This window comes from Felis catus, chromosome A3 (assembly GCF_018350175.1).
Source record: "Felis catus isolate Fca126 chromosome A3, F.catus_Fca126_mat1.0, whole genome shotgun sequence".
Classification (NCBI taxonomy): Eukaryota; Metazoa; Chordata; class Mammalia; order Carnivora; family Felidae; genus Felis; species Felis catus.
The window spans coordinates 115,994,220-116,055,167 of record NC_058370.1 but is presented as its reverse complement, the minus strand read 5'-3'; the positions used below and the strand labels follow the sequence as shown (position 1 = coordinate 116,055,167).

At 43.8% G+C, this 60,948-nt stretch overlaps 2 protein-coding genes across 4 annotated transcripts; one reads left to right on the top strand and one right to left on the bottom strand.

The window, feature by feature from the left end:
* Positions 1-16,946: 16,946 nt before the first annotated feature.
* LOC109498313 (translation initiation factor IF-2-like) lies at positions 16,947-26,366 on the bottom strand. Its single transcript, XM_023252201.2, has 4 exons — positions 26,349-26,366; positions 23,961-24,117; positions 22,965-23,868; positions 16,947-17,322 (listed from the first exon to the last, which is right to left on the bottom strand). The coding sequence occupies exons 1-3, from the start codon at positions 26,364-26,366 to the stop codon at positions 22,991-22,993; spliced, it is 1,053 nt and encodes a 350-aa protein (XP_023107969.2). The 3' UTR covers positions 16,947-17,322; positions 22,965-22,990.
* On the top strand, positions 22,864-39,565 carry YPEL5 (yippee like 5). 3 transcript variants are annotated; one of them, XM_019827721.3, is made up of 4 exons: positions 22,864-23,048; positions 25,774-25,999; positions 35,969-36,133; positions 37,653-39,565. In XM_019827721.3, exons 3-4 carry the CDS (start codon positions 35,993-35,995, stop codon positions 37,875-37,877), a joined length of 366 nt encoding a protein of 121 aa, XP_019683280.1. In that variant the 5' UTR covers positions 22,864-23,048; positions 25,774-25,999; positions 35,969-35,992; the 3' UTR covers positions 37,878-39,565. The 3 variants fall into 3 exon arrangements, with proteins under 3 accessions (XP_019683280.1, XP_003984404.1, XP_011279595.1); XM_003984355.6 differs by lacking the exon at positions 25,774-25,999 and having other exon boundaries at positions 22,877-23,048; XM_011281293.3 differs by lacking the exons at positions 22,864-23,048; positions 25,774-25,999 and adding an exon at positions 23,967-24,121.
* The last annotated feature ends 21,383 nt before the right edge of the window (positions 39,566-60,948 follow it).

Below are 60,948 nucleotides of genomic sequence, written 5' to 3'. Positions count from 1 at the left end.
GAGGACACAAGCATAAAAACATTCCTCTGATCCCTAAAAGCAAAAGGGGATACAACTTCTTCAGCCATCCAATTCCCTCTGACGGACTGAGAGCAGCTCCCACGCCTGAGCGGAAGCACCTTCCATGATGCCTCTCCTCAGCTTTTTCCTCAAAAACGTCTCATTGCCTACTGGCGACTCCACTCCGGACTCCCAGCCTCGGATCCCTCTTCTGACCTGCTCCTCGGGATCCAGGACAGGGAAAGTGTGTCTTCTGACTGGGCTCTGCCAGGACCAGCCGTGTCCACGTGGGTTTAATCATCCAGCACGATCAGCTCCAGACAAAGCCATTGTTCCACTTGGCCACTCTGGGCCCAAAAAACTTGATCTGTGAGCTTCTTTTATTTGTAATAAGGGATTTTTTTTCCCAGGCCAAATTTTTCCAGAGCCCATAATAAAAGAGATGAAAGTGGTTACTGTTTCTTCAGACATTTTTACATTATTCTATGTGCAGAGTCAAAGGCATCTCTGTTTAAGGAACCCCTGCAGTAACCCTGGGTGGCTAGGACTCTCCAACGGTTTGAAAAGCCCCGGGACCACTGAGGCCACTGAGGCCCGTCCAGCTCCACCATTGTCTGGGTTAACAAGTATGGCTTATGAAGGGCAGTGTATGCATCTTGAATTCAAATAAGGCCTTGAGAGATGGGGAGGAGAAGTCAGTGGCACAATTTGCGTGCCTCATACACTCAGTGTTTGTTAGCACTTGCTGAAATTTAAGGGGGAAGATGCTTACAGAGAAAACTAGATTTGCTCATACACTACTTGTTCTGTGAAAAATCCCTCGGGCTCACTCCCAGAAGCCCTTATGATGTGAATCCATTTAAAGCCAACAAAGACCCACCCCAAGAGGGTGCAGCTCTCCCTTCCCACCTCCTCCCTGTTCCCTCCTGCCAGCTCCAGCACCACAATGTTCTTTTCTCAGAATATAAATTTAGCTCCTCGAGGATGATGAGCGGGCTCATGGCAACGGTGCTCTCTGCAGGAGGTCTGAGTCACGCCTCCAGAGGGGCCTCTCCCCAGGCTTGCCAGCCTGTCTTCGGCCAGTCAGCTGGGTCCGGTTAAACACACCTCAAGGGACGTCTCCTGTATTATGCTGTTCATTCTCCCAGAGAACCAGAGCTGTGATTAAATTGACCCAGAAGATGGTCTATCCCCTGCATTTGGCTTCTCTCGCTCCAGTTGGCTTTTCTTTCCTCTTTTATACAATTTGCTCACAGGGACATGTTGTTTGGATCAGATGGTGAAAGCAGACCTACCCCGCAGTGAAACAGCATGCCTTTCTTCCCCCCCTCAATTCTAAACGCTTGAAAGATTTTGTGCTGAATCTGATTATTTTTGCTTTTCACTACTTGCCATCTCACACTAATCTGCTCATTCCAGTCTGTCCCATAAGCATATATATTTCACTTCGCTCTCTCTCTCTCTTAATCCTCTGGCCCCGTGGTTTTCCCAGATGGCTAGCATTTCCAAGAGGCCTGGTAAGTGGTATTTGCAGTCTTTTCTTTAAACAAAGGGGGTGAGGCTGCCATCTAGTGTCTGAAAGGGGACATGCAGCCGTGAAAGAAATCTGCTATGTCTGCACAAGTGTTTTGACTCTAACCTGCCAATCTCTGGGACCAGGGATGAAAGTTTGTCACACAATCAGACAAGATGTATATACTAGGGACTAAGGAAATGGTGTGTGGATGACAAAACACATTCCTCTTCCCTATCTTGATGTAAAGTTACCATCCCAGTTTACTTAGGACTGAAAGGGGACATAAGGCAGAAGACTGTAAGTGCTAAATAAAACCAGTGAAGTCCCCAGCAAACAGAGATGAGTTAGTCAGCCTACATGGAGAGATAAAATGACTCTGGAAGCAGAAGCTATAAGACAGAAGGGACCTCAGGCATCTGGCTCAGGACAGAAGACTCGGCTTGAGAAAGAGAAATTTTGCTTTTATAGAAGAGATTGGGCTTTGTGGGTATCAGATGGAGGAGGCTCAGCCAGGGAACAGAGAAAGTACTTGGAGCACCAGCCAAAAATATCTTGGATCAAGATACCAGACTGAGCTTAGGGGATTCTCTGGGGGCCTCCAGACTGAGGGATCTCAGTTAAAATCATCTGTCTTCTACTGAGGCAAAAGTGAGTTCTGCATCTGCCCTTCCAAACTTAGACTTGCTGACCTGGGCAGTACATTGTTTGTATAAATCCCTAATACAGCTTCAGTGCTCCAAGGAAACACATTCAGCTACACTCAAGAAGTGAACCAGAACATGGCGCTTCATTGAGCATCTGGGACTCTCCCAGTGAGCAAGTGGACCTCAGGGTTGTTATGCACTGAATGTTTGTGTCCCCGCCCCCAGATTCAAATGTGGAAGACCCAAACCTCAGTGTGATTTTATTTGGAGGCGAGGCCCTTGGGAGGTGATTAAGTTTGGATAAGGTCACAAGAATGGAGCCCCTTAATGGGATTATTGCCCTTATAAGAAGAGGAAGAGACCAGTGTTTACTCCTGCACTCTCCTCTCTCTCTCTCTCTCTCTCTCTCTCTCTCTCTCTTTCTGCCATGTGAGGACACGGCAAAGAGGCAGGTGCCCGCAAGCTAGGAAAGGGGCTCTCAACAGACCCTCACCACTCTGGCATCCTGATCTCAATCTTCTCAATCTCCAGAACTGTGAAAAATAAATGTCCGTTATTTAAGCCACCCAACCTACAGTATTTTGTTATAGCCATCCTAGCTGACGATGACAGAGCTCTGCCACCAACCAGCTGTGTGACACTAAGCAGGTGACCTTAGTGCCTGAACTTTCTGAAGTTCCTTTTCCTCAGTGGGCTGCTGGGCACACTGGATGAAGCGTGCATAGAAAGCACTTGTAGCCTGGTGCCTAGCAACTGGCAAGAACCCGTAAACCCTGTCTATTGTTGGGTGGGCAACCCAGAGCCAGTTCCCAGCCCTGAAGCCAGAGTCCTAGGGCTTCTTCCCTTTCTTAAAGCAGTTCCTAGATTGATCCTACCTTTCTTTCTGTTTAAAGTTGCCTACCTAGTACATACTGTCCACCTCCCCACCCTCCCCACCAGGACTAACTGCAGAGTAGAGATAATAATATTTATTGTGGGGTTTAGATGAGCCAATTCATGTAAAGAGCCTAGAGCAGAGCCTGACATAAGAGCACAAAAATGCTTTTGTCATTATTACTGTTCTCCCACCTTCCCCTTCCTAACCTCTGCTCATCTCAACAACTGCCAGAGTCAAAAAAAACAAAAGTTCAAGCAATCTCCCAAATTTCACCTTAAAATCTAATGCTGACAAGTTTCAAAGGCCTCCCTGGTTCATTTGTTCATCTTTCCAACAAAGATTTTTGGCCTCTATGCCACACATTGGGTGTGGCAGGAAGGCCACCTTGTGAATAAGACAACACAGCCCTTGCCCTCAAGAAGTCAGGGCATTAAAGGTAAATTACAATGAGGTCTGACAGATAGAGCCCTAGAGGGCTGTGGGACTTCGACTAGAAGAGCCTGTGTCCCAGCAGTCATATTCCACCAGACATGCAAAGGATGAGCATAGGAATGAGTTCACCTGCCAATGAGAAAGGCAAGGGGAAAGGCAGAGAGAGTTCCCAGCCATGGGAGGAGGTCAGGATGGCCAATCCCAGGGACTAAGAGAAGGTGAGAAGACAGAGAGAAGCGGAATGGTGTGGGGTAAGGTTGGGAGGGGAGGTAAGATCTAGAACTTGCGGGACCTTGAAAGTCTTTGTAAGGATATTGGATTTCCTTCTAAGGGTGATGGGGAGCCCTGGGAGAGCTGGGAGTAAATGATCACTTTTGGATTTGGAAGACTCACCCTTTTATTCCTAAGGTTGAAGCTGAGCAAACATCTTTTATCCCTTTCTTTACTAATGTCTTCAAAGAAGTTACGGTTGGGGTGGAGACATTGGTATGAAACATGTGCAGTTCAGGTAGGTAAATCTCATTCCCAGAAGACTTCCAGACTAGCAGGCTTGACTTCCAAAGAGCCTATCAGGCAATATGGCACATTTCTTCCCAGCAAGGCACCCCTGAGTGAGGGAGAGGATTGGGGTGTGGAGCTCTACCCTCAGGTCCCAGATGGTGAGGGCTGCTGGGAGCTAGCAGGAAACCAGCTGCAAGTGCCTACACATGCCTCCTTTTTCTTTTTATAGCTAATTCGATTGTTAGTTTTTACAATTGGTCAACAAATCCAGCTTATTCTAACCCCTGGATATTTCTTAAATCTCTACCTTCTGTAACAGTTGATCTGTCATAATTTAACAAAAATGGCCTCAGTGCTTCTGGGTGTGGGTGGACGGATGGGTTGTGGTGTGAAGAAGCTAGATATAAAACAGAGACCTCATTCCAGTCTTCACAGAGCTTATAATCTTGTGAGGAAGGGGGCAGGTGGAATGAATTCAGTAGGAAACAAGGACAGTGACAACCTCTGTACTTCATGGGTAGAGAAACTGAGGTTGGGAATGCAAGAAGCCATTTGCCCAAGAATGGAATGAGTCAGTGCCAGGGTCAGGCCTGGAACCCACGAGACCACACTGGCCATTGCTCACACAATAGCCTCAAGAAAGAGCTGGGCTCTGTCCCATGATCATAAGTCACATGCCAAATTCTTAGCTATAGTCCACCAGCCATAAAGGGCCCCCACTCCAGTCTTTTTTTTTTTTTAAGTTTTATTTTTATTTATTTTGACAGAGAGAGAGAGAGCAAGCAAGGGAGAGGTAGAGAGAGAGGGAGACAGAATCACAAGCAGGCTCCATGCTAAGAGTATGGAACCTGATGTGGAGGCTCAAACCCACGAACTGTGAGATCATGACCTGAGCCAAAGTCAAGAGTCAGACGCTTAACCAACTGAGCCACCTAGGTGCCCCAAGCCCCCACTTCAGTCTTGCAGACCTTCCTCTGGTCCTGCAAACAAACCAAATCTATTCCTACCACCTCAGGATATTTACTTTTATGATTCCCTCTCACCAGAATGCTCTAATCCCCTGAGTTATCTAGTTTCCTCCTACTCAGGAAGGGCCCTCAGATGACCCTTCCTGAAGTGACCCCACACCCACACACACCTTGAGTCTCTCTGCTCTAGTGTCGTGCCTGTCATCCTCATCATACTCAGCTACCACCTGACATGGTCCTGGTAAGTTCTTTCTCCCACACCCCTAAGCCCTGCCCCCAGACTCTAAATTCTATGAAACTAGGATAGTGTCTGTTTCGTACATACCTGTGTCCCCAGTCAAGGGAGGAGGCCTGGCACATGGCAAGCACTCAGTAGCTTCAGAATGAGTTAATGAAAGAAATGCCTTATAAACAAATTCACATCAAGTAGACATGGAAATCAGTGTTTGTAAGTAACTGAATTCAAGGCTGGTATAGTGGAAAGAAGGCCAGATTGAGTGGTCATAAGACATGAATTTAAGTCCTAGATGGATTTTTTTCTAGCTGTGATTGCCAATGTACTGAAAATTCTGAGTCTCAGACACGTTTGGGCCCGCAAAAGGAAAATGGCAGTGCCCAGAGGCACCTGGGTGGCTCAGCCAGTTAAGCGTTTGACTCTTGGTTTTGGCTCAGGTCATGATCTCGTGGTTTCAAAAGTTTGAGCCCCATGTCGGGCTCTGTGCTGGCAGCATGAAGACTGCTTGGGATTCTCTCTCTTTCTCCCTCTCTCTCTGCTTCTCCCCCACTTGTGGTGTCTTTGCCTCTCTCAAAATAAATATATAAGCTATTAAAAATTATTAAAAAAAAAAAAAAAAGCAGTGCTCCATACATCAGTGTTGGGAGGGTGAAACCAGACAATGTACATTAAAATGTTTTGTAAACAGTAAAGTGCAATTAAATGTATTATTGTAACTATACAAAGGGAGTTACTACAATATTTACTTATATAAGTACTTTCCCTATCCTTTCTAAAGTAGGCTTCAACTTAGAAAAAACCGATTTAGAATCAACATTTCAGAAACTCATCTAATACATAAATGGAATCATTTCTACAAATGAGGGCAGAGTATATAGATGTGTCTATTCTCGGACTGTGTTGTGTTTTTTTCACACTTTGCCCACTGACAGCTGGCTTCACTTTTGAACCGTCTTTTCTATCGGACTGTTTATTTTCTTTTTTCAAAGGCTTTTTTCTACTTTATGATGTAATATGTATTCTTATAAAAATGTTAGAAGACACTGAAAAGTATAGAAGAAAACAAAATCACCTGTAACTCTAATAATCTGGAGATAGCCAAAGTAAATATTTGAAATATTTTCTTCTAAATTATTTTTATTTAAAAAAAACCTTTTTTTAAATGTTTATTTAGTTTTGAGAGAGATACACACAGAGTGCCAGCAGAAGAGGGACAGAGAGAAAGGGAGATATAGAATCTGAAGCAGGCTCCAGTCTTGGAGTTGTTAGCACAGAGCCTGATGCGGGGCTTGAACTCACAAACTGTGAGATTGTGACCTGAGCCAAAGTCAGGCACTTAACCGACTGAGCCAACCAGGCACCCAGTTTCAAATTATTTTTAAAATTGAAGCTGCTGGGGCGCCTGGGTGGCTCAGTCGGTTGGGCGACCGACTTCGGCTCAGGTCATGATCTCACAGTCCGTGAGTTCGAGCCCCGCATCGGGCTCTGTGCTGACAGCTCGGAGCCTGGAGCCTGTTTCAGACTCTGTGTCTCCCTCTCTCTCTGACCCTCCCCTGTTCATGCTCTGTCTCTCTATGTCTCAAAAATAAATAAACGAAACGTCAAATAAAAAAAATTAAAAAAAAAATTGAAGCTGCATATGACAGTTTCATATTGTACAGAGCATGAGGTACACAGGCTATGAAATAATGGCTCTGTTAAGCTGCCTGAGGCCCTCATGCAGAAGAGACAGACAGAGCAGTATAGTGGGAAAAGCAGAGGAAAATAAGGAATAAGAATTCCTACCACCCAGAGTGGTTGGGAGCACTCAAAATAAAACATGTGAGTTGAAGAAACACAGTGATGCACAATAAAGTATGGCCATATGAGAAGTGCTGTTCACAGTAACATGTTTAGAGGTGGCTGCTCAGTCTTAAAGAGAGTTTAACAAGCAAGGTTGGCTAGAGCCAGATGAGATGGGGTAGTACAGGGTAAAAAGTCTGTTCTCTGCTCTCATTGCTAGGATCTAGCTTTGTGTAGCCAGAGAAATTTCCCATATCCGAGGCTTACCCTTTCCTTGAAAATGGTCATCAAAACTACAGAAAACCAATGGAAATCAACAACCTCCAAGCCAAGCCACAACTTAAGGATAGTGATTGGAGCTCTCTGTCACCAGCTGATTGCAGAAAGTCACGTGTGACAAAAGCTGTGATGTATCACCCAGAGCGCCCTTCAGAAGGACAGACTTAGTTCCCCAGCTGCCAGGAGCATTGCTGGCAGCCCCCTCCAGAGATGACCTCAATAAAGAAAACTGCCTTGCAAAAAGTCACATCCTTTCTCTGGTGACCCACATCCCGTGACTGATGACGTGGGAGCCTAAAGGTCTGACCCTGTCTGTCCGACTTGGGACATCTTCAGAATGCCCTGCAAGGTCAGCTGAAGCTTCCATGGAGGTGAAGACTTGACATCTTTCCTCTACAAAATCCTGCTTCCTTCCCTTCCCTCCCTTTCCATGGGTGTCGATCTCACAGTTCTCCCTACTGAACATTCCACATGCTAGCTCCATCTCAGAGTCTGCTTCCGAGAGAAGCCAGCCTGTGACAGGAGCCTCGCCTGCTCCCCTCTCCCTACCCCCCATGCAGCCATTGCTGCGGAGCCTGGAGGTCTTCTGAGGAAACGAAGGACTGAGCTGACTCCAGATTTTATTTTTCCATTCTGTAGTTTAAAAATGTCACAAAGGACTTCTGCCTCCAGAAGGATGGAATAGGTGTACTTTTCCCTATCTGTCCTGCTAAATTCAACTATATGATGGATATGCTATATACCACAAACAAAAGAAGACTCTGAAGGTGGAGAGAGGAAGGAAGATGGGCTAGGGACCTTGAGACACAAGGAATAACACAGTGCTGAGCAACCTGGGTTTTTCTTTCTCCATTATAGATCCCAGACTTGGAGCTGAAGAATCGGGAACTCAGAAATGGCAACAAGCACGCATGAAAAACCAGCCACAAAAGCCTGCTTCCTCCAGCCACAGAACCAAGGAAAGTCCAGTCTAGCATAAGAGGAGCTTTTACACAATAACCACTCAACTCCAGCCAGATAACAGAGAAGAAACACTGTGCCCCATGCACCCACTCAGCAGAGGCAGCCAGGCGGGGAGCCTAGACCTCCACCCTCATCTGCAAATGGGAGAGGTGGACAGAAGCTCCAGGTCTCTTCAGCTCCATAGTGTCACAGACTATCACAGGAATTCGTTAAGATTTCAAATTCGTGGAGGTGGCCTCTATCATCAAAGAGAAAGATGGATTGTCTTTATTAACTGATAAAATTACACCTAGGATGAGTCTTTCTCATGAATGGTGCAGTTATAAATCCCAGGCAGACGAGCAGGAACAAAATGGATATGGTGTCTCCAATTCCTTCTGGAACAAGAGGTGATGCAGAGATCACAACCTGCCTTTACTATCATGGACTTCTTTTTGAAACTGAAAAAAGTCTATAGGTTCTTTATTTAATTAAAAAGATCTAATCAATATGTAAGTGTAGGGGCATGTGGGTGGCTCAGTCGGTTGTCAGACTTTGGCTCAGGTCATGATCTCGCAGTTCCTGGGTTTGGGCCCCACGTTGGGCTCTGTGCTGACAGCTTGGAGCCTGGAGCCTGCTTCGGATTCTGTGTCTTCCTCTCTGCCCCTCCCCTACTTGCACTCTGTCTCCCTCTCAAAAATAAATAAATATTTAAAATTTTTTTAATACATAACTGTAAAAGGTAAACTGCGTGGGGCTCCTGGGTGGCTCAGTTAGTTGAGTATCTGATTCTTGATTTCAGTTCAGGTCATGATCTCAATGTTGTGAGTTAGAGCCCCATGTCAGGCTCTGCACTGACAGCATGGATTCTGCTTGGGATTCTCTCTCTCCCTCTCTCTCTGCTCCTTCCCCCCTCAAAATAAAGAAATAAACTTTAAAACAAAAAAAAACTTTTTAAAAGGTAAACTGCTTAAGCGTCATCATTGCTGACCATGATGTGTTTCTTTCCAGACCTTTCTCTCTTTTACACAAACTCTTATCTTTGCACTTATATACATTTTCTCTTTTGCATTTTAAAAATTATCAAAAAACCCAGAAGCTTAATGCAAAAAAAAATTTTATTAGAAGATTCAGAGCTTACAAAGTAAGGTCTGCTTTACCAATGTAGGTCAACTCCCAGGAGATAATACCTGCACGTGAATGTACAACTGCCTACTTGATATCTTGATTTGTATTCCAAATAAGCAGCTCAAATACAATAAGTCCAAGATGGGCCACTTAACTACTGGCCCAACTTCATGCTCCAGAGTTTCCCTGTCACTACAGGGCCACAAATTTCATCTCATCTAGGCTAAAATCGGGGAGTCAGCCTTGGTTTCTCTCTTTCCCTTGCACCCCATATCCAATGTATCAGGAAGTCCTACTGACTCTGCTTTCAAAATACAACCCTAATTCTGCCATATCTCATGGTGTCTCTTGCCATGGCCCTAGTGCAAGCCACCCTCTACTCTCACCTAAATGACTGTATTTGCTTTCTGACTGATCTCCATGTTTCCAACAGCAGCCAGGTGGACACTTGAAAAGAGCTTCCGGGGCGCCTGGGTGGCTCAGTCAGTTGAGCATCTTACTCTTGATATTAGCTCATGTCATGATCCCAGGGTTTGTGGAATCAAGCCCTGCATCAGGCTCCACACTGAGAGTGGAGCCTGCTTGGGGTTCTCTCTCTCTCTCCAAAATAAATTTTTTAAAAAGAGCTTTATTATTTATTAATATTTATTCATTCATTCATTTATTTTGAGAGAGAGAGAGAGAGAGAGAGAGAGAGAGAGAGAGAGAGAGAGAGAGAAAGGGGAAGGGAGGAGCAGAGAGAGAGAATCCCAAGCTGGCTCTGAGCTATCAACACAGAGCCTTACTTGGGGCTCCAACTCAGGAACCGTGAGATCATGACCCAAGCCAAAACCAAGAGTCAGAGGCTTAAGCAACTGAGCCACCCAGGTGCCCCCCCCAAAAAAGAGCTTTAAACGACTGTTCTGACTTTCTATTACAACTGATGAAATCCAACCCCTTTGGCCCTGCATGACCTGCCCCCCTTTCTCTCCCTATGCCCCTGGCTCACTAGGCTATGCAGAGCTCCTTCCCCACAGGGACCTTCAATTTTATGTCCCCTCAGTTTGGGACATTCTTCTATGGCATCTTCACATGGTGCTTCCTTCTCAAATATCCCTTCTTACACAGCCTCAAAAAGTCTTCCCACCCCTCCCTTAGATGGTGCTTAGTTTTCTTCAAGGCAGTAAAAATAATCTGCAAGTATTTAGTTATATACTTGTTCCACGACTCTTTGACTACAGATCAACCCTCATGAGGGGCACAGATTTGGTCTGACCCAGCACTGCATCCCTAGTTTCTAAAGCAGCTCATAGTACATGGTAAGACCTTAGTAAATAGTTACTGAATAAAGAATAAAAACATATATATGTATCTATGAGTTTAAAAATAATGGTTTCATGCTATATCTACTCTTTTCACCTTGTTCTTTTCACTTAAAGTATATTATGCAAATCTCATTCTATGTCCATGTGTAGAAACCCCCCTTCTCTCTATATAAGATATTATACTATATTTGAACCATGATTTATAAAACCATTTCTCTCAAACACTCAGATCATTTCCAGGTTTTTGTTTAGATGTATAAGCTTCTTCTAGGATGCAAAGTTCTGCACAAAATGGGAAAATGACTCCTCAGGTAGCGTGGCATAGCCATCAGGAGCATGGGCTCTGGAGCCATACTGCCTGAGTGCTAATGCAGACTGCTGAGTGTCATTGCGTCCTCACACAGCAGAGAGAGAGCTCGCTCTCTGACCTCTTTCTGTAAGGACACGGGTCCCATTCACCAGGGCTAATGTAAGCACCACTACCACGGTTTCCTGCCTTCTGTGGGCAGGTTGTTTAACCTTCCGTGCCTGGTATCGCCGTTTTCTTATAAGATGGGGATAATAATAGTATCCATCCCATAGAGTTGTTGCAAGGATTACATAAATCAAAATATACGTAAAATACTTAGAATACTGAGTGGCACGTAGTAAACGCTGTGTAAGTACTGTCATACTGTCATTGCTGTGATTTATTTGTGAGCACAGAAAGCATTACTTTGTGAAGAACAGAGCTACCTAAATACGTCTTGATACTTTTTTTTTGTTTACAGAAAAGGCATCACATCCTCATAAATTATAAAAGTTTCTCTCACTATTTTATCCCTTTTACCTGCACCTTCTCACCCTTTATTAAATTTGCCATCCTCTTCAACTGGTGCACATGTCTACATGTAGTCTATTCTATATTCTATGTATGGCACTCAAAAACTGGATAAAAAAAGAAAAGCCTAATATCTCTCAATGATTTTTAGAAAATAAACACATAGTGTTGCTCTGGGGGGAGGCAGGGAGGAAGGCTGCCAGTGTACTGAACTGCCATGTTCCATCATCAAAAGGCACTGGTTAATATTCATGGTGTGTTCATCTGGAAATTGAGACTGCACATCCATGAAAGACAATGCTCGGCCCCACTTGATGCCTTCTGCAGAATTCTCACTGGGCTAAGATGCATGAGTGACACAGAGCTGTTACAGTGGGTACAGTTAACCTCTTTGCCTGGTGAGTGCTAAATGACATGAGGCTTCCCAGGACACAATGGAACACAATGACCATGGCACTGGGGAAGAGATGGCTATTTACAATCTGATAAACAAGCATTGAGCTATCTATTATATAGTCATTATCTTTGTATTTTTGAAATTCTGTATCTCTCTCTCTCTCTATTTCTTCCAAGAGGTGATTAATTTGCCCATGCTCCAAAGTCCATTTTGGAGCCAGAGAACATATCTGCAGAGGTAAAAATGTGCTAGCCTTGAACCACCTCCCCGATTACTGATATAATTACAACCTTTGTCAAAACAAAGGGCTTTCTACGAACTCCATAAGATGGCATCTCTTCAAATCAAAGCTTATTCAGCTGGCTTCAACGAAAATTCAGAATTATGGTAAGGACATAAAGGTATTGTGATAGTTACTATTAATGTGTCAACTTGACTGGATCATGGGATTCCCAGATTTCTGGTTAACCTTATTTCTGGGTGTGTCTGTGGGAGTGTTTCTGGAAAAGATTAGCATTTGAGCATCAGAAGACTGAAAAATCAGATTGCCCTTACCCAGGGTGAGTGGGAATCATCCAATTCATTGGAACCTGAATGGAATAAAAAGGCAGGGGAAGGTTGGATTCCATCTCTCTCTGCCAGACTGAGCGGAGACATGGATCTCTTCCGCCCTTAGTGTTCCTTGGTCTCAGGCTTTCAGACTCACACTGGAATCTGCATGATCTGCTCTCTGGCTCTCAGCCCCTTGAATTACACCACCAGCTTTCCTGGGTCTCCAGCTTTTGCAGATAGCAAGTGTGCAGTTTCTCAGCCTCCATAATCACATGAGCCAATACCTTGTGATAAATCTCTTCCTCTATAACTATCTATCTAGTAATCTATCCATGTCCTATTGGTTGGCGAGCCCTAACACAGGTATCTTTATAGAACTCCTAAATCCATCAGTCCTATCACCTATGTGTTTAACAGACTCATTTAATTGACACTCAATAAAACTTTGCATAGAGTATTCCTTTGTCAATAGTGAGGCTTCTGTCCCTGAAAATGTAGGTTTTGAATAACTTGAAGTTGGGGATCTTAAGACCTTTAAATCTTTGAGATTAAAAATAAACTTACCTGTAAAAAAAAAAAAAACCAAACCCTTTAAAATAAATGTATTGGTCTGGCCAAATTTCTCAGACTGGTGCTGATGGTTTATCTACCTTTTATTCTCAACCTGGGTTTCCAATATTGTCTCTGGACACTGCCCTCTACAGATACTATTCTGTTAAACAGAGTCTCTCAGTCTTCCTTTCTTCCCGCAGTACACTGACACTTCTGGTCTCTGAGCCTTTGTTTAAGGGCACATTAGTCACCGATAAACTTTTACAACAGATGCTGGAATGCATGTTGGCAGTGTCTCCAGCAACAGAAACATATAGCTGTCTGCCCAGAACAGAACCACTCTTCTTTTGGGGAATGCCATTGTTTTGGGCTGAAGGCTTGTCTAAAATTTGTATGTTAAAGCCCAAATCCACAATGTAAGGGTAGTTGGATGTGGGGCCTTTGGTAGATTATTAGGTCTTGAGGATGGAACCCTTATAACAGGATTAGTGTCTTTATGAGAAGAGGCCAGAAAGCTAGCTTGCTCTCTCTCTGCCATGTGAGGATACAATGACGTGTCAGCAGCCTGCAACCCAGGACTGAGCCCTCACCAGAACCTATGTTGGTACCTTGATCTTGGACTTCCAATGTCCAGAACTACAAGAAACAAATTTCTGTTGTTTGTAAGTCACCTATATATAGGACTTTGCTATAGTGGCCTGTTCTGACTAAGAGAGCCATCGCCCCAGCTCCAAATCCATGGAACTAGGGAAGGATGGGATCACAAGACCCCCCACATCTGACCATGGTGACAGGTCCCTGATCCACCCAGCCTGTCAGAATCCTTCTCTGGGACTTTTCTAACTGGAGCTTTCTTTCCTTTCTGGTCAGGAAGCCTTAATGATGCAAACACGGAGCTGGTTGATGCCATGGTAGGGAAGTACAAATAGTCAATTTGCAAAGAGAAACAGAAGTAGAGACAGAATCAGCCAGTCTTGGCTGCATCCAAGCTCCCTAAGGCTGGATCAAACCACCCTTTCCTGTTCTTTGGTGATGTGGGCCAGTACGCTTCCTTCTTATGCTTCAACTACCTCAAATTGGATTCCTGCTACTCACAACCTACCAGAGTTGACTGATACTGCTAGTTTAGCAGAAGATGCAAATTCTTCACGTGATCATCTTTTGTGTCACCCTCAATAAAAGCTGAGTACAAACTAAACTTAAAAATGCTTTTGGCAATAACATTTTATCAGTTTTCTGATTGTTCAAGTTAAACACAGGCATTGTAAGATAGGTTTATGAAAATGAGGGCAGTGTATAAAGTATCTCAGATTTTTATCTCTACATATATAAATACATAGAGTTTTCTTATTATTTTACAAAAATTGGATAAGACTATGCATGTAATCCCACAGCTTGCCATTTTCCACATAATAATGTATTTTGGACACCGTAATATATCAGTTCATTGGTGTTTGGTGGCATTGTCAATGTTTATTTTGTGTTCAAAGTGACTCCTAAATGACTATCATTAGTAATGGCGGTCACTAAGAGTGCATGTTATCTCATTGATGAAATTCTAGCTTATAGCCCAGAGAGACCCCTGCTATTGACTTTTTGTGGGCAGGTAGGTTTTGAAAGAAGTTGAATGGCTCATTTGTCATCTCCATGATATAAAGCATGTCAGACTGTTGGCAGTATTTCAAGTACTCTCTCGATTCAGGGTTGAACCACATGAGAGAGCTAGCAGGCATTTGCCTGGCAGTCTGCCAGGTGACCTTACCATTCTGCAATGCGGACAGTGTAGGGGAAACAGAGCAAAGCCTGGTCACTCTGGACTTCTAGCCTCAGCTTCATAATCAAGAGTCATGAAAATAATAACAAGAACTCCCACAACAGCAACTTTCATTGAGCACTTGATAGGTGTCGGGGACACTGGCTAAGCACTTGACATTAGTTATGTTCTTTAATATTCACAATAACCCTAAGATTACCTCTATTTTTAGTAATTAAATTGAAGTTCTCACCCATGGTCAGGTGGCTAGCAAATGGCAGTGCTGGGGTTTGACCTCAGGCTACATAACCCAAACACCCATGCTCCTCACCACCATTTATTTTCCCCTCCAATTTGCCCCCACCTGACTTCGGACACATACCTATCCTTACCCCAGGACTCAGGGTTTGAGGTGTACAAGGTCTTAGTGTTGAGAAAGCTCGTGGAAATTTTATGAACACCGTTGTTGGTGGTTTACAAGAAATTTAGGGGAGGATATTACAAGATCCTCTTGGTCGATACAATCTGTTGCAAAAAAGACTTAGGGGTTTGTGGGCTGAGGTTCTGTTCCCTAACACCTCCAACATTTGCTGAGTCAGACTTCTGAAAATAACATACGTTAGAAAGAATATAGTTATGTGCGGTAACAAAATTAATCCTGATTATAAACAGCACCAGGTCATTAGCAAGAAAACTCAATATAAAATATGGCTTTAGGAAAATCGGGGGATGTTATTAACTTTCCTTGGCTGCTGCAACAAATCATCATGGACCTAGTGGCTTAAAACAATACAAATTTATTAACTTACGGTTCTGGAGGTCACAAATTCAAAATGAGTCTCCCGAGGCTGAAATCCAGGTGTCGTCAGAGCTGTGTTCCTTGTGGAGGCTCTAGGGAGGATCCATTTCCTTGCCTTTTCCTGGTTCGAGGTCCTGCTTGCTCCGACCTCTACTTCTAGCATCCCTCATCTTCTCTGACTGACTCTTCTACCTCCTTTTTGCAGTTTGTTATTACTGTTATTTTTGTTAGAAAACCTAGTTTACTTGTTAATTGTGGTAAAATGCACAAAACATAAAGTTGATCATCTTAACCATTTTTGAGGGTACAGCCTGGTATTAGTGAGCATATTTACACCTTATACCCATTAAACAACAATTCCTCCCCCTAACCCCTGGGGAGCAGAATTCTACTTTGTGTTTCCATGAATTGGGACCACTCTAGACTTTGTGTATAACGGGAATTATACAATCCTTGTCCTTTCATATCTGGTTTATTTTATTTAGCATAATGTCTTGAAAGATCATGTCATAGCATGTGTCAGAATTTCTTTTCAAGGCTCAATAATATTCTATTTTGTATATGTACCATGTTTCATTTATCCATTCAACCACTGAAGTCCACTCAGGTTGCTTCTAGCTCTTGGCTATATTTTAGGCTCCCAGACCTAACTCCCCCCCACCCCCCTCACACAACACCAAGCAATTCTTGGACACCAGCAGGCCGAATGACCACATACATATTTCTTATAAATCATTGTATTGCACTATTGTGGATAACGCTGCTATGAACGTGGGTGAACAAGTATGTCTTTGAGACCCTGCTTTCCATTCTTTTGGGGTATATACCAGGAGGTGGAATTGTTGTATCATACGGTAATTCTATTTTTAACATTTTAGGACCTGCCATACTGTTTACCATAGCAGCTGTAACATTTTACATTTCTGCCAGCAATGTACAGGGCTCCAATTTGTCCAAGTACTTGCCAACATCTTTGTTTTGTTTTGTTTGATGGTAACGATCCTGAAGGGTATGAAGTGATTTCTCACTATGGCTTTGCTTTGCATTTCTCTAATGGTTAGTGACATCGAACATCTTCATATGCTTATTGGCCATCCTACCTCTCTTTTATGAAGACCCTGTGATGACATTGCTTCACCTGGATGGTCCAGAATAATCTCCCCATTTAAGGATCCTTAAACTAACCCACCAGCAAAATTCCTTTTGTCACGTAAGGTAAGACATTCACCGGTTCTGGAGGTTAGGACATAGCCATTGTGGAGGATGGTAGGGTGGGGAGGGGGGCAGCCGTCATTCCGTCTACCACAAGTAACTACTCTACTGCCAAAGCCAGGAGAATAAAAAGTTGGAAGACTGAATGTTTGGTTGATTTCAAATACCACATAGAATCTGTGCAGTCCAAAAAGATGTAGCTGAATTTTATGAACAATGACTTTTGAGACAGCTTTCAGTAAAGTGGCAGGGCTGCAACTCAAGAGAAAGTTATTAATATTTTAATTAACATTGATATTTTAACTACCAAGTTGTGACTGGACTTACATATATGTTTCTGCCTAAAGGAGCTGGTCTGTTTAAATTACCCAAAGTTCTCATAAATTCAGGTTAAAGTAAAAAACATGCAGTGTCCCTCCCCTCCCCTCACCAAAACAAAACAAAACAAAACAAAACCCAAATCATGCAGTCCCAGGCTCGTATGGCAGTTCTACTCTATGCAGTGTTTGGGGTCCACGTTCCTTCCAGCCGTCTGCTCCTCCATCCTTCGGGCAAAGTCCTGGTCCTGTGGTCCAGGCGGCATCCACATTCCAGGCAACAGGATGGGGGTGGGAGGAATGAAGGTGATGCTAATATAAAACAAGGGAAATGATGTAGACAAGTTATTTTAAGAGGTTACTTGGGGCTAAACCTAGGTGTTGGATGTGAGGGCAGATTACTTGTATGTAGGGTCCCAACAAGAGAGAGATGGTAAGTACTTGCAGCAGTTGAAGGAGCCAGGGAGATTGTGGTCTATTAACAGGCACAAGAGGGGAGTGACAACCCTATGCCTAAGGAAATATGTGTTGTGGGCACCTGGGTGGCCCAGTCAGTTAAGCATCCGATTCTTGATTTCAGCTCAGGTCATGATCTCACAGTCGTGGGTTTGAGCCCCTGCACTGACAACACAGAGCCTACTTGGGATTCTCTCTTTCCCTCTCTCTGCCCCTCCCTCACTCATGCTCTATCTCTCTCAAACAAAAATAAATAAAAATAAATAAACTTAAAAAAAAGAATAAAGGAAATATGTGTTGTTTGTACTATTAAGACAAGATGTGGATTCTCTTAAAGATTGCCTGAGTTTCAAGATCGAGAATTGTTCTCCAGGTATAGGTGTCCATCAGCCTTTGGAAAGGAAAAAAGATGGTCTTTCTCCTCCTCTTCGTCCTCCTCCTCTTCCTCCTTTTTTTTTTTTTTTTTTTTTTTTGAGATTGTCTTTCTTCTAACTGGAGAAAGTGCCAAGAAAATAGAAAACAGAGGAGGAAATATTGAGATTGAGAAACTCTGAGGTAGCTCATCTCCAGCAGTCTTAATCTGACTCTAAATTGTCTGCATGATTTTCTGCAGAGAGTAACAGAGGTGGGTGGAGGTCCAAGTGTTTCAGGGTTCATCCAGCAAAGAGATTTACAAGGCCTTGGGAAGTGTGAGGAGGCAGAGAGACTTAGAGCTGGGCATGAAGCCTGCACTTGAAAGGTGGTCTTATCTCCAAGGGCCCAGCTTCAGTGTAAGAGTCCTTCAAACCAAGAGAAGGAAAATCAGAGCAAAGGAGAGGTCCACGGAAGCACCAACAGAAGGGCATTCTGAAAGTCAGACCCCAGGTTTGTAGTTGTGATACTGAACTACCTATTTGGAGCATATCAGAGAGTTTCCACCAGAAAGCATAGTCAGCAACCAGAATAATGCACAGAGTATGTTGGTGTTTGTTGGTATGCTCATGTTTCTGATTTTATGTATTGGAACAATGTCAGAGTTAGCACATATCAAGTGATAAAAAAGTTTTTATCCCAAAATACAAAGCTGGTTTAACGTTAGAGATGGGTTACTGTAATATATCATATAATGAAATAGGCTAAGAGAAAAACATGATTATCTTAATAGACACTGAGAAGGTATTTGATAAATTTTCACACCCATTTTTTATTTTTAAAAAAGGAACCTTACAAACGAGCAACAAAAGATTTTTTTTTAAAGTTTATTTATTTACTGTGTGTGTGTGTGAAAGAGAGAGAGAGAAAGAGGGGGAGAAAGGGCGAGGGCTCTGTCAGCACAGAGCCCAGCATGGGCCTGAACTCCCCAACCACAAGATCATGACCTGAGCCGAAACCAAGAGTCAGATGCCTAACCAACTGAGCCACCCAGGTACCCCAAAGGAAGTTTTGACCAAAATATTCACACATGTGCTCAAAGAAACTTAAACAAATAAAAGGCAAATGATTGGAAAGAAGTAGGCAAAATTATGATCATTTGAAGACAGACTAATCTATCTAGAATATTTGGGAAAATAAACTACAAAATCATTATTTTTCCTACAAAATAAATAACCAAGAAGAGTTATAATATATAATAGAAGTTCCATTCACAGCAACCCCTCTGTTAAGTTTCCTACAGCTGATGCAACAAAATACCACAGACTGGGTAGCCTGAACAACAGAAATTTATCTCTCACCGTTCTGGAGCCTGGAAGTCCAAAGTCAAGGTGTCAGCAGGTTTGGTTTCTGCTGAGGCCTTATTCTGTGGCTTGCAGGTAGCCTTCTCTCTGTGTCCTCACATGGTCTTTTCTATATGTACACACATCCCTGGTATCCCTTTTTATGTAGTAATCTCTGTCTTTTTTAAGAAAGGCAAACGTCCACAAGCTGTAACTCATTTGGAGGTGTCTGGAGTTGTGGAAGCTTGACTGCCCCACATTCTCCTACGAATGGACCTGGAGAACTTGTTTGGAGGTTCTAGCAGAGGAGTGAAGCTACTTGTCTCCCCTTGACTGAAGAATGGTCCTTCTCTAACAGGGAAGGTCGTCTTCTTCCATCAAGTATGCAGCTTCAGAGAGGGACACAGGCACATGCAGTGGTGAGGGAGGAAGGGGACACCTCCCTAGCCAGCCAGATCAGCCAAATCAACCATGGTGATCAAAGGGGTGACAAATGTCACAGCCAGATTGTGCTCACATCCCTAATCTCCTTTTATAAAAACACCGGTCAGATTGTTTTAGGGCCTACTCTAACAACCTCATTTTAACTCAATCACCTCTTTAAAGACTGGATTTCAAAATACAGTCACATTCTGAGATACCTGGGGGTTAGGACTTCAACATATGAATGGGGAGGCATAATTCAGCCCATAATATCCTCAGAAAATATACAATACCTAAATAGAGCCTTAAGAAGATATATGAACAACCAAACGGATGGTAGCTGTACCATGAAATTATACAGACATAAAAGAATGGATAAACACACCATGTTCTTAGTGGGAAAATCTCAGTATTATAAAGTACTAATTTGTCCCAAATTTAATTAAACTAAAAGGGGGACGCCTGGGTGGCTCAGTCGGTTAAGCGGCCGACTTCGGCTCAGGTCATGATCTCACGGTCCATGAGTTCGAGCCCCGCGTCAGGCTCTGTGCTGACAGCTCAGAGCCTGGAGCCTGTTTCAGATTCTGTGTCTCCCTCTCTCTGACCCTCCCCTGTTCATGCTCTGTCTCTCTCTGTCTTAAAAAATAAACGTTAAAAAAAACAAATTTAATTAAACTAAAAGGTATAACACAACTGTAACCAAAAGCCCAACAAGACCATCTTTAAAAATCTCTTACCTTTTTTCATTTCTCTTCCATACTTGTTACATTATCTTCAACTGTATATTCTTTATTTCTAATGGGTGTGCCACCATCAGGGGGAATCCATCGTCTTCCACCCCAAACTGACCTTCACAACAGCCCTATACCCAGCAACAGGAGGCCATCAGTCACCTAGAAAATCTCTGGCTTATCTGGGAAAATTCTTAGTCCACCTATAAACAATCAATCAGTCCAGTGCAGCCATTTCTGTTAAAGTCAAACCTGCAACTTCTGTTCCTTTCCTACCTGCCCTCCTTACCTCACATTTGGGCTTTAACTCTGCATATCACTATCATTTAATCTTTCTAAAATATGATTTTCATCATTCCCTTCCAAGCTTATAAATGCTGTGCTTAATATTTGTAATTTATATCCACCAGGCGACCTTGGACACATTTGTTAATCACTGTGCTTCAGTCGACTCATCTGTAAAATGGGGATAACAGTATTGAACTCAGAGTTTTCATGAAAATTCACTGCGTTAATGTGAGAGAACCTAGAACAGTTAGCACTATGTATTTGTTAAATAAATAGTCTTCCCTACTGTTTTACCTGGCACTCAAAAGTGCTCACTTTTAAGAACAACTCATGCCTGTGGGTTTAGACACTATATGTCCATTTCAAATGATTATATTCAGAAATACCTGACAAACAGGTTATCAGTGAACACAGATGTTCCTTACAGCAGTACATTTAATAGAAATTTGAAGAATGTCTGTAGGAAAAAAAATGCTTCATAAAAGATGGTGAAGTCATACCACGGAAAACTGTGGATATAGACAAAAGTAAATTTGTAGATAAAAGTTGCATTGGCTTTTAGATGCACGGAGTAAGAGGTGCAATATGCTTTCATACACATTTGTTTCAGGAAGAATAGGATGTACATGAAACTGTAAGCAGAGGACACAGGTTTCTGTTAGGAAATGAGGCTGTATGACCTTCCTACAATGAACATGTGTTACTTTGTAATTAAAGTTAAGTAAAAACAAAACAATGAGAAAAAAACTTAAAAATGTCTAAAACTTCCTTATCTCTGGGCACCTGGTGGCTCAGTTGGTTAAGCACTGGACCTCCTTGGTTTCGGCTCAGGTCATGATCTCACAGTTTCATGGCTCAGTGCTAGCAGTGCAGAACCTGCTTGGGATTCTCTCTCTGCTCCTTCCCCACTTGTACTGTCTCTGTCTCTCTCAAAATAAATAAATAAAACTTAAAAGAAAAAAACTTCCTATCTGCTTGTTTTCCTTTGATGATCAGGTTTTTATCTGAACTGCATGAAAATACCTGTGGTTTTTTTGAGGTTGATGAGAAGTCAAATTGCTAGTATTTGCTTCAAAACCTCTTACTCATTAAAGATGGCTTTTTTTTTTTAATGTTTACTTATTTTTGAGAGACAGAGTGTGTGAGCAGGTGAGGAGCAGAGAGAGAGGGAGACACAGAATCTGAAGCAAGCTCCAGGCTCCGAGCTGTCAGCACAGAGCCCGACGCCGGCCTCGAACTCACAGACTGTGAGATCATAACCTGAGCAAAGTCAGACGCCCAACCAACTGAGCCACCCAGGCGCCCCTGATGGCTTTAAACACCTTGCAGATTAACCTCAAATGTTAGCCTTTATTTTTTGTCTGAGAAATAGGCATCATCAAATATTTATACTTCATCCTGAAAATCAGGCAAAGATCATAATGTAATTACCTGGGAAATGCTAATGAAATGAGACGCAAAGCCTTCTATCTCAAGTGTTCATGATGGTTATGGGAACAGCTACCCTTTTCAACAAACCTCAGACTTTCATAGGCAGACAATCTCCATGTAAAAGATTCTGAATTTTCTCATCTTCTTGAAAATCACTTCCACTACCAAGAGAAAACTCAGAGAGTTGTAAATTAAGTCGAGCACACTTGAAAAATGCCGTTTTCCATAGATGTTCTTCAGGATTTCCTATATGCTGGGATTCAAAGGGTTTGGGGTTTGTAAGTAAATGGTGGCGCTCTATAAGGAGTGACTAGAGTAAGCAGTCTCAAGGAAATTAATTACACGGTACGTTTTAACTATCTAGGTACCTCCTTTGCCTAGAAAAACAGCCTGTTGTTTTCATGTCATTACTGGGCCTCAAAAAGCTAGGCCTTAGCTACCACCTGGTGACGCCGATGACGCGCGATGTCCTACAGCTGCCGCAATTAGAAAGCTGAGCCTTCTCCTTTAAGAAGCTGACTCACGTGGATGCTGTGTTGTGTGCTCTCAGCTGGGAAGGAGGTGGATCCTAAGTCTCTTCACATTGGCCTCTTCCCGAGAAGGGGCAGAGTTAGCCTCTTTGATTGGCTGCACGAGTACGAGGAGTAGAGTCAGGGGCGGGGCGAGCTGCGGAAGCTGGCTCAGGATCTGCGGCTTCTGGGAGGGGTGGGCAGCGCCGCGGAGGGGTGAGGGAGTGGGGGAGGGTGAACCAGAAAAGGGGCGGGGCCCAGCGGAAGGGGCAGGGTGCCGGGAATGAGGGCGGGGCCTAGAAATGAAGGGCATTCTGGGCCAACTGGGAGAGCCCACTGTTCGAGGGGCGGAGCTACGCCGAGTGATTGACGCTGAGGCCCAACCAGGGAGAGGCGGGGCCAAGGCCAGGGCCTGACTAAACCTGGAGACTCGGGTGGCCGAGGGGCTTCATCCCAGTTGAGGAGCGAAGAACCGCCGGCGGCCGCGGATCTCACAGCCGCTCGGGGTGAGTGCGGTTGGCGGGGGCCGGGCTCGGAGCCCGGTGGAGGCTGAGGAGCCCTCCAGGTCGACGGCTTCGAAGCACTCGGGAATCGGCCTGGGGCGGGGGACCCTGGCAGGAAGTGCCTCTTTCTCGCCGCGCTCCCCCTGGGGTCCCAGCGCGGCCGCCTTCGACCCCTCTGGGCGGGTCCCGGCGCCGGGGCTGCGGGTAGACGGGCTGGGCTGTTTCCTCTTTGTGAGGCCCAGGCGCGGCGGCCGCCGTCGGCCCGCCCCCGCCGCGCAGCCGGGGCGACCGGCGCGCCCGCAACAGCCGCGACCCCTCCGCTCGGCGCCCGCGCCCTCCTGCCGCAGTCTCTCGCCCGGCCAGTATCCGCGGCGCAGCCTGGGAGGCCCTTCCGCGGGCAGTTTGGCCGGCAACCTCCCCCGCCCCGGCTGCCCCGCCCCCACGGGCCGCGTCCCCGCCGCAGTGTCGGGGGCGCGCCGGGGTTCCGCGCCGCCGCGGTCGTCGGGAGGCCTGCTCTTCTGCAGCCTCGCCGCGCCCCCGGCGTCGAAGTGAAGTCCGAGCTCTGCTGGGCAACGGGCGGGGGTCGTCTTTAAAAAGGGCCGCTGTCCTGGCTGCCCGGCACTAGGCACGGGCGGGGGGCCTCGTTGGCTTTGTGTCTGCCCCCCCGGGTGACTGCCGGCCACCCTGCCCTGCAGCTCGGTGGCTGGCCCCAGGAACGAGCGTGTGGCCCCGCCGGGTTGGCGGAGGGCGGGGTGGGACTGTTGGGCGGCCGTCGGGCGTCCCGGGCTGCGGCGGGCCGGCCGGGACCCCGCGCCGCCGCCCGCTCAGCTGTTTCCGGCCCGTGTTTGTGGTGCGGGAGGAGGCCGCCTCGCTAGGTCGGCCCCTCCCGATTGGTCCGCGGCGTCACGTGCCCACAATCAGCTGGGGCCAGCTGGGGCCGCAGGCGGCTGGCGGGTCGCGCGGTCGCCGGCAGCCGGCGGAGGGGGCCGCGCCCTTCCTCCCGGGTCCCTTCTCCGCCCCCGCCGCCGGCTGGAGGGTGGGCGTGCTCTCGCAGCTCCTTTATTTTAGGCAGCTAGGTAAGACAATGAGTATTATGAACTGCGGGAGTTGGAAAACGGAACTGCTACAAAGATCTGTTTAATCCTGACTCTTATTAATCCCCCCCTTCAAGGGAGAGGCTGGGAAGGTGTACAGCTCATTTATTTTTAAACTTTTTCTGTTTACAGGGCCTTGTTGGTAATCTGAGGATTTTTATTCCAGGTCTCTCTGACAGATGGAAAACCTGAAGTAACCTCAGGCTAGCTACCCTTGTGTTTTTGGAAAATTAGCCTTGCTGGTGAAGTAACTGGGGGGCGGGGGGGGGGGGAGTGGTAATAGGATATTAGCTCACTTTGCGTAGCCGCGCATACAGTGTTGCAGCCGAATTCGCACACAGGTGAACCAAAATACATGAAGTGTTTCCTGGGTAAATATTTGTGCCAGATGTGAAGTGTCTACGTGTATTCTCTTCCTGAAAGTTTATGGCATACATGTACTGTATTAGATAAGATGGAAATTACCAAGAACTCATGGTCTTTTCTCTAGAAGCCTGTAACTTAGTAAAAAGTCATGAACAAATGAAATTGAGTAACCATATAAACTTAAACGTTAGTCAGATACGAAATAAGTGTTATAGAGGTTGAAAAACCGGGCAGTGAAAAAAATGGTTAAGAGTCAAGTAGGAAGCATTTCGAACTGGACTGGTATTGCCCTGACCTGGAAAACGGGAGTCTTTGGGGGACATCCAGGCCTAGAAGGAAATATAGGCCTGGACCATTTACAAATAGTGAGAAGGTGGAGCTGGTGGAATTTGGCACACAGTGAATTTTCCATCTCCCATTATCTTTCTGGGTAGGTACTGGAACACCAGGTAGAATGTACTTCCTGGGAAAGACTGATGTCTACCTTTATCATACTCCCACCCAGCTCGGTGCCCAATGCAGGCCTACTGGTTGACTTGTTTTTGAAGTTTATCTCTAGCAACCATCTTCTCTATGAGAGAGGGAGATGATAAAATGTGCTCAAGTAAACTATTTAGTTCTGTACAGGGGAACTAAGGAAGGTGGATTTTTAGAAAAGTAAGGTTGGTAACATACATGTGGTTTCTAAACCACATGTCTGGATTATCAAGGACTTTTCCCTAGACTTACTTGCCTTTTGTTCTACTTAAGTGGTAGGAGAGAGAAAAAGGTTTAGAAACCATCAAAAAGCGAAGGGAAATAAAACCAAAATAAGTCTAAAAAGATGTTAAATTAGACAGTACCCTCCAATACAGGCCTAACAGTCCTAAATATGTTCACGAGATGTGAAAGTTAGTTCTAAATATATTCATGAGATATGAACATAGTCCTAAGTATATTTGCACCAAGAATATCACTTTAGGTTTTATAGAGCCTGAATGGCTGTAGAAATCATCTGTTTCTCTGGTAATCCTGTGTAGTAATGGCTGGGTAATGTAGGAACTGAACCTTAGCTGTGACATGAACTTGCTACTTGACACCTGAATCAGGAAACCAGACAGTTAATTTATACTCTAGTGTATCCAATAAGAGGCTTTTTTGACTCATGGTATTGCATCACAACAAAGGAGAGATCTTGAATTTGTCTTGCCAGTGGGTATTTTGGGGAGATTACCAACTCAGATTGTTTAGCTGACTCACTGAGTTACATGACTACTCCTATTTTCTAGTGATGACTAAATACGTATTATAGAAATAGTAAACCTGGAAAACATTCAACAACAACAAAGGCATTATTTGAAGGACGGGAACAAAAAAAGTGAAGTTACTGTCAGTTGAAGAGCTGATTCCACCACTAGAACATCATTTGACACAGTAAAGAAAACTGATCGGGTATCGCAAGAGAATTAACAAGAGGAAAACACAGCTTGCTTTTGTCCCTGAAACCTTGGCTTGGTAAATATTTTGTACAAAAATTGGTAAATTGATTTTATGATACATTATGAATTTAACGTATTTTCTCCCTTGTAGTTTTTAAGTAGAATTCCATCACAAATCAGTATGAAAATAGTTGATGAGATAACAGCATTAAATGTTAACTATAGTAATCAACTATTTAAAGTCTTTAGATTTTGTTCCTTTGTTTTGGAGACGGGAGAGACTGAAAAGTAGATAAACATGCTCCAGCATGTTTTCATTTTACCAGAACTATTGCAAAACACAGTCTCCTCTAAAAGGGCAGATTTCTTCAGCCCTTTCTGTACTGAGCTCCTACACCATTCCCTGCTGGAGAGAGTCCTTGTACCTTGTATTTGCCAACCATCTTCTGGTATTGGAAAAGCCCCTCTTACTGGCCCAGCAATAGGTGGAGTCCCAGTATTGTGTGGTCTGTGGTCTGTGGAAATGCCCTAAGAAACTAATCTCTCTACTGAGGAAGAATCTTATCTGTGAATGGGGGGGTTTTCCCGTCAGTGAATCCTTAGAGACTCATCAGTGCTTACTATTCTCTCTGGAGTTTTTAGGGTTGGACAGTAAAATGCTTTCTTTGCTGAATTCTGCCTGCCAGGGTTGGATCCTAACTGGATTATTAACCACAGGGAGGGCGTGTACCTATTTTAAGACCTGGAACTGTGACACTGAGAATTTGAGATGCTTCACAAGGTTTCTAACTTTCCTTCTGCTTTTAATTTCTGTCACCTCATCACTTAGCTTTGCAGTGATGAACAGGAGATGAAGCCAGTTGTTTGTTTCATAGTCTGTGTTTTGATTTCTCCTCTTTAATAGGAAGGGGAAGTTGGGGTGGGGAATGTGGAAGAAGGAAATCTAGTTTTACTGCATTTACCTTTAACATTTATGATGTGTCAGGCACTGTTCTCCTAATGTATTCTCTCCATTTAATTGTCACAACTCAGAGATGGGTAATGCTGTCTCCGTTTCACAGCTGAAGAAGCAGAAGATACCTTATCCAAAGTTTACACAGCTTACAACGGGCAGAGCTGAGATGTGAACCCAGGCTGTCTGACTCCAGAATTCAAATATCTGGGCCACGTTATTTAAATCCTGGAAATGGGAGAGAAGAAGGCAGCAGCTAGGAATATATTATTTATTTTTGTAATCTTTTTAGAGCTAATCTGATTATAGCTAGAAAAATATGAAGAAAAGGGGAGCAGGATAAAATTGATCTTGTCTGGTACTCCTGTTGATCCTTAACCCTGAGTGGCAACTAAGTTTACTTTTTTTTTTTTTTTTTTTAATTAAAAAAGACTATCTGCTTTCTAAGTGAAAAACCCTGTTCGCCATCTGAAGGAGTTTTTAACAGTGGTCAGCACACCTTCTGTCAGGGGCCAGATAGTGAATATTGTGAATTTTACAAGCCATAAGGTTTCAGCCATAACTGTTCAAATTCTGCTGTTGGGGTGAGACAGCTGTCAAGTATAAGCAAATGTGCGTGATTATGTCCCAATAAAACTTTATGGACATTAAAGTTTGAATGTTTCATAGTTCTCATGTGTCACAAAATAATCTTTTGATTATTTTTCTGTTTTTTTCTTACCATTTAAATTGTGAAAACCATCCTTAGTTTGTGGGTGGTATAAAAACAAGTGGTGAGCTGAATTTTGCCCACTGGCCTTAGTTGCCTGACCCCTGTTTTTTGTTTGTTGGGTTGGGGTTTTTGTTTTTTTTTTTTTTTTTTTTTTTTTTTGGTTTTGTTTTCTTTTACGTTTTATTTTTTGTTACTATTTTTTTAGTATAATTTATTGTCAAGTTAGCTGACATACGTTATATACAGTGTGCTCTTGGTTTCGGGGGTAGATTCCTGTGATTCATCTCTTATATACAACACCCAGTGCTCATCCCGACAAGTGCTCTCCTCGATGCCCATCACCCATTTTCCCCTCTCCCTACCCCCCATCAACCCTCAGTTCTCTGTATGTAAGAGTCTCGTATGGGTTTGCGTCCCCCCCACTCTGTTTGAAACTGTTTTTTCCCCTTCTTTCCCCATGGTCTTCTGTTAAGTTTCTCAAGTTACACATATGAGTTAAATGATAGGGTATCTGTCTTTCTCTGACTGACTTATTTCACTTAACATAATACCCTACAGTTCCATCCACATTTTTGCAAATGGCAGAATTTCATTCTGTCTCATTGCCAAGTAGTATTCCAGTGTGTGTGTGTGTGTGTGTGTATATATATATATACATATACATACACACATATATACACACATACCACATGTTCTTTATCCACTCATCAGTTGGTGGACATTTGGGCTCTTTCCATGACTTGGCTATTGTTGAAAGTGTTCCTATAAACATTGGGGTACATGTGCCCCTATGAATCACCACTCCTGTATCCTTTGGATAATTCCTAGTAGTGCTATTGTTGGGTCGTAGGGTAGCTCCCTTTTTAATTTTTTGAGGAACCTCCATACTATCTTCCAGAGCAGCTACACCAGTTTGCATTCCCACCAACAGTGCCAAGAGGGCTCCCGTTTCTCCACATCCTTGCCAACATCTGTTTCCTGAGTTGTTGATTTTGGCCACTCTGACCTGTGTGAGGTGGTATCTCAGCGTGGTTTTGATTTGTATTTCCCTGATGATGAGTGATGTTGAGCGTCTTCTCATGTGTCTGTTGGTCATCTGGATGTCTTCTTTGGAAGTGTCTGTTCATGTCTTCTGCCCATTTCTTCACTGGATTATTTGGTTTTTTTGGGTGTTAAGTTTGGTAAGTTCTTTATAGATTTTGGGTACTAACCCTTTCTGATAAGTCATTTGCAAATATCTTCTCCCATTCCATTGCCTTTTAGTTTTGTTGATGGTTTCCTTTGCGGTACAGAAGCTTTTTATCTTGATGAGGTCCCGGTAGTTCATTTTTGCATTTATTTCCCTTGCCTTCAGAGATGTGTCGAGTAGGAAGTTGCTGCAGCTGAGGGCCTGACCCCTGTTTTTAAGGAAAGTATGTAGCAATGAGCCAGACTAACCAACAGGACACCATATTTGTTACTGATTTATATATATGTATGTGTAGAAATGTGCTGTGAACAAGTGGAATTTGAAATTAAGAACAATAGTATTTAGTACCCCAAAATAAATACTGAGGTATAAATCTAACAAAATGTGACAAGATCTGTATGAGGGAAAATACAAAACTCTGATGAATGAAATCAAGAATGAAATAAATGGAGAGAGTCCATGTTGTCAAGATACCAGTTCTTCCCAACTTTAGAGTCAATGCAATCCCAATCCCAACAAGTTCCTTTGTGAATATCAACAAATGGATTCTAAAGTTTCTATAAGGAGGCAAAAGACTAGCCAAGACAATATTGAAGGAAAAGAATAAAGTCAGAACACTGACACTACTTGACTTTAAGACTTAATATGAAGCTACAGTAATCAAGACAGTATGGTATTGACCAAAGAATAGACAAATAGATCAGTGGGAAAGAATAGAGAGCCCAGAAATAGATCCACGTAAAGATCGTCAGCTGATATTTGACACAGCAGCAAAGGCGATACAGCAGAGCAAAGATAGTATTTTCAATAAATGGTGCTAAAACAACCGGACCCCCACATGCAAAAAAAAAAGTCTAGACCCAGACTGTACACGCATTCACAAAAATTAACTCAAAATCAGTCACAGACCTAAATGTAAAAGGCAAAACTATAAAACTCACAGAAGATAACATAGGAGAAAATCTAGATGGTATTGCATATGGCAGTGACTTTTTAAATACAACACCAAAGGCATGATCCATGAAAGAAATAATTGATTACCTGGAACTCATTAAAATTAAAAACCTCTGTGCAAAAGATGTCAAGAGAGTAAGAGGATAAGCCACAAATTGGGAGCAAATATTTGCCAAAGACTTCTGATAAAGGATTTCTCCAAAACATACCAAGAACTGTTAAAAACTGAACAAAAACAGGGGCGCCTGGGTGGCGCAGTCGGTTAAGCGTCCGACTTCAGCCAGGTCACGATCTCACGGTCTGTGAGTTCGAGCCCCGCGTCAGGCTCTGGGCTGATGGCTTGGAGTCTGGAGCCTGCTTCCGATTCTGTGTCTCCCTCTCTCTCTGCCCCTCCCCCGTTCATGCTCTGTTTCTCTCTGTCCCAAAAATAAATAAAAAAACGTTGAAAAAAAAAAAAACTGAACAAAAAGAAAACAACCTGATTGAAAAATGGCAAATAGCATATGAAAAGCTGCTCCATGTCATATGTCATTAGGGAAATGCAAATTAAAACAACAACGAGATACCAATACGCACCTATTAAAATGGTCAAAACCCTGAACCCTGACAATACCAAATGCTGACAAGGATGTGTAGAGCAATAGGAACTTTTGATTCCTTGCTGGTAGGAATATAAAATGGAAGACACAGTGGTTTCTTACAAAACTAAACCTACCATACAATCCAGCAATTGCACTCCTTGGTACTTCTCCAAAGGGGCTGAAAATGTCTATCCATACAAAACCTGCCTTTCACACATTTCTGAAAGACAAAAATCTTGCCTGATTTTGCTGCGAACCCAAAACTGCTAAAAACAAAACTTAAATCTGACCTAAAAATAGCCATTTTTAGGAAGATATTTTATTGACTTGGCCTCAAACTAGGAAATTACATAGTCTATATTGTCTAACACGTTAAGTTTATTTATTTTAGAGTATGGGCAGCGGGGAGAGAGAGAGAATCCCAGGCAGGCTCTGTGCTTGGAGCTGTGAGGTCGTGACCTGAGCCAAAATCCAGAGTAGGGCACTTAAGCAACTGAGCCACCCAGGCACCCCCATATTGTCTAATTTTTAAAATAGTTGACCTTGAGCAACACAAGTTTAAACTGATGAGTCTGCTTATACATGCATTTTTTTCAATAAATACTGTCGATGTATTTTTTCATAGTTTTCTTAATGTTCTCTATTGTAAGAATACAGTATGTAATACATCTAATATAGAAAAGGTGTTATTTGATGCTTATGTTACTGGCTGTGGTTTGTGTTATGTTTATGTTGTCCGTAGGCTTCTGGTCAACAATAGACTATTAAGTTTTGGGGGGAGTCTGTGCTTATTCGCAGATTTTCAACTGTGCAAGGTGGGGGTGGGGGTTGGCATCCCTGACCATCCCCCTCTCCCCCATTTTGTTCAAGAGTCACTTGTAATCCATTCCTGGAGATGTCTTTCATGGATTTTTCAAAGAGAAAAAAACCTTTCTTTTTTTCTCTTACAAGTTCTGTAAATCGTGTAAATTTTTAAAAATTCTGTTAAAAAGGTATAGTTTCTAAAAATGTGATTGCTTCACTAGGGTCTCCTATTAAAATAGAAAATGGAAATTCTAAGTAGCTAAATGTGCTATTCAAGGGGAAGGAAATTGAAACAGTTACTAAAATGTGATCTATAGATCATCTATGAATTTCACTTGTATTTTCAACTTGGCTTCTCAGTTTCCAGTAACTTCAGTTAAACTGATAATAGCCTACCAATAAACAACCACGTTTGGTAGTTCTTTCGAGCTTTTAAGGATTTTAATAACCTGGAACTAAGAAAAGGAGTACCAAAGAGACCTTATTTATTAAATTATCTGGGGGAATAGTACTTATTAAAATTGTGTTTTGCTTGAAATGTTAAAAAGAAAGAACGCATCTTAAAGCTTTAGCTGTGATGCATTTGACCTTAGTTTTGGTTATAAACTTGAACTTCAACACTGACAGAGACCAAAGTGTGCATTTTACTAGTTAAGATACGATAAGGTGTCCCTACAGTTGACACAGAAATCATTAGTCATCTATGAAAGCTCAGTTTTAAGGTTTTTTTTAAATATGTGGCTGAAGGGTTTTGGGGACTCTTCTAAGTCTAAGCAAGGGACTTAGCATATCTGGGAAATATTTTGAACATAAAACCAGAAAATAGATCAGTGATTGCCTGTGATTGAAGAGGGGCTTGTGGGAATTTGGGGGAGGTGATAGAAATATTCTAACGCTGGTTTGTGGTGATATGCAGTGGTGGCATAACTTTATAAATTTACTAAAAATCATTCAGTTGTACACTTACAGTGGCTAGATTTTATGGTGTATAATTTATTCCTTTAAAAATCTGAGGGGGTTGGTTCTTAAAAGAATTAGCTATATGCTGTCAGACAAAAAGTTTCAAAGTTTGTGAAGGAGTAGTCTATTTGAGCTCTTAGAGATGGCTAAAGCACATGCCTTTGGCCTTATTTTTGTAGTGCTATTAAGTTTAGCACAAGTATAGTGACACCCGTGAATGTATGTTGCATTTGATAATAACACAGTCCCTAGCCACAAGAGGTTTATCTAGGAAGGATGAGAATTTGAATTAAGACATTGATGGGGAAGGAGGAAAGACCTCCAAAAGTGATTTAGGAAGTACTGTTGGTTTTGCAATTTTTCTAAGAAGCTGCCAGGTTTCTCATTTAGGAGAGTGTGTCATTTGAATTGGCCACCAACCAAGAAAGGAAATCTAGGAGGGATCAGCATGGAGGCAGGAAGGGTACATGGTAAATCTGAATCTGGCAGCCCAGTGGTCACTAGAGAATAAAGAGTCAAAAGAACTGGGGCAAGGTTTCATTCAGGCCTCAGCTTGGCCAGTGTCAGGACTTTATTTCTTCCTCTAACTAGGAGGGTGACAAATTCCTAGTTAAGAAAACTCAAGATTGGGGCGCCTGGGTGGCGCAGTCGGTTAAGCGTCCGACTTCAGCCAGGTCACGATCTCGCGGTCTGTGAGTTTGAGCCCCGCGTCAGGCTCTGGGCTGATGGCTCAGAGCCTGGAGCCTGTTTCCGATTCTGTGTCTCCCTCTCTCTCTGCCCCTCCCCCGTTCATGCTCTGTCTCTCTCTGTCCCAAAAATAAATAAACGTTGAAAAAAAAAAATTAAAAAAAAAAAAACCTCAAGATTAAATGTGGTATGTAAAGTACCAAGTGCAGTGTCCCATGCAGTGTAGACGCTAAGTAATTACTAGGTGTAAGGCAGAGTTTAATATATTCCCCAGATCCCAAGAAGCCTGATTCAGGTGTTACGTCTTAGCTTTTTAATGACCTTCCTCCTTAAATAATAAAGTGGCGTTGTGATTGATACCAGCCTCTTGAGAATTTGGATAGTGTGAGTCAGTAGTAGGTTGTTCCTAGCCCTGCAACGCTAAGGCTTAACACCTAGAACCTGATGACCCCACCCTGCACAAGTTTTTCTACTTCCTAGACTTTTGACAGAAAAGGATGCTTTGCTGGTTTTTGCTAGATTCCATGGCATTCCAACTTAGCTTTTTTGGCAAATAAGAACTACATTTTACAGTTTTGTGTACATATATAGTACTCTATAAATGGAAACCACAACTAGAAATAGTGATTCTGCACAGATATTTTTGGTTTTGGTAATGAATTATATAATTGAATCCAGTAAAAATACTTGGGTAAAAGTAAAAAATAGACTGAATTTGAAGCAGGGAAGAGAAAGCATATTAAATCTCTTTACCCCATTTAGGATAAAGGGCCAGTAGCAAATGGTCAAGCTATATTGTAATTTTGAATCAAAGATAGAATGATGTAGGGTATAGGCAGAGTTCGTTTTGAAGCCCAGTACATTTTCCACAACGGCATTGTGTCTGCCATGGCCAATTCAAAAACATCTAGATACTTCTGTATTATGGTTGAAATAAGTTACATTATGAATATTATATTTAAAAGTTTGGAGAAAAATTGGCCTTAAAGTAGTGAGTCCCAGAAGCCCAAGCAGGGGGGTGAACTGCACAAATACTAGTTTTCAGAGAAATACAGAATCCCAGCACTGTGTCTTAAGACGTAGGACAGGAAACCTTGCTGTTGATTACTTTCTGTAGATGACTGGTATTAAGAAACATGACCCAGATCACCTGCTCACAAGCCGTTGCATGCTTTGGTTATGTGAAGAGTCATACACTCCGATGTCTTACAGGGGAAGTAATTATGTGATGCAAAGTGGTGATTGAGCAGACAGAATGACCTCAGGGGAGTTGCAGCTACCACTCAACTCTAGTCATTGTTGCCTTATGAGAACAGGTGCCCCATGTGCCAAATCTCCCCATTGTTTAAAAAAAAAAAAAATACAGGCTCTATCGTTAGAAATCTCTCAAGTCTTAAATGGTGACCCAGCTGTTTTTTATTAATAAACTGTGTGGGCCACATTAAACATGTCCACAGTGGACATGTGTTTTGTAAGGAAAGGGTTGCCTGTCTTGTTCACTGCTGTGTCCCCTATGCCACCAAACGAGTTCGGCCTGCAGGCCTCAAATTTGCAACCTCTGACCTTTATGTAACAAATACTGTGTTCTTAAGCCTTTGGAAAAGGGAAAGCTATCATTTTAAAGGCTGAAACGATAGTTTTACCTTCTGTTGTCATTTTGCAAAAATGTAATCAAAAAGTTAAATACCATTTCTTAAGTGGTGTCATTTTCACCCAGGGTTTATTCATTGGCATGTTTGCTTAAAGTGAAGTGGTTTTCCTTTCACTAGCCACAGATTTTAATTGTATTTACCATTTGTTTTTCATTCTTCTTAAACTTTCATATCAAAATATTTAATGGAAGTCATAATGATCTTTGTGATAATGACTTTTCTGATGACCTTAGGACCACCTAATAACTAAAGAAGTTCACAGATGTAAGAAGGAATGGAATTTTTAATTTGTAATGAAATTTCCCCAAATTTAAAATGACAGTGGATTCTTACTACAAACATAAATTGTAGATTATTTTTCATAGTGGCAGCTATAGCAACTCTGCATGCCATTTAAAATATATGTAATACAAATATTTAAAACACAGGAGCTGAAAGCCACACTGGGAATAAATTCTTTTTTTAATGAGAGCTGTTGTGTATTCTTGACTATATCTAGATCTTTAAAAAATAGCGTTTAAGGGGATTAATTGCTGTAAATTGAAGGAGTTGCATATATTCACTCTCTAACTTTTGAAATCCTGAAGTGTGATTATTCTTGTTTTGGAATTTGGATTCAAAGCTCCCCCCCCATCCCCCCAATGTTTCAGCACTTCCGTGATACATTGAATCAGTGTGATTTCTTAAACATAAGTTATGTAATAATGGCTTCTCTTTCTCTTCTTCTCTGTTCTTATTTTCCTAGCCATATGCCAGGGCAGTGGAAGAATTTTGGCTTTAGGTTGGGTGAACTGCACTCCAGTCATGGTTTTCTGTACTTGAAAGCTGTGTAACCTTTGATCACTTAATAACCTTGGATAAGTTATGAAGTGGGGCTGATAACCTCACAGAGTTATTGTGACAATTTTGAAATAAGTAAAGCACCTAGTGCTCCACAGACTCCAACCTAATGTTAATGCCATCACCCCTCCATGGTTGTAGAGGTACCTGATGACCAGAGCCACCCCATGCTCTGGACCAAGACTCCCCTCTTCTCGTTTTCTGATCACCCCTTTTTCTACTCTTGGAATCATCCCACTCATGCCCCACAAGTCTTTCCTCAAATTATACATACTCAGAATGTACACTTAACACTTAGCCTAAGCCTTTCTGACATCTCTGCCTGTGCTTCTCATTATTCAGTTTTTGATACTCCACTTTTTCCTGTGTTTTTCATACCAACCAAGAGAGAAGTGATCTTGTTCTGGCCTCGCCTAAACATGTTTGCTTCCTTGGCTCACTGTTTCTAAACGGTTCTTAGCTTGGTTTGCCTGTTTATTTGTTTAGTGAATGAACCTTGGATCCTTTAGTACAGAGTCAACTATTTCCCATAATAGTGCTGCAAAGGAGTACTACTACAAAGTAGATACTTTATTTATATATATAATTTATGTATGTATGAATAAATGGTTCTCATATATATGTATGTATAAATGACTCCCACCAAGTAGATACCAGCAGTTTTTTTTTTTTTTAAATCATAATGCTTTCTTGTGCTTTTCCACTTGCTCCTAGGTTTTTAGAACTTCAGCTATAAAAATGGGCAGAATTTTCCTTGATCACATTGGTGGTACCCGTCTGTTTTCTTGTGCAAACTGCGATACAATCCTGACCAACCGCTCAGAACTCATCTCTACTCGGTTCACAGGCGCCACTGGCAGAGCATTTCTTTTTAACAAGGTTGGTGGGAAGACCAGTTCCATTTCCTAAGTGGGTTCAGTGAATGTATTTGACAGCAGTACTAGAATACCTCTCAGAGTTTGGAGATACCAGAAATGAGAGCTATAATCTGTATGTTCAAATGAGTGCCCACTAGCTTACCTTTGGGACCTTAGGAAGGGATTACTAGAATGTGAGTTTTTTTACCATGAAAGTTTGAAGACTGTTACAATAAGAAGGGTAGTCTCCATTGCTTTAGAAAACATTCAGTGTAAGAATTTAGTAGTGACTTCATGGACTGTGGAAGAATGTAGAAATGCCACTACACCCATGTTACTGATTTGTCCTTATGTGGGGATAGCTGCATTAAGCTTTCATAGCTTGACAGTGCAACTGAATGAAGATCATCTAACCAACTTCCCTTGCTCTAATTTATGCTCACCAGTCATCCTTCTGATTATGTTGTGGCTTATGGCATGCCAAGGGAAGAGCATTTACCGATTTACTAATTAATGACTAGTCTGCCCACTTCTCTAATTTCTGGCTGGCTTTAAAATTGGTTGAGCCGATTCTGTCTCCTGGAAATCTCTAATGTGTACTAGCAGAGTTGAATTTCCAAATCTTTTAGGCTAAGAGACAGAACTAGTCTAAGGTACTGCTCTTAAAAGGTCAACTAAACTTCCCCTGTGGACACCCCTCTGTTCCACTTAGAAATAAGCTTTTCTCTCAAAGAATTGATAGTGTATACCCCTTGATCTTTCTTTAGGGGTGGAGCAGGAGTTGGTACACTATGGCAGGCCAGCTGCCTGTTTTTGTAAATAATGAAACACAGACATATTCATTCATTTATGTGTTGCCTGTGGCTGCTTTTGTGCTACAACAGCAGAGCTAAATAGTTACAGCAAAGATCATATAGCCTTCAAAGCCAGAAATATTTACTATCTGGCCATTTACGGAAGAGTAAAGTGTAGAGGACTTTCGGATGGTCAGAATCGTTGGAAATTCTTCACAGATTATTTGAATCCACTTGAAAACTGTATTGCCATGTATGATCTATAGTTGGCTTAGTGTGTCTTTTTCGGTTTGTATATAAAATGTATTTCCAGAAACAGATTTGGCAAACCTTTTTTATGGAATACAAGTTGCATACTAGGTTCTTTTACATTGGTAGCCTTATTTGAACTCCTCGTTGAATGGTGAATGATGACAGCTAGATCCAAACCAACATTTTACGACTCCAAGTTGAGGACGCTTCGCTGCAACACAGAAATGTAACTAGTGTATATGAATAATATGGTTAGGACTAGTATATAGTATAGTAATTCAAGATGGCATTAGATGTCCAGTGCAATTTCCAGATATTTGCCTTTCCCAGCAGCTTCTAAAAATAGCCCTTGGGAAGGGTATGGTGGGTTTGACTAAAGTAACAACTGCTGTTTGCTTTTCTCAAGTTGCTGTCATTGCATCAACCACAATAGTGTGTGCTTTTTGGGCCAGCAACTCACATGGCTCTGCAATTTTGTGTTCCCCTGTTTCTTAGGTAGTTAACCTGCAGTACAGTGAAGTTCAAGACCGGGTCATGCTCACTGGCCGCCACATGGTTCGAGACGTGAGCTGCAAGAACTGCAATAGCAAACTGGGATGGATCTATGAGTTTGCCACTGAAGACAGCCAGCGCTATAAGGAGGGCCGTGTGATCCTGGAGCGCGCTCTAGTGCGAGAGAGCGAGGGCTTTGAGGAGCATGTACCATCCGATAACTCTTGAAGAAAAAGAGCTAACTCCATCTCTTCCCAGGTCTCCTTCACTGAAAACAAAAATCTACTTACATACACTGTCACCTTAGCATCAGGGTCGGATTCATGAACTGCGGAACAAGAGGTTGTGAGAATCTAAGATGGAACCTTTCTTTCTTTCTTTTTTTTTTTTTAATTTTCAATTTTCCATCCAGCAGCAGTGTGTAGAGAGAATATTATGCAGATGCTGTTAATTTTTTTTCCCCTGTGTTTACATCTTGAGGCAGAATAGTCTATCTGCAGCTACGTGATGGGCTATGTGAGGAAAAAAATCTGGGCTGTTAGAGTGAAAAAGTGTGTTGTATGTAAATTTTGAAAGGAAAAATGTGTCAAGAGCATGGTTTTTAAACTTATTTGGGCTTCATTTAAAAAAATTTTTTTTAAACCCAGATATTTCACTTGATTTGCTAGCTTCAGGGAAGAGATCCGAATTTGTGACCAGCGCTAAAGGTTCAGTGTTAGTATGGCTTGTGCTGGCCATTGTGCCATATTCTTGTTGGAGATGAACCGTAGCACCAGAGCCCATCCTTCCTTGTCAGTCTTGACCCAAAGATGTCACCAGTCCTAGTTCTTTGTCACCACGTAATTGGTGTTGATTGGAAACTTTTCCTGAAATGGGGCAGAACTGCTTGGTTGTCTTTTCCATGTAACTTAAGCATAGTAATATAAATAAAGTGATAGTTGGATGTTTTTGGTCCTGTGTTGCTTTTAAAAACACCTTTTAAAAGAGCAGAGTATTTGATAAGTAATTTTCCTGGTAGTGTTTCTTTTCATCTCTTAAGCTAAATTGAGTGTGTGGAGATTACTTTGTTTAAAGCATACTGTTTAAACTCCTAGTACTGCGTTAAGAAAAGAGTTGAACGGAATGTCTGTGCATCCATGCAGAAAGCATTTCATCTGCATCTGTTTTAAAAGAAGGGGAGAAATGAAGGAGCCTATCTAAAATTATTGCTTTGCAAAGTGTTTTCAGCCTGTCCTCAGTTTTGTGTTGATTTTGACAAGTCTGTAGAACCTAATAGTTTCATCAAAGCACTAGATCTGTCATTAGCATTATTTTCTCAGATCTACCCTCAGAAGTTCAACTATTGAAATTTAAACTGTACTTGGTCCTTTCAAGCAGAAAGGGATCAAATGTGACTCAGGGTGTTATTTTAGCCCCAAATTTACAACATTATGAAGTATTAAAATATAAATGTTTCTTTATCCAAACTATTTCTAGATATTCTAGTATTTGTTTCTGGTGGAATAAATAACATTAAAATTGGCTAATTATTTAAAATGTGTGAATGGATGTTTGCGTGCTCAATCTCTAGGTCTTTGTCTAGAAAGGATATTTGCCTCAATTAGCAAAATCTTTCTGTCATTGGTATTAGAAGTGACTTCTGAGTACAGTTAAGATTAAGTTTCTCTTTTTTGCCTTCGGGCTTTTGGTTAGAGGCATAGGTCTCTGATGAAGTAGGTGTATAATACTGCATTTGAGAGAAGTGGACACAAATGATCTTTCCTTCACCGTGGAATAAATCTTCAAGCTTTAAGAACCAGCTTTCATTCCCATCCATTTCCATACTGGCCTTGGATTACATGCACATCCCTGCTAGCCTGCCTTATCTGCAGCACTATGAGCATTTGCTGTCACAATAAAGTATATTTTGTCTTGCATTGGTGCAATATTACTTATTTTCCACTGAGCCTTCTCTAGTAATCGTCTTAGTTTTAAAAAAACTTTTTATTTTTGAGAGAGACAGAGCTTGAGTTGGGGGAGGGGCAGAGGGAGAGAGGGAGACACAGAATCGGAAGCAGCCTCCAGGCTCTGGGCTGTCAGCACAGAGCCCGATGCAGGGCTCAGATTCACAAACTGCGAGATCATGACCTGAGCCAAAGTCGGATGCCTAACAGACTGAGCCACCCTGGCACTCCTCATCTTGTCTTAGTTTTAACGTGAACACATATGTCATACCTTTGAGTAGCTGTGGCTTTCTTCAATTAGCAGTGATAAAGTGAGATTCTGGCTCAACTTTACCTAATCTCCACCAGGAGGTACTGAATTTACCAGTACTAACTTCTGTGAGATGACTTTGTCTCGGGCACTGATGAACTATAGTGTATATGAACAAATAAAATGACCCATCACTACATTAACTTAAGCGACTGGCAGGTACCACAATGAACAACAAGGTCTTCTGTCTTCCTCTTAAAATCTTTGCAAAAATAAAAAAGCAACGTGGAAGATCCAGTTGAATTGGATTGTTTATGGAAAAGCAAACACACTGTTCACTGGAGATGGGAAAGCACTAATGGGAAGGATTTTGCTTTGGGATGAGGAGGCTGACCAAATACAGGGGAGTATATCACATAATCAGTGGGTCACTGAGGGATGGACAGAGTAAGCTTTAATATTTGAAGACTTCGGAATCTTTTTTTTTTTTTTTAATTTTTAATGTTTATTTTTGAGAAAAAGACAGAATGTGAGTAGGGGAAGAGCAGAGAGAGACACAGAATTTGAAGCAGGCTCTGGGCTCTGAGCTGTTAACACAGCCCGACGTGGGGCTCAAACTCTCAAACTGCAAGATGGTGACCTGAGCTGAAGTTGGATGTTTAACTGACCGAGCCACCCAGGCGCCCCCAGAACCCTTCCTCTTAATTTTAAGTGACAGTGGCTATGAGTTACTTTGATTTTAAGCCACGTGAGTGCTTTTATTTAAAGAGAACCTAAAGTGACTATTTCTGGGGTTAAGCATTTGTTAGTGATTATTGTAATGATTTATGTTTCCCTTGTGAGTGTCTACTTTGGCACTGGAGGAGAGAAATAGTAGTACCATGTCTGTTTTCTAAATTTACCTATTCGTAAAAGTCACATGGGATGTTTCAATACAGAGGTGGCCCCAGCCCAGGCTGAAATCAGTCCACAGGTAATCTTGATCTGGCAGGGTTGGGAAACTACCAGTTGTAAAATATTCAAAGACATGTTTATGATGGTTCATTTCCACACTGGTTATAAAAATATCTCAGTTTAAATAGATATCCACTATTGCATGCCTGTTTTAACACCAGCTTCCCACCAGGAGCCATATAAAACCTTCTAGGGAAGGTGTGAATTGGGAGTAGAGCAAGATTAAACTGAAAAACTGTTAAAGGCTAGCACTTTGCACTGATACGAAAATTACTATAGAAATAAAGCAGAACTAAAAGGAAAAATTAGGATGGATACCCATCTAAAGTTGAGTGTGAATTCTATGGCTTCTTTGTTTTAAAATAGTGGGACTTAACAAATTGAAGCTTGTATATTATACTATGTATGTAAAACACAGGTTCCAAAGCACCATGAAGGATTTTGTGACCCTGGACAACACTCTACATATTTAGGCTTGTGATGTCATCTGTGATCTGACCACCTGGGAGGCTTGTTAAACTGAATTATGCCCCCATTCCCTTTCCCGATACTGGATTGGTCTCTGAGGGGGAGCCAAGAAACCCAGAGTTTTTACCCTACTGCAAACATAACCTGTCTGTGAATACATTATAATCACTATTCAAAGGGTTATTCAAACTCAAAATATAGTAGTCTCCCATTATCTGTGGTCTCACTTTCTGAGCAATCAATCACTGCCTGTGGTCAGCTGTGGTCAGGAAGCAGATGATCCTTCTGACAGTGTGACTCCCATCACAATGCCCTTGTCATGCAGCTCACTTTCATCATGTTGGCACTTTATCCTCTCACATCATCACAAGAGGAAAGGTACAATATATTTTGAGGGAAACCACATTTGCATAACTTATTACAGTATATTGTTAAAACTGTCCTACTTTATTGTTAATCTCCTACTGTGACTAATTTATAAATTAAATTTTATCTTTTGTTCATATAGGGAAAAACATACTATGTGTAGGGTTCGGTACTGTCTCAGTGTCAGGCATTGACTGGAGTCTTAGGCGTATTCCCTGCTGATAAGGGGGTGGGGAGGGGCTACTATAATGTATGGTTATGGTTACCACCTGGTACAAACAGGTGTTTCTCACAAGAGGCCCATAGAGAAGTAGGAAGGAGAGAAAAAAGGATTAATAAGATTGCCACCTGCTTAAAAACAGTGATCCTTAAAATGAATAATCCAACAGATAATAACTTTTAAGGAGAGGAAGAGTCTCCTGGGAAAAAGTTTCTAAAAGATCACTAAACTTTAAAGACTCAGCGTTGAGTAGGATTTACTAGCTATGTGACTTTGGGAAGTATATGACTTAAGCTCTTTTACAGAGACAGAGTGCCAGCAGGGGAGGGGCAGGGAGAGGGAGAGAGAGAGAATCCCAAGCAGGCTCCACGCTGTCAGCACAGTCAGATGCAGGGCTCAATTTCATGAACCATGAGATCCTGACCTGCGCAGAAATCAAGAGTCAGACACTTAACTGACTGAGCCACCCAAGTGCTCCTTGGCTTCACCTTCGTTTTAACCTTTTAACCTTCGCTTTCTTAAGTATAAATTACAAACACAAGTTCTATCTTAATGGTTCTTGTTAAAACATAGTGGAATACCTGGCTTAAAAACCTGTTAAGTATTATGCAAATGTATGGAATAACTATGCTGTTTTTCATTAATCCTTCACAATCCTTCACAATTTACTCCAATTTTACTCTGAATTAAAGAATGGCCAGAATGCTTTCAAAGCTCTTGAAATCCTTCCTGGTCTTAATATGCTTTATAACAATTTAGGGAAAGAAATCTGCTGTTTATGGGGTGCCTGGGTGGCGCAGTCGGTTAAGCGTCCGACTTCAGCCAGGTCACGATCTCGCGGTCCGTGAGTTCGAGCCCCGCGTCGGGCTCTGGGCTGATGGCTCAGAGCCTGGAGCCTGTTTCCGATTCTGTGTCTCCCTCTCTCTCTGCCCCTCCCCCGTTCATGCTTTGTCTCTCTCTGTCCCAAAAATAAATAAACGTTAAAAAAAAAAATTAAAAAAATCTGCTGTTTATCAAATGTTATCTTGACCTTTTTGCCTTTCATAGGCAAAAGAATAGACATTTTACTTTGCTTTCAAAAATTGTCAAAGCTCCTATTTTTCTCCTACCATGGAACAGAAGGAAGAAAAGGTAAAAGGCTCATTGAATATAACCTCAATGATAAAGTAAATAAAGAAAAAATAAAACCTCCATTTCCCCCGCAGCCAGACAAGATAACTTTTGAGAAGAATCCTGTAAGAATGTTCACTAATAGGTAGTGACGACTCCAAACCTAATTTTCTTTCTCCTGTGTTGTCTTAGCCTATTCCACACTACTGCTATAATAGCATTGATCCAATTTTTAGAGTCCCAAGATTATGGCAAAAATGGTTTATATACCAAATCATCTCATTTTGATCCTCCTTTGTAGATTTGCCCCAAAGATAACGAACACGTCATGTCTTGTCCCTGGATTTAAAGCAAAGTACAAAGACCAATTCCATCTAATAACTTAGAAAACGTATCCAGAGCAAAGCCCAGCTTTGAAAAAGGAGGTATTTGTGTTCCTGAGGATTGGCCAGAGGCTTTCAGGATCTGGTGCAGTTGGAGAAACCCCACACGGTGTGCCCCTGCATCGGGAGGTTGGCTTCAGCTGTTCCCCAGAATCTCACTCCCCTTCCACGAACTGTTGAGGTACCATGGGGTGAGCTGTCAGCATCTGGCCACCGACCTTCTCAGCTAACCAACACTACCTGTAGCCCTCCCAGAAAATACTGGGCAAAGTGGAGGTGTTAGTGTGAACACATGAAGATTCTCTGAGAGTTCTCCTTCCCTCGCTAAGCCATCTCCCTTCCCACAGGTTCCAAGCCAACTGGAAGGTGCTCAGACGCGTTTGTAAAACCTGCCGATATGCCAAGAGGAACCAGAAGCTTTTCCAATCCCTTTCTGAGTAAACCTTAGGTCCTGTGTTAAAGTAGGCTCCATAGAAAACAAGTTTCAAAGATTGAGAGGAGGTAGTATTTTCAAGGACTTGAGTAATAAGGAGTAAAACAGTTGAATGGCCCCTGCTGAAGTTTACAATGAAGAAAAAATATTTTTTAATAGACTATCAGCTGGGACTCATGATCCCAGGAAAGTACCAGTAGATGGCATGAGTACGCAAGAAGTTCAGCCCTTAACTGCCAGTCTGACCTGTCTCTTGGAAAAGAACATCTGAGACAGTCTCACAGTGCCCCCAAATGCGAGAGGACTTCACTCCAACAGGGTAGAGTTGTGGGGGTCAAAGGAAATCAGATGTGAGAATGTGCTTGGAAACTACAAAGATTATAAAAATAGTCTGGTTTCTAGTTTTGGGGAGAAGTGATTTTTTTCTACCATGTTTGTTTTAGTATCTAAAGTTTCAGCTTACACAGCTTCAAGCAGTATTTTTTTCAACAGCTATTTTTTAATATTAGCTTTTATTTTGGAAATGACAACGTGAGTCACAGAAAACTGAATGCCACAGTGTGACTTTGAGGTCGGTTAACCTCCTGAAGCCTCGTTGCCTCAACGTTAAAATATGGGAAAAAAAAATTTATGGGGAATGTGTGTGAAAATTCTTTATAAGCCATATAGTAGTCCAAAAATAAAATACATTCCTATAAATTGAGTGAGAGTCAATGAGTTATTTAGCATAGGCTCCAGTTGCTAGAAAGTATTTCGCTCATTCCTTTATCCATCCAGCAATGTTTGAGTGCCTGTTCCTCGTGTAAGACAATATGCTAATACTCAGCAGCACCTGGCACCCACTTCCCAGCACCCAGATGAAGCCCAGTAAAAATGCTCCAAGCTACTTTATCAATACTAACTGCATCCCTCCTGCAGGAAATGAAAGGCAACCAACATAGGGGTGCAAAAGCTGATGAAGCATCTTCATTCTTCCAGGAATCGATTCATTCCTAAGTTTGAAAAGATGGAACCTTCCAGATTAAATAAAAATAACAGAAATCATCTCTGCAGGTGCAATGGATTCTGAAATTGGATTGGCCTTCCATGCTAAAACAAGCTTCATCTGTCTCCCTTCCAGGAGGAGGTAAACCAGGAGAAGGGTAAATCAATATTTCCAGGGCACACAGCCGTAAGAAAGGACACTGCTCACATCTGACAGCCATTCCAAGTAGAGGATGTCCGTAAAGGTGGGAGCCAAGCCTCAGGGCCTTCTTTGCACAAGAAACATCTCAGGTAAAGTGTTCTTTAAATTGGAGGAGTGGGGGCTGGGGCAAGTTGTAAATTCAGGGGCCCTCAGATTTAGGCATTTTTCTGATGAGTGATCTCAAACTCAAGTGCCTTTGGATGCCGGACAGTTCACTGAGGTGAGGCCTGTGGGCCCGTGTAAGACCATGGAAGGTAGGGCTGCAGCGTGGAGAGTGAGAACGTATACCACTTCAAGACCATCACTTTCAACTCCGATCAAGAGAGCTGGCCAAACACAGCTTATTCTCTGGGGCCTTGGGGCTCCAGCTTACATCCCTAATCTGGCCCAACTGCACATTTTAAACATTTGGAAACTAAGGCCAGGAGAGGAGAAATGACAAAGCCAAGTTCTTATTGCTACCTTAAGTAGCAGGTTCTCTGCTATCTTAAGTAGCAGAGAGAAGACTCTGTTCGGGGTGAGGCATCTTAACACAACAGAGAGCCCAACAGGAGTATGTTAAAGCCTGAGCACACTAACATTTTCACAGCAGCCTTGGGAGGCAGACTGGTTAAGAGCATGGACCCTGCAGCCAGAGTCCCTGTGCCTGAATCCCAGCTCTAACAATTAATAACTGTGTGCCCTTACGCAAGTTACTTAAGCTTTCTGTGCCTCGACTCCCTCATCCTTAGAGGTCAAAAATCTGCGTCTGCACGCATGCACAAATGCACATGCAGGGGGTATGGCACTCCCTCTCAGACATACCGATTTCCTGGCCTCCTCAGCCTTATATCCTCAGTGACCAACCTGAGAAGAATTGCAAAGGGAGGGACTGGAACAGAGGCCAGAGCTGGGTGGGTGGGTGGGTTTTTCTACTTTTCAGGAATAGTGTAGGCTTCCGGAAAAGCAAGTCCAGGGATGAAGCGGTTTACACACACCAGTGTTTCTCAAACTTTAGCGTGCATTAGAATCAGCTGGAGGGTGTGCTCAAACACAGAATGCTGGCTGCACTCCCGGACTTTCTGATTCAGCAGGTCTTGGGTAAGGCCTGAGAATTTGCATTTTAACAGATTCCCAGGTGATGCTGAAGCTGCTGTTCCTGGGGGGCCTACACGATAAAAAAAACACTGATATGCATTTTTTTTTTTTTAATGCTCAAAAGAATCATGAGTTTGGCCTTTTCTCCATGCTATAGTGGAGAAAACCAAGTCCAGAGAATGTGGCTGACGTCGTCAGCATCACACCATTTGTAAGGAGTGGAACAGGGTCTTGAATCAAGTCAGCCTGACTCGGAAGCCTGTGGCATTTCTACCTCCCCATGTGGCGTGAGGCATGATCATTTACTCTCCACCAGGACCTTGCCATGGGCCGGAGGCACCAAGATAGGGTGTCTGTGATGAGCTGGAGTGTACAGGTGGAGAAGACGTAAGGGAGACTTCTCTGAAGAAGGGAAGGCCTTCCTACTGGTTCCTACTGTCTCCCCTCCCTGTTCACCAACTGCTGTTATCTCCTGGGCATTCACAGCCACTAAGTCTGACCAGGCCACATCCCTGACACCCCCTTTGTTGACTGTCCATTCCCTGCTCCCTCCAAGACCACGTCTGACTCTGCAGGCTCATGAGCCTCAAAGCTGTAGTCCTACTGAGTTTTTGTCCGCCTCTGAAAGTGACCTGCTCTCTCTGGCTCACCGTGCTATGCTCAGTTTTCCCTCTGACTAGGGTACCCACCCCCTTCTTTGCCTGGAACACACCTCCTTGTCCCAGAAGACTCAACAGCTCTGGCCACCCCTCAATCCCACCAGTGCGGGCTGTGTATACCTCCTCTACCTTCTCGAGAGTACCGTCCATGGCTTACGTCTGTCATAACACTTGTGCGTATTGTTGGGTAATTATATATTTGTTGATATATTTCTCCAATACTAAATATCTAGTCTAAACCAACTTGTACCTTTAAGTCCTCAGGGGCTATTACAGTATTTGGTACAGGGTGGGGCAGTGGTCCTGAAACTTGTCTGCACGTTAGAATCACCTGGGCATTGAACCCCTGGGTGGTTCAGTTGGTTAAGTGTCCGACTTTGGGGGCACCTGGGTGGCTCAGTTGGTTAAGCGGCTGACTTCGGCTCAGGCCATGATTTCACGGTCCATGAGTTCAAGCCCCGCGTCGGGCTCTGTGCTGACAGCTCAGAGCCTGGAGCCTGTTTCAGATTCTGTGTCTCCCTCTCTCTGACCCTCCCCTGTTCATGCTCTGTCTCTCCCTGTCTCAAAAATAAATAAAACGTTAAAAAAATTTTTTTTTAAAAAGTGTCCGACTTTGGCTCAGGTCATGATCTCACAGTTTGAGTCGGAGCCCTGCGTCAGGCTCTGTGCTGACACCTCAGAGCCTGGAGCCTGCTTTGGATTTTACGTCTCCCTCTCTCTCTGCCCCTCCCCTGCTCATGCTCTGTCTCTCTCTGTGTCAAAAATAAACATTAAAAAAGTTTTGTTTTAAAAAGAATCACCTGGCCATCTTTGAAAAATCCAAGCCCAGGTCACACTCCAGATGAATTAAGTTACACAGTCTCTGAAGGTGGGACACAGGGCATTAGTATGTTTTTCAAATCTCCCCAGGTGAACCAATGTGCAGATAAGCTTGGGAAACATTGAAGTCGAGTTTCAGGATGCAGGATGGTTGGACGGTTGGAAGGATGATTGGATAATCAGTTTGAAGTTTCAAAAGGAGTATACCATGCAGAGAGAGGGAGAAGAGTTTTTAATGAAAAGTGGCAGCATGAACAAAAGCCCAGAGGTAACGAAGTACACAGGAGCATCATGATCCAAGATATAAAGGTAGTGAGCAGGTGGACCAGGAAGGACCCAACTTGCTGTGCTCAGGAATTTAAACTTTGAGCTGTAAGTGGATGGAAAGCATTGGCAGAGTATAACACAGAAGGGTGAAATAAACATTTTTTTGGAAAACCAGTTGGCAACCATAAGATCTTACTGGAGTAGAGAGAGGCTGGAGGCAGGAAAAAAAGTGGTTTTTCCTCTTTGCCCTCCTGCCAGATTCTGGCCTCCAGGAGGCTGCTGAACTTTCAGGACAGGCAGCCCCAGTGAGGCTTGATTGTGGGAGCACTTGAGGTTGCTGGGGTGGGGGATCCCTCATGTACAGCTGCTGCTAAAACTAGGACTCAAAGCCATGACTTTCTGCCTCCGAGTCTCATAACCTTCCTACTTCAAATGATCAGCAACTCCGGGTGGGTTCTGACTCCATGTGTGGTGTGAAAGTCGTACTTGACAAATTCAGATGCGAAGGCAAGCAGACGTTAATTGAACAGTGGTAACAAAGCTGAACCCACCAATTAAACAATTCGTTTTGGGGATCAAACTACAGAGAGACAGACACACAATAGTGAAGCCACCAGTTACACCTTCCAGTCTGAGCTCTAGTTAATCTGTCAATCAGCTCTCTGATGCTATAACCATTATCATCTGGACTGGGTCTCCCTGGCTCTCCTGGGAGGCTGCTGACCTGGCAGCCACCCCATTTTCCCTGAAACTAGGTGTTCCTCCAGCCAGCTACATGCTGGAGTGTCTTCTTGATGCCCCGTTCCTCCAACGAGTGATGGAGGTGTGGAGGAGCTTGTGAACTGGAGTCTCAGGACCCCATGCACTTGATCTTCTGCTTCCCCAGCTAGCCATGCTGGAGCTCCCAGCCACTGGGAGAGAAGGTCCCAAGCATCTGCTACGGAGGACTAATCAGATCCCACGTACTTGGTCTGGTTTTCTTTTGCCATTTTTTCCCCCTCTTGCTTCATCTCACAATCTCATCTCTCTCTCTCTCCCTCTCTCTCTCCCCCTCTCCCTCCCTCTCTCCCTCTCTCTCTCCCCCTCTCCCTCCCTCTCTCCCTCTCTCTCTCCCCCTCTCCCTCCCTCTCTCCCTCTCTCTCTCCCCCTCTCCCTCCCTCTCTCCCTCTCTCTCTCCCCCTCTCCCTCCCTCTCTCTCTCTCTCTCCCTCTCCCTCCCTCTCTCCCTCCCCTCTCTCTCTTCTTTATTTTTTCTCCCCTCTTTTTCTAGCCCCCGCAACCGCCTCTTACACCCTAACCACATCTCTCTCATGTTACCTTCCTGCCCCAGGGTGGCCACACTCACATTTTGCCCTGACCAGGAGGATAGTGGGGGCAGAGCTTGCCAAGCCCAGAAGCATCTGCAGAACTGCCACCCAGGAGGGAGCATTCTTTCTGATAGACACGGAGGCACTGGATGGGCTGGCCACCTTGTTCTTTGCATTCTTCTCTCCTTTCTGTGTCTCTCTCCCCCATTCCAGAGCAATGCGATGGGCTGGACAGAGCATGGTCTCTGGAATCAGGCCTCTACTCCAACCCCAGCTCTGCCATTTACTGATTTGGTAAACTTGACCTTGATGTTTGACCTCTGAGTTTCAGTTTCCTCATCTGTGCCCACGTCTCTGGTTGTTAGTTCTAAATGCCGACGGAGGCATTCCGGCACAGTGAACACAGGCCAAAGTCTTAAATGCTCAATCAACCACTTACTGGTTGTGTGACCTCAGTCCCCAACCTCCCCAAGCCCTAATTTCCTCATCTCTCCAACGTGTAATAGAAGGACCAGATTTGTCAGGTCGTTGCGAGGATAAATGAGCTAACTCAGGGAAAGTGCTTAACATGAGATCATTGCCAACTGTATGCTCCAGCTGTTGTTATATATTGTTTATACACTGCTTAGCCCATGATAGATGCTTACTGTAGCCAGCCTCCGAGATGGTTCCCCAGGGAGCCTCACCCTCGGGCACTCGTACTTTCGTGTAGTTTCCTCCTATACCGAATCATAGCCAGTGTGAATTAGTGTGAATACAGTGGAAGACTAAGTCAGAAAGCCATGGCTGCTCCCACTTCAGCTTCTGGAATCATTTGCCCTGGGGGAAGTCAGCCTCCAAGTGTTGAGATGCAAACAGCCCTTGGAAAGGCCCCCCATGGAGGGGTGCGGAGGCCTCCTGCCAACAGCTAGCGCCAACTTGCCTGATACAAGTCTACCACCTGGGAAGTGGATCTCCCAGCACCTGTCAAACCATGAGACGTGAGACATGCAGGCCTGGCTAACATCTGATAGCAGCCTTGTGGCAGACCTGGGGCCGGAACTGCTCAGCCAAACCAAATTCCCGACCCGAAGAAACAGCGGGAGATAGAATACATTATTGGTTTTAAGCCGCTCATTTGTTAAACAGCAACAGTTAACTAACATAGTGGTTAAAAAAAAAAAAAAAAAAAAAAAAAAAAAAAAAAGTCCCCCAAGTAACAGCAGATTGACATTTCCATTGCAAATCCATGCAGTCTAGCATGCGAACAGCAGGGGGCGACATTGGACCATTTTCTGGTCAGGCCATGCCAGCCTTTTTCTCCCTCAAATAGGGGGCACATCTGGGTTGGGTCAAAGGAAATGCCAGACTGGCCAGGAAACAGGCCAGCCACCTCAGGCCCCTGCTCCTCGTGAGCAGAGCTGATGGTGATCCCAAGGGAATAACCCAAGAATCAGCTCAGAGCAGGCCCCTTACCCCTGTAGCCAGGAAGCCCAGGAAATGTGGCTCAGAGTCCTGCTTCACTGCTTTATTATTTTTTTAATGTTTTTTAACAACTTTTTAAAAAGTTTTTTAAAAAATTTATTTAGCTGAGAGAGAATGAGAATCCCAAGCAGGCTCCGTACTGTCAGCACAGAGCCCGATGCGGGGCTCGAACTCACCAACTGTGAGATCATGACCTGAGATGACATCAAGAGCCAGATGCTTAACTGGCTGAGCCACCCAGGCACCCCATGCTTCACTGCTTTAAAGCAAGTTTCCAGGCAGGCCTGGATACAACTCCTCAGTGGCTCCCCTGTTCTTGGGCTTAAAGCAGAGACCCTGGTCAGGGTGCTGTGGTTGTGAGGCACCATTTGGGAAAGGTTTCTATGTCCCTTCCAAATGGCCTATTTGCCACTGAGAAGACAGCTTGCTCTGTCTGCTGTCCTGGTGACCCCAGCCTACCCTGTCAGCAAGCACCCTTGTGATTGCACCTAGTCAATCAGGTGAGGGTCTTGCTGCAGGAGGGCCATTGACCTTTCCCATCTCATGCTTGAGGTTTTGGGGAGCCCTCAGCACATACTTGCAGACCCAGGACCAGCCTCCAGAAATGAGGACCTGGCAACTGGGTCTGCCCCAACTGCAGAAGAGCTGTGAAACCAGGGAGTGCACCTAAGGACCAGACAGCCAGCCCTAAAGAGGGCCACACAGCAAGCTGGAGACAGCTGAAGTCAGAGTGCGGGGCCATGGTTCCTGCTGGGAGGTGAGCACAATGGCTGAACGTACCTCTCTGCTCTCCTTCGGTGTTCTCCAGAAGGAATGGAGAGCCCTAGTGGCCCTCATCTCCTCTGAGCCAGAGACTCAAGGTTATCAAAGGAGTCCTGCTATCTCTTCCTGGCCCAGGAAAAGCCAGGCTTTCAGGGGAGAGAGAAAAGGGATAGAACACATCCTGAATACTCCACCCCATTCCTTGTTGGGGTATAAAGCCTGGGTAGGGGCTGGGGGGAGAGGTCTTCCGACAGGGTGAGAAGGTAAAGCTCGATGCATTGTGAGTTGCGGACCCCTGGGCCCAGGAATGATCCTTGATACTTGCTTCCTTTGCCAGTAGAACTGGAGAGGAGGCAGGACCACACTCTAGGGGATTGGAGAAAAGTAGGGAAGGCTTATTTTCTTTCTGATGTGGTGTGCTTCAGCACCACATCCACCAGTGCCTTGGTCTTGGACTTCCCAGCCTCAAGAACTGTGAGGAATAAGCCCCCTAGTCTACGGTATTGTTATTATAGCAGCCTGAATGGATGAAGACACAAGGTTATGGCTTGTTTGGGGAAGCCCCCGGTTGACAAGTCTGATTCTATAGTTACTGTCGTAAAGTATCCCACAGCTGACCTTCTCCATTCTGTGTTCACTGAGACCCTCACTTTTTCCAGATTCTGGCTCTCACAGAGAGGTCAACCCCAGTCCCTGGGAGGATTTATTGTTGGATGACCGCACCTGCACTTGCCTGCCCAGCGGGTCACTTTCCCTCTGAGGACCCACCATGTTGTTATTGATAAGTTAGTATTTGATAGGGTTAATGGTATTCATTCCTTTTGTTTTTGAAACTTTCCTGTCATGTGGCAGGCACTCGATAAATATTTCCATAAACGAATGCTTCAAGGAGCCTTTGGTCTACATGGCATGATAAAACTACATTGATGAAAGGAATGGTGTCATAGGAATATATTCATTCAACAACTAATGATTCAGCACCTACTGCACGTAAGGCTCTGGGCACAGGTTGTAGAGAATTCTGAAGTAAAGGAGGGATACCTGGGTGGCTCAGTCAGTTAAGCGTCTGCCTTTGGCTCAGGTCATGATCTCACTGTTCTTGAGTTCAAGCTCCACATGGGGCTCGCTGCTATCAGCATGGAGCCCACTTCAGATCCTTTGTCCTACTCTCTCTCTGCCCCTCCCTCACTTGTACTGTCTCAAAAAAGAATAAACATTCAAAATAAATAAAAATTTAAAAAACAAAGTAAAGGAAGGAGGGCCCCTGAGTGGTGGCTCAGTGGGTTGAGCCTCTGACTTCAGCTCAAGTCTTGATCTTACCATTTATGGGTTCAAGCCCCACACCGGGCTCTGCACTGGCAGTGCGGAGCCTGCTTGGGATTCTGTCTCCCTCTGTCTCTGCACCTCCCCCACTCGCACTCTCTCACTCTCAAAATAAATAAGTAAACTTAAAAAAAAAATAAAGTAAAAGAGGGACCATCTCCATAAAGGACAAGTACTTTAGAAAACAACCCTCATTGTCTCCCACTTTCAAGGCACACAGAATGAAGTGAAGGCCTCAGTCTACCAGCTGGATGAGGTGTGTCGAAACTGAAGTTCAATACATTTCTAAGTTGTTGGTTAGGTAGAAATATTCTACCTAAGTAGTGCACTGAAACCAATGAGAAGCTGGGGTGGTCCCGTGTGGCCTAGGTGAGAAAATAGGGAGCTGTAAGGATCAAAGGGGACCTTGGGCAGAAGCTGGGTACTGATACATTAAAAAAAAAATCAAAAAGGAACTCTCTGGAAGAGGTAGGTGAGATGGATGAATGTCTCCACCCCAGGGACACTCACCTTTCCTATCTATAGCCTGGTCAGTGTGTTCTCACCTGCAGGAGGTAAGAACCAAGAAAGTCAGCAGAGGCTCCATCAGTCCATGGTGATAGAGGATGCCCAAAGAGAAATGTGTAGAAAACCATATGGCCCCCCTCTGCATGAAAAGTCTCTGCAGAAATGTCTTCGCCTCCTTACAAAGAAACACACTGTTCCCAACAGGTTGGAATAACTCTACCAGTTTCTCCGCAGTCAGGAAATTGATTTTCTGTTCTCTCTTGACTTCCTCTGGACAGTGGAACTCAGTTATCAAGCTTCACTTCCTGTTCTCCCGGTAACCCTATTTGGTGAAATTAGAATTAGGGCTTTAATTCAATGTAGTGCAAAACCCAATGAGATTAGCTTTATGGTTTCAAGACCTCTGCTAGAAAACAGAATCCCGCGTTCTCTATTCCTCTTCCAAAAATTGACAGACATCTAAGGTGGGGGGCACTCTCGTGGCTTCTGTGCCCCATTTCGCCTAGACTGTTGTGACTTTGAACTCTTTCAGTGCTTGATATCTGCCAAACTATTCTGGTATACCCATCTTCAAAACAAAAGTGACTACTAGATTTCTTTTCCATGCTGCATAAAAATAAGGTGGCAAACATCCAAAACACGGGTAGCTGACATTCTTCAGGCACCTCCCAAGTGGACACAGTTTACATGTAGCACTTCATGTGATCCTTACCTGTGGCTGGCTTCGGGGGTGAACGACTGTGCAGTTCAGAGGGCCCTACTCTCAGAAGGGCCCCCACACTTGGTTTACTGCTCTGCTGTTGTTGTCTTGAAATTGTTAACAACTTTTGAGCAAGGGACCCTGCATTTTCATTTTGCACCATACTCTGAAAATTTTACCCAGTTCTACCCTCACTATAACTCCACTGTGTGGTCGGTATTGTTGATCCCATTTTTAGAATGGGAAACGGATGTTCCGAGTGGGTTCATTCAGTAACTCACCCCAGGTTATACAGATGGAAAATGGCAGATCTGGAATTTGAAGCCAGGATCCAGCTACCAACCCCACATCCATGTCCTGTTGAGTCTGTGATGGCTTATTTTTGTCTATTTCGAGTCAGTCCACCTCTCTGAAATACGATATTAATTCTGGACACTGTAGAGGCAGCTTTTTGGCAAATAGGCTTGAGCACTGGAATGTAGAAGGGGTCCACAGCGACCACCTGTGGCCTGAATACAGACAGGCACATCAGGTGACCCACGTCAAAGTATCCGTAGGCCCTAACTGACCAATGAACTACTTACAACGAGGCACAGTTACCAAAAAAGGGAAGATTCCATACTTGACCATAACTCATCTTCCCCTTTTAAAAACAGCCCCCACCCACAGCCTCTCCTTTGTTGTTCTGCACACTGCTCTTTTGCGGTGTATTCAATAAACTTCTATCTTCTTTGTTCTGCCTCCGGTGAATTCTCCAGCTCCCACGTCCCCCCGCATATGAAGGCCCCCATCCGATTGAGAGACACACCATTTAGACACCACAGACACTATAGGTTAGAGTGCATTAGTAGGTGGGTTTTGTCCCTTTATCCTCACAATAGTTGTTTTAGATCTCCAAATAGGTCTCTATTGTAGTATTTCTTTTCTGACAAAATGGTTTCCAGCAAAATGCAACAAATTTTGTCTTTGAAGCCTAAGCAATCTCTTTGGCCTTATACACTTCTAAAATGACATTACAGATGTTGACATGAAGAACATTTGCCGTATAACAAAATTACATTTCTTTCTAAGATGTAGTGACTTAATAATTAAAACAATATCCATGAAATATAAATACAAGGTATTCATAAATAAATTAAATTAGATTGTGGCTGCTAAGAGCCAATTATCACGTAAGATATCTTCGATGGCTGAAATAATTAGAGAGCCGAATATTAATTCTGACATTCTCTATAGGCCATGATTATAAATTTAGCTAAAACGGTTTAATAGGTTATGGAATTTTATTGAGATTTCAGACCGCCCTTAAAATATTCATTGTGTGTTAGAAATCAGTTGTCTTGATTGATTTTAGTTATAATTCTGTTATATGTTTACAAGATGGGAACAGGAGGGGGGCTATAGAACTGAAAAGAAAAGTCTACCCTCCTTATGAAATAATAATGGTGATGGCACCATGATTGAGAGGTTGGTACAGACCTAGATTTGAATCCTAGTTTCACCACATTCTGGCTGTGCGACCTTGAGCAAGTTAGTCCTCAAATGTCCTCATTGTCACAGAAGGCTTGAGATGAGGAATCCATTAGATAACGGATAAAGCCCATAGCAGAGGGGCGCCTGGGTGGTCAGTTGGTTAAGCATCCCACTCTTGATTTTGTCTCGGGTCATGATCTCATGGTTCATGAGTTTGAGCCCCGCATCAGGCACTGCACTGACAAGCATGGAACCCTCGTGGGATTCTCTCTCTCCCTCTCTCTGCCCCTCCCCCACTCATGCTCTCTCTCAAAATAAATAAGTAAACATTTAAAAAGAAAATAAAGCCCACAGCACAGAGCCTGGCACTTAGCAAGCACAAAATAAATGTTAGCTCTTAGGATTTCTGCCACAAAGGGGGAACTTGACCCATTTGGAAAGACGGATTTCCTTTTTTTTTTTTTTCAATATATGAAGTTTATTGTCAAATTGGTTTCCATACAACACCCAGTGCTCATCCCAAAAGGTGCCCTCCTCAATACCCATCACCCACCCACTCCTCCCTCCCACCCCCCATCAACCCTCAGTTTGTTCTCAGTTTTTAAGAGTCTCTTATGCTTTGGCTCTCTCCCACTCTAACCTCCTTTTTTTTTTTTTTTTCCTTCCCCTCCCCCATGGGTTTCTGTTAAGTTTCTCAGGATCCACATAAGAGTGAAACCATATGGTATCTTTCTCTGTATGGCTTATTTCACTTAGCATAACACTCTGCAGTTCCATCCACGTTGCTACAAAGGGCCATATTTCATTCTTTCTCATTGCCACGTAGTACTCCATTGTGTATATAAACCACAATTTCTTTATCCATTCATCAGTTGATGGACATTTAGGTTCTTTCCATAATTTGGCTATTGTTGAGAGTGCTGCTAGAAACATTGGGGTACAAGTGCCCCTATGCATCAGTACTCCTATATCCCTTGGGTAAATTCCTAACAGTGCTATTGCTGGGTCATAGGGTAGGTCTATTTTTAATTTTTTGAGGAACCTCCACACTATTTTCCAGAGTGGCTGCACCAGTTTGCATTCCCACCAACAGTGCAAACAGTTCCTGTTTCTCCACATCCTCTCCAGCATCTATAGTCTCCTGATTTGTTCATTTTGGCCACTCTGGCATGAGGTGATATTTGAGTGTGGTTTTGATTTGTATTTCCCTGATGAGGAGCGACTTTGAGCATCTTTTCAGGTGCCTGTTGGCCATCCGGATGGGAAAGACGGATTTCCTACCTCAGTTATTATCTTTAACTTCTATCTCAAGGGGCATAATGTTTTCTTTAGCACCAACCTGAAAAATGATGGGGATATTCTCAATGGTGTGTCAGTAAAGGTTGAACAACCAGCTCTGGCGGGCAGGGAGAGTGGGGGCGCCCGGAATTTGTTTGCTGATTTCCATGGTGTAAATACGCTCACCATGACTGGTTTCAGTCATGTGGAATTGGGAGGAGACACACACACTCACCTCTAGAGAGCTGACATGATGCACCCTGCTCACCCCTGAGAAACCGGGGCTTCTCCTTCTGGCTCAGCTGCCCTCTAGGCAAACCCTACTTTCGCTGGGCCTCTGCTTCATCTGTAAAATGAGATAGTAGTACCTATCTGGCATGCCTCGTAGGGTTGAGGAAGCCATGGAAAACTGTGAAACACAATGGGGATTAACTGGGCAGTGGTGTTGATACACAGACGCTTTGTCTGATTTAAAGGTCCCTCGACTTGCAACTCCTTTGTCTTTCGAGCTGCCGTTCAGCTGGGTTCTGGAGCTCCCGGTTTATTTACCCTAATCTCTTTTTCTTCTCTCCGACCATTTAGCTCAAGATGATTATCTTGCACAATTAACATAATAAAGCAAGTCAGTTAGGCCTTCTCAGGCCCTAGGAAACAAAGACCCGCTGCTATTACTTGAGGCCCAAGGCAGCTATGGGGACTGAGCTCTGAAAACCCTCAAGGTTAGGCCCCACCTACCCCTGGAGCCCGGAACAAGGGCTCCTTGTCCTTCGGGGACCAGTGCTGTCCTGGTGACCCGGTCCTCTTGTTTTCCCCTCCCAAGTGGGTGCCCCTAGTTTCTGACCCTAGTCCCACTGACAGTCACAAAACTCTGTTTCTCTATCTACTTTTGACCGCTCCCCACTGCTTCCGCTCCCACTACCTGGAAAGCAGCCAGTGTCAGGGCAAGAACTGCAGGAGGGTTCAGGTCTTCGGGCCACCGGGTGCCTACTTTGGGCTGTTATGTGACATGCCTGTGCTTCCTTCTCATCTGTAGGATGGGGACACTAGAACTTGCCTCAAAGGGCTGCTATGAGGTAAACAGAGTGAGATCAGGTAAAGTGTTCAGAAGAGTGTCTGGAGCATAGCAGTCATTGCTGACAGCTGTCCGGCTTCCGTGCCTTCTCTCTGTGGTCTCTCCCTCCAGCCCGGGCTCTGATGACATCTCTTTGTCACCGCCAGCACAATGTTTCCCTCCCAGATGGATGGACCGTTCCCAGAGGCCTCTGGCTTCCCTCTTGCCTGCCTAAACGTGGCTGTCTTTGGCTCTGAGGCACTGTCACATGACACAAAGGAGCACAGGTTACGGTGAGGAGCCGACCTTCATCTGAGGAGGACTGGGGCTGTGCAGACCCTGGGTCTCTTGGCTTCCCTCCTTTATATCAAGCAGTCCTTCCTGAACCTCAAAGAGGAGGCGACATCAGCCATGGCATCTCCAGAAGATACATTCCACGGCTGCGTAAAGAAGGGTTCTGAGGATTAGGATCAGAAAATACAAGGAAGTTTGGTTACTTTTTCCCTTGGTGGATGTTTTAGAAGTTTCTCCTGTACTTTCCTCGATTTACAAATTCATTCCTCAAAGGCTGTGCTGGTTGTCAACCCTTTCCCACCCCAGCACCCTTGAGTGGCCCGCTTCCCATCAGTACCCACCTCTGAGGATGCCAGGGAACATCTGGCTGGGGTGTAATTATCTCCAAGGGCACTGTTAGCTTGATAAGGAGGAGCTTCTTCATGCTCCTCAGAGGGAAAGCATTTAAGAGTGTGTTTCCAAGGTTCAGCTGCTCCTCTAATAACAATAATAATTACCTTAATGTTCTTCAATAGGGGATTAGTTAAACAAATTATGGTACATCCATGGTACATGATGCAGCCATTAAATTAAATGAAGCAGAACAATACACTGTACCTGTTTTCCCCGCAATCTGAAGGTAGACCTTTCCTATGAAACCTGAAACGATGACATTCAGTGAAGAAGCAATTACCATTCATTTGTACAGAAATTTTTTTTTACCATTCCAAGACACCCCCGCCCCGCCCCAAATAACCTTTTTAAGGCTATTCTGATACCTTAGGACACATCTTGCTCACGGATGCACGAAATAAATGAAAGCTACAGACGTTTGAGGTGGAGACACTGAGTGTAGTTCCCAGAGATGGCGCTTGGTGGCGCCACTCACTGCTGGGGTCGCTATGCCTCTAGGACCGCTGGCAAACAAACCCTGGAGGCTATTTTCACTCATCTCCTTTTTTGCCTTAAAAGCGAAAATCCTCTTCGGATTTCTTTTGGTTAGGAAAAAACAGACACTAGTGTAGGTCGTTCGTAAAAGTGAAGTGGCAGAAAGCAAACTTTCAAAAAGTGGAGGATACCTGTCTTTCATTAATTGTTACGTCGCTCTAAACCTATACCATGGTTTTGTGAGTGTTCCAGCTTGGGTTGGGGGCTGGGCGGGTCGGGGCAGAGAGGAAGGGTGTTGCTGTTCCGGATTCTGGAACCAAAGGGCAGTGCCCAGTTGCATCTTGACTTAAAATCGTGCGCCTGGATGTGAGCCCAAAGTGCATTTTCATACTGGCCACCCATCTCTGGGGGAGAGAGAAAGGCCCGCCCGAGCAGGCTTCCTGCAACACCACTGGAAAGCCAAAGGGATATCGTAGACACGAGGCTGGGGCTGGAAATACAATTTCTGGGAGACGGCATGGTTCGGAACTGGATGTTCCAAGCGGAGAACGATTATGTGAGTCACTAAATTGAGGAAGTCTCTGAGACTCCCTTGCGGAATCACAGTAGGCTGGTTCAGGGCCAGCAAGCTGCTGGCCCACCGGCGCTGCCTGGGGGACTGAACATCTGGGAAACACCGGAACTGCTTTCCACTGGAAGGGTTTGCAGGGAGCTCTGTACTGGGGAGTAGAGAAAAGGTTAGGGAAGGGGGTTCGAACACGCTACAGAGACACACTGAGTGAATAGGGGCATATGCCTGCGTAAGCATTTTCAAGGCCCCCACCCAAAGGGGAGTTTGCAGGAGGGCATTTCTGGGCACGCTGCCCTCGCTGCTCTGAAATGAGCATATGGCAGGGCAGATACCGGGATGGGTATGTTGAATTTTTAACCTTACAGCAGGGACTTGGGGAATATTGACATCTCTCGAAATTATTGGTGTGTGCTTTCTGCCCGCAACCCAAAGAACAAGGCGTGGGGATCCATGCACTCTCTGAGTTCCTGCTGCAATGACACACAGCTAAAAATTAGTAAACCACGGGGTATTACCCTTATCATTTCTCCCAGTTAACATCTAATGTGAGCATCAGTGGGCTGAGGAAAAAAAAGAAGCAATTCTAGCAGCCAGCGAGAAGCAGGACTGATCCACGAAGCTCCCATCTGAGATGTGCTTTCTGCAGGCCTCAGTCAGCTGGGTAGGTGTGGCTCCACCCTTTGAGGACAGATGGCTGACATTCCAGATCTCAGTGTAGACAAGACAAGTAGGTTCCCAGGCCCAGGACTCCTTAGCAACAGGTAGGAGTCTCTGATTTGCTTTCCAAATGGCAGGATAGTCAATAAATGATGACATTGTATTCTAGTCATTCACCCTCTGAGATTTCGGTGTGAATGACATAACCCTGAAAACTGAGGGGGTTGGAAATGGCTTTGTATTAGCCGTCTATTGCTAAGTAACAAATTAGCCCAATAAGAAGCTTAAGACAATAATAATTTATTATCTCTCACTGTTTCTGTGGCTCAGAAATTCAGACTGAGCACCGAGGGGATGGATGGCTTGCATCTGCTCCACTATGTCTGGGGCCTTAGCTGGAAATCAGAAGGCTCATCCCCTCAAGTGGCTAACTCTTGATGCTGACTGTAGGCTGAAGGCCTAGCTGGGCTGTTGGCCGGAAAACTGACATGTGGCCTCTTCATGTGGCCTGGGCTGCCTCAGACTATGGTGGCTAGGTACCAAGGACAAGGGTCCTAATAGAGAAAGCCAAGCAGACACTGTATCCTTTTTACCTCCTACCTTCGGAAATCACAATGTCACTTCACCATACTGCATCTGTTAGAAGGGAGTCACTAGGTCCAACCCATATTTATTTTTTTTTCAACGTTTATTTATTTTTTGGGACAGAGAGAGACAGAGCATGAACGGGGGAGGGGCAGAGAGAGAGGGAGACACAGAATCGGAAACAGACTCGAGGCTCTGAGCCATCAGCCCAGAGCCCGACGCGGGGCTCGAACTCACGGACCGCGAGATCGTGACCTGGCTGAAGTCGGACGCTTAACCGACTGCGCCACCCAGGCGCCCCAGTCCAACCCATATTTAAAGGAAAG

Coding starts and splice junctions, on each gene's coding strand:
- LOC109498313 (XM_023252201.2), bottom strand. Junction 23,869..23,960: donor CCAGCTGGCCCCAGCTGATT/GTGGGCACGTGA, acceptor GAAACAGCTGAG/CGGGCGGCGGCGCGGGGTCC.
- YPEL5 (XM_019827721.3), top strand. CDS start 35,993: ATGGGCAGAATTTTCCTTGATCACATTGGTGGTACCCGTCTGTTTTCT. Junction 36,134..37,652: donor GAGCATTTCTTTTTAACAAG/GTTGGTGGGAAG, acceptor CCTGTTTCTTAG/GTAGTTAACCTGCAGTACAG.